The sequence below is a fragment of the Humulus lupulus genome, chromosome 3 (genome assembly GCF_963169125.1).
Source record: "Humulus lupulus chromosome 3, drHumLupu1.1, whole genome shotgun sequence".
NCBI classification, from domain to species: domain Eukaryota; kingdom Viridiplantae; phylum Streptophyta; class Magnoliopsida; order Rosales; family Cannabaceae; genus Humulus; species Humulus lupulus.
The window spans coordinates 27,293,968-27,366,056 of record NC_084795.1 but is presented as its reverse complement, the minus strand read 5'-3'; the positions used below and the strand labels follow the sequence as shown (position 1 = coordinate 27,366,056).

General features: G+C 37.3%; 4 protein-coding genes across 5 annotated transcripts in view; all 4 read left to right on the top strand.

Moving 5' to 3' along the window:
- Nucleotides 1-44,332: 44,332 nt before the first annotated feature.
- Nucleotides 44,333-50,630, top strand: LOC133822401 (RNA polymerase II C-terminal domain phosphatase-like 3). Its single transcript, XM_062254726.1, has 12 exons — nucleotides 44,333-45,434; nucleotides 45,593-45,725; nucleotides 45,830-45,885; nucleotides 45,971-46,031; nucleotides 46,124-47,527; nucleotides 47,708-48,355; nucleotides 48,463-48,609; nucleotides 48,696-48,964; nucleotides 49,070-49,181; nucleotides 49,264-49,521; nucleotides 49,604-49,650; nucleotides 49,757-50,630. The coding sequence occupies exons 1-12, from the start codon at nucleotides 44,734-44,736 to the stop codon at nucleotides 49,827-49,829; spliced, it is 3,909 nt and encodes a 1,302-aa protein (XP_062110710.1). The 5' UTR covers nucleotides 44,333-44,733; the 3' UTR covers nucleotides 49,830-50,630.
- Nucleotides 50,631-50,931: 301 nt separating this feature from the next.
- Nucleotides 50,932-52,562, top strand: LOC133822402 (protein NETWORKED 3A-like). The gene is made up of 2 exons (XM_062254727.1): nucleotides 50,932-51,552; nucleotides 51,659-52,562. Exons 1-2 carry the CDS (start codon nucleotides 51,330-51,332, stop codon nucleotides 52,291-52,293), a joined length of 858 nt encoding a protein of 285 aa, XP_062110711.1. The 5' UTR covers nucleotides 50,932-51,329; the 3' UTR covers nucleotides 52,294-52,562.
- A 2,412-nt stretch (nucleotides 52,563-54,974) lies between these two features.
- On the top strand, nucleotides 54,975-61,263 carry LOC133822400 (coiled-coil domain-containing protein SCD2-like). 2 transcript variants are annotated; one of them, XM_062254725.1, is made up of 17 exons: nucleotides 54,975-55,491; nucleotides 55,954-56,126; nucleotides 56,225-56,300; nucleotides 56,417-56,458; nucleotides 56,543-56,605; nucleotides 56,748-56,797; nucleotides 56,891-56,918; nucleotides 57,110-57,184; nucleotides 58,006-58,116; nucleotides 58,189-58,249; nucleotides 58,649-58,765; nucleotides 58,846-58,967; nucleotides 59,113-59,182; nucleotides 59,792-59,833; nucleotides 60,095-60,135; nucleotides 60,498-60,624; nucleotides 60,717-61,263. In XM_062254725.1, exons 1-17 carry the CDS (start codon nucleotides 55,132-55,134, stop codon nucleotides 60,839-60,841), a joined length of 1,683 nt encoding a protein of 560 aa, XP_062110709.1. In that variant the 5' UTR covers nucleotides 54,975-55,131; the 3' UTR covers nucleotides 60,842-61,263. The 2 variants fall into 2 exon arrangements, with proteins under 2 accessions (XP_062110709.1, XP_062110708.1); XM_062254724.1 differs by having other exon boundaries at nucleotides 59,786-59,833.
- A 9,799-nt stretch (nucleotides 61,264-71,062) lies between these two features.
- Nucleotides 71,063-72,089, top strand: part of LOC133822397 (serine carboxypeptidase-like 45) — a 3,143-nt gene continuing 2,116 nt past the window's right edge. Inside the window, exons 1-3 of the mRNA XM_062254721.1 lie at nucleotides 71,063-71,434; nucleotides 71,528-71,629; nucleotides 71,723-71,818. Coding sequence (XP_062110705.1) covers nucleotides 71,149-71,434; nucleotides 71,528-71,629; nucleotides 71,723-71,818 — 484 coding nt within the window. The 5' untranslated portion in view covers nucleotides 71,063-71,148. The remainder of the gene's footprint in view (nucleotides 71,435-71,527; nucleotides 71,630-71,722; nucleotides 71,819-72,089) is intronic.

The window sequence follows — 72,089 nt, the reverse complement described above, 5'->3', positions numbered from 1 at the left end:
GACTTGTGTGGGCCTTTGCAAATCCAACAAGCTAGCGGCTTCTTCCCTACAGCAGCATCTGTCCCACTGGAAGAATTGGACTCAGCTGTCCTCTTCTCTCCCCCACTCTTGCCCTGCCAGGACTTCCCAAACTTCTTACTCCCGACGCTACTTGAGCTGGCTGGAGGGGTAGCCTTTTTCGGCAGGCTACTCTCCGGAGTGTAGTCTGTTAAGCGTTCGGCAGCAGCTTGAGCGGTGGCTAGATCAGTCACCCGCTGTCTTTGAAGTTCTTGCTTGGCCCACGGTTTCAGTCCCTCGAGGAAGCAGAAGAGCCTGTCCACTTCGGACATGTCTTTAATATCGAGCATCAGTCCCGAAAATCTCTTTACATACTCTCGGACTGTCCCGACTTGTTTAAGCTCTCGTAACTGGCGACGAGCTATGTAAGCTACATTTTCTGGCAGAAACTGCGTCTTTAATTCCCTCTTCAGGTCCGCCCAAGATGTGATGGTACACCTGCCATTCTCTATATCATCATATTTGGTCCTCCACCACACTTTGGCATCCCCCGACAAATACATGGTAGCCATGGCGACCTTTCCATCTTCTGAATCGGCCCGCACGACTCTAAAGTAATGTTCCATGTCAAAGAGGAAATTCTCCAAATCCTTTGCATCTCTGGCCCCATTATAGGGCCTCGGCTCGGGTACTTTGGCTCGGCCATATTCCATACCCATCAGCCCTGTTGCAGGGGCATTCCCAACCGCTCGCATGGTTAGGTTTACTTTGGCAGACAGCTCAGCCATTTCTTCTCTGAGCACACTGACTGCCTCCCTGCAATCTTCCGTCGTGTCATTTATTGAAACTTCTTGTTCCTTTAGCATGCGCTCCACTGCCGCGATGCACTCTTCCCACCGCGGGGAAACAGAAGTACTTGTTGGAGTGTTTCTTTTCTCCAACGCGATAATTCTGGATAGAAGAACATCATTCTCCTTCTCCAACGCAGCTATGCGATTGTATGCATCAGACGAACCCGAATCCTGACTTGCAAAGGAAAGATCCCTGACCCTCTCGTCCAGGCCATCCAGTTCCCCAACTCGCTTCTCAAGAGCTTCGATCCTCTGAGTGTGGTTCACCATAGTGTGTTTTTGCCAAGCGCTTTCTAACTTGGCTCTGATACCAACTGTCACGGGCCGGCTATTTGGGGATTCCAACTAGACGGAATGTGCGGCACTTGCAGACTCTTCAAGCTAGCAAGTCAGCCTACAACACACACCTACAGGCAAACAAACTCAGCGGTTAGCCACATACACATCTCGGACATGCAACGGGCAATAACGAAGTATGAGCAAGCACAAAGCAAGTCATTCCTAGGAACGTCCACACAACACAAAGCACACAACAAGGCAAGTGGCACACAAAGGCCCAACGAAGGTAACAAACAAGTAACACATAAGCAACAAGGAAGTACACAGGGCAAGTATGGATAAATGTTATTTCATTAATATATAGCCTTGATAGGGCAAGGGAGTACACAGCTTTGGCCCCTATCTGCTGATGGCCATGGTGCTTCCCTAAGTCACCAGGTCACCTCCCCCTAAGGAGCCTTCTAGGGAAATAAAGTCTTCCCAGGAACATATATGATTTTTGTCTGGGAGACATATGCAATATTACAAAACTGCCACTACCCTATCCCATGAGGTTGCTTGGTGCAAGACTTGACTAATGATCAAGCACCAAGGCATGCTCATTACAAAATGGCCCCATGTGGGTGTGCCAAAGGGGCAGCACGCCACACGCCGCGGCCCTTAGGCAAAACAGAACCTCCACCTGTTTCTTCAAGCCTGGGCCGCGGCCCTACCTCGAACCAGCCATTTTTCCTCGTTTTCAACCTTTTAAAACCTCCCAAAAGCATATCTAAACATCTCCAAACTCAAAAATCAAAGTTCCCAAACATCCCCATCATCCAGAACCAACAAAACCCAAGTCTCAAATCACCCAAAAACTCATCAAAACACAAAGTCTAATTCAAGCTTAAAAACTTTAAAAACTTATAACTTAAAACTTGAATTGCCTCTGATTGAGTTGTTTCCAACTAAATCCTCCGGCTAATAAGCTTCTAATTTTCCTTAGGATTGCTATGCCTCGATCATCGCTTGAATCCGAGTCCTAGAACTCAAGTTACCTTCGAAAATGCGATCGGGAGACGAAAATGGAACTTTAAGGGAGAGAGAACGTACAAAACGTTCTTTTTATTTCTTAAAAGGTTACTTCAAGCTTAAGTAGCTTCCAATAAAACCTAATGCTCGGGGTCCCGAAAACACCTCCGGGGATATTATAGTCAAAACTTCTAGAATTTCCCCCTAATCTTACTAACTCCCAATTTATCACCAAATATTAATTCCCATTACCCAATAACCCGGGAATGCTCTAAATACCCATTGACTTACTCCAAGTCAAGCTTAAATCCCGTTGTGACTTTCCCATTAGCTTACCTCCTAGGATCTTCTTGTGCTGGGTAACCCTAGCATAACCAAATAATAACAAAGCACCATGCCCATTTCACATATATGCCAAAAATGCCCGAAATGGCCAAAATATGAAAATCACCCCGTTAATCACAAATGGGTTCACATGCATATTTAATACACCTAAACATGCATATTATCATTAAATATCATAATAAAGCAATTATGGCCCTCTCGACCTCCTAATCAAGGTCATAAACCTTATTAGGAAATTTGGGGCATTACAATAAGTTTTTGGAAAAAGTCATGAACATTGTTCAAGTTGGTGATCCCAACTACTCTACACTTTGGTTGTGTAAGAGTTTGTGTTCTTATTATTGTTACTTTCATTCTTTTGATCTTGTTGTTCTTATTTTACTTGTATTATTATTATTTTGAGTTTGTAATCTTCTTCTTCTACATCCTTCTATTTACTTGTATTTTGTGCAATTGAGTTGTAACATTTCTTTAATCAATATTACCTTGTTTATTATTATTATTTTTTTGCATAGAGTTGTATTTTGGTTTTCCATATTTCCATTAAATATAATATATTCTCAAAGAACTTTTAGCTGTAGAACAAGACAAGACAACCCGACCGGACTCGAACCCAACCACTCCCGCAACCATCTTGGTCGGGTTCGACATTAGTTTTCCCCCGCCCGAACCCGAGCCCCCCACCCGATCCGACCTGAATCAACCAACACCCGATACTATTTTGGACGGGTTCAGTATTATATTTCCCCACCTGAAATTCGAAAAATCTAAACTCAACAAACCCGCATGATGTGCAGCCTACATGCGACTCTTTTCAAACATATAATTGGTTGATAGGAAAAAGTTTAGGTTTTAAGTTAGACTTAAGTGTATGCTAACATGATCCATACTAACCAAGGAGGAAAAAATCGATAAAGTTGGTGGAAAAATCAAAGAAATATTGGAATTTTAAGCATTCAAGTTTTTTATTCGACATTAAACTTTTTTCCGCAAACTATTGCTGATTTTTCCAGAGACATAAATAAAAATCGATAAATGTAATTGTCGGTAGAATAGTTATTTAAACTGTCATAAAATCCCCGAAATATTGGGGATATTTGGTCAAAAATCAATACAATACCAATATACACAACAATTTTAGGCGTGAACTCTACAAACTATTAAAATATTGAGGATTTACCGCACATATGGTAATTCATACGTTTTTTTTCTTTTCATTTTTATAAATCAATTTATTTAAAATTACAGTTTATATATTTGTTAATTTTATTTTTACAATTTCTTTTTCTATCTCTCTCTCGCATCATAAAATTAATAATGTTAAATGGGTGTGTGGATGAATATATGTTCAGCTCATTTTCTTGTCTCGTTCCAATTTCAACTATGTAGTCTATTAATTTATTTCTATCTTCTTCCACAAAAAAGTGTTTGAGTCAGACTATTGTGTTGTTCTCTTAATTCTTACATATTTATTTATTATTATTTCAAGATAGATATAAACTCAAGTGAAATAAATACTAGTTCTTATACTAAACTTAATTACACTCAAGGAGATAAGATTTATCAAATTTTAATGGTTGTTTTTATCTAAGTAAAATTAAATATATAAATTAATAATAATAATAAAACAAAGGCAAAAAAAAAATTGTATTGTGATGATTTGGATAACTTTAAAATCTCTCAAAGTCTTGATGCCCATTATAATAAAGTCCACAAAGTTCACATTTTAATAAATATTCAACAAATGAATTGATTTTATATAACGAAAGATATACATATATTATTGGGAAATTTACGGCATAAATACCTATTTTGTTCATTTTGTTGCTAATAAGTACCCAATTTTTAAAAATTGCGGCATAAATACCCATTTGTTCATTTTGTTGCTAATAAGTACCCAATTTTTAATAATTGCTGCATAAATACTTATTTTGTTCATTTTGTTGCTAATAAGTACCCAATTTTTAAAAATTGCTGCATTAATACTCAAAATTCCACTTTTTAGACTCTGCCGTTGGTACCCACTTAACAGAGTTACTATTAAGGACACGTGTACTGTCCTGATAATTCTTCTTTTTTTTTCACCTAATTAATTAAGAAAATACAATAAGTATCATCAATAATGTGTCTAGCTTTATTTTTAGCCCGATAAAAAGTCCAAGAGGAAACTTTAGAGCACTTACTATCAGATGTCATCTGTCTGTAAGACTTTAGAGTACTAATTTTTATTTTAATTAGTTTTATGTATTTTCTTAATTAATTAGGTGAAAAAAAAAAAGAATTATCAGGACAGTACACGTGTCCTTAATAGTAACTCTGTTAAGTGGGTACCAACGGCAGAGTCTAAAAAGTGGAATTTTGAGTATTAATGCAGCAATTTTTAAAAATTGGGTACTTATTAGCAACAAAATGAACAAAATATGTATTTATGCCGCAATTTTTAAAAATTGGGTACTTATTAGCAACAAAATGAACAAAATTGGTATTTATACCGCAATTTTTAAAAATTGGGTACTTATTAGCAACAAAATGAACAAAATAGGTATTTATGCCACAAATTTCCCTATATTATTTATGGTCCGTTCTTTTTCATAAGACATGAGTATTAATCAGCAGTAGCTTCTCAATATTTTCCATGCCATTAGGTGTTAGAATAATGTGATAATTGCAAATAATTATTTATTTGGTACCGTAGAAACTGTGAAAACTAATTTGCAATTTTTTTTCTTTTGCAGTAACTAATATACAAATTTGATTTCTATGCAATTCACTGCAACCTCAAATGCAACTTAGAACAAATTTAAAAAATATTTTACAAATTTCATCCTTATGTTACTCATGCAATTCACTACAACCTTAGATGCAAGACCAATGCAATCCATTACAACTTAAAGCAACTCACTGCAATCTCTAATACAAGTGATCATGTAACCCAATGCAATTCACTACAATCTCAAATGCCACTCATTGCAACTTCATACAACCTAAAGCGACACATGCAATCCAATGCAGTTTCAAATGCAATCTAGAGCAACCTAAATGCAACCCACTACAACCTTAAATGTAAGCCCAGTGTAATTTCAAACGCAATCTAGAGCAACCCAAATGCAATTTCAAATGCAACTCACTACAACCTAATGCAGCCCACTATACAACCTCAAGTGCAAGCTCATGCAATTGAATGCAACCCAAGCAACTTACTTCAACCTCAAATGCAAGTCCAATACAACCTAAAACACATCAATGCAACATAAAAAAACTTTAAAAAACTTATTTGCAAATTTTATCATTTTCACGCAACCCACTGCAACCTCAAATACAAGTCCACGCAACCCACTATAACTTCAATTGCAAGTCCATGCAATTGAGTGCAACTCATTCCAACCTCAAATCCAAGCTCAATCCAAACTAAAACAATCCAATCCAATATAAAACAACTTTTTTTTAAAAAAAAAAAATTTGCAAATTTCATCCTTATGCAACTTATACAGCCTACTGCAACCTCAAATGCAAGCATTCAATTTACTACAATCTCAAATTTTATTCTTAAAAACTCATGCAAATTTTATCATGTTAAGCAACTATAGCAACCTCATATTGTAAATTAATTATCATTATGAAATCCAATGCAACCGAAAGTAACTTAAAAAAATTCATATACTAATTTCAACGACTTAAGCAATCTAATTTGAAACTAAAGCAACATAAAAAAAAATCTTCATTTGCAACTAAAGCAACTTCAAAATATCATATGCAAATTACAACATATTGGTACATTATGATGTAAATCAAATTTTTTTGGCTTTCAAATGAAGAAAGGTCACAAGAAAGCATTGAACATATGTGATTCCATCATGGTAAAAAAAATGTATTTCATTAATTGTCTTAAAATTTTGAATATGCATATATTTTTTTATATATATATAAAGTTATTAAAGTGAAAGGTCTAATTCACTGATGGGTGATTAATTTAGACGAATTATAAAGAAGAATATGAAAAATGACATGACTCATTATCAAAGTTGGAAAACATGTAAATATAGGTTGAGAAAACCAAATAAAGCCTCCAAAAAACCTAAAGAATAAAGTTAATAGTCAGACCGTATTCTAGAAATAAAAACTTAAGAATTATATATAAATGAAACATTTTTTAAAAAACCATATAAATGAATAAAGAATTTTCTATATCCGTATAGATGAAAAAACCCCTAAAATATTCTAATATTATATATATTTACATTAAATTATATGTGAAGGAATTGACTGAATTCATATGCAAAAGCCTACGATTATTTTCTTTTTTTAAGAGAAAAAGTCTGTGATTCTAGTATATATGTATATTAGCCATGCAATGTATAGCTTGTTATTATACTAAAAAATAAAAATTAAAGAAATTTTTCTATGAAAAATTGGTGAAAAAGATTTTTTTTTAAGTGATTTTGCACTCTTGCCTATTTTTGATATTTTTTTGCAAAATGACCTCTGTCTAAAATTCGACCACGGCCAGTTGTTTAAAATTTTCAACTAGCTATCTAAAATTTTCAACCGGCTGTTTGAATTTTTTGACCATCTGTCTAAATTTTCGACTAGCTGTCTAAATTATGAGAGACAATTTTGCAAAGAAATATTAAAATTAAGCTAAAGTGTAAAATGACTTTAAAAAATAGTTCATTTTGCCAAATGACAATTTTTCTATTAATATATACATGACATTATACAAACAAAACAATAAAAAAAAGATTAAAAAAAACAAGAATGAAAATATATATACATATCATTATATAAATTTACACAATTTTTTTTTGGGAAACTTTTTCTCAGATTGAATATGTAAGTATTAAAAAAAAAAGAAGAAAGAAAGGATAACATTAGAATTAAGTTATAGAAATTTCAAACCAAAAGCTATATAAAATTTATTTAATGATTTAACATTTAAAATAGTATAATTTTGCATTAAAAAAAAGAAGAAGAAGCTAAACTATAGGGAAACAAAGATATATATATATATAAATGTTGTTAGTAAAAGATTATTAAAGAATAGGGATAATTACAAATTAAAAAAATAAATTTAATTTAAAATATACATTAATATACCTCATATATTACATTCAGTTATGTTAGTAAAAGATAAAAAAAAAAATTTGGATAATTACTAATTAGACGATACTATATGTAAGAAAATATTTTTTAATATTTATAAAAATCATGTAAAATTCACATAATAATATTTTTTTTAGAAGATGTTATTTTCCTTCATAATAATACCATTAAATAAATATTTAATTTTTAATTCTTTATAATAAATAAGTTTTGATATAAATAACACCAAACTTTGCTAAGTATCCATATATTAGTTAGGAATTTAGCACAATAAATAATTAGATAAAGATTAAAAAAAAATGGATACATATAAAGTTTGACCAAAACACAAAATGAAGAAAGAAAGAGAAAAGAATCAATTTGATACATATTGTACCAAGCTAAAAGATAAGAAATGAAGAATAAAAAATATGATAATATTGGAAATAAACTAAAAGGTTAGAAGATTTTTTGTGTGTAAGGACACATACTGCCTTAGTAGAATGTAGGATATGCCAATTGAGATCTCTGTTGTAACATTCGTTATTTTTTTCAACTCTCCTTCAGTCTTTGTTCACAAATTGTTTTTCTTCATAAACATATATTTCCAATTTATTATACCCTTTAGCTATTTTAGCAAAATATTTCACATATTTGCTTCACACATCAATAACATTAAGGTATGTATTTAATTTTTATATTGTTATGAATAAATTACTAACAGTTCTCTTTATAGAAATAATTTGTATTACATGCAAACATACTTGAATTCTATATCTATATTTATATCTTGGTATTGATGGTGTCTAGATCAAGATTGTATGACTAATAATTTTGAACCTCCTAAGAGTTCATTTTGGTCTTGATATTTTTTTATTGAGTATGAATGTCAAATATTATCATATTTATATGATAATGTAATCAAATCAATGTTATAATATATAATTAAGATTTTTATTTATTATTATATTGTATGTATTATTATAATTAGTCAACTTTATTGACTTCTTCCAAATCTATATATATATATATATATAAAGGAAAACTTCTAGGAGATGATGTGACACTCTAAAATTACTCCAAACTATTTTTTCTATTTTCTCCTTTAATCTAATTTTTTTATTCATTTTTATTATTTTTTTAAAACAAAAACTACATTAAACGTTATTTTTTTTAGATATTTAAATAAGATATTTTTTGAATTATATACCTAATAAACTAACAAAAAATAAAATAATAAAAAAAACTACAAATATATACTACATAATATACTAATAAAATAAAAATTTTGAAGCGGTATATAAAAGATCATATGGTGTAGTGATATATATAGTTAGTTTGGAAAAAACATAGACACTCTATTAGGTTAATCTATATCTATATATTATGAGTAATGATTGGAAGACACTTAAATTGCACACAATTATATAAATTGTATATCTAAAATTGTTAGTTTATGTATATATATCATATTAGTATATATAAACAAATATAAAAATACGTTAAATATATATAGTTGAATTACAAAATATATAAATTCAAATTATAATATTTATATCTATATATAATAATAAATAAATAAATAAATAATCTATCTATTTTTATTTATAAGCTGTTGACAAAATACGAGATCCAAATGTCAATTTTTAACAATAAATTATCCAAACGAGTAAATACAAGGTCCACGAGTTAATTTTAAAAAATAAAGAGTCCAAACGGGTAATCGGCTAAAATACAAAGTTCAAAATGGTGTGAACCCTTAAGTAAAACATAAATTATATATATTTATATAATTTACTTTCTATAAAGAATTTTTAACACTTTGAATAAATACATAGTCTAAAGGTTAATTTTTAAAAATAAAGAGTTAAAACGAGTAATCGGCCAAAGTATTGTGTTCAGATAATTGATCTATTTATTCCTATTTTTAACATTTTGACAAAACTTGAGGTCCACAAGTTAATATTTAAAAATAAAAGTCTCAACGGGTAATCGGCTAAAATACAAGGTTCAAAATGATGTGAACCCTTACAAAAAACATAAATTATATATAATTTAATTTTTATAAATAATTTTTAACCTTTTGAATAAATATATGGTCCAAATGTTAAATTATAAAAATAAAGGATCAAAACGGGTAATCGGCCAAAATACAATGTTCAAATAATCCATATATCCAATCATATATTTAACATTTTGACAAAACACGAGTTCTAAAAGTTAATTCTTAAAACTAAAGAGTTCAAATGGGTAATCGCCCAAAATAAGTCTTACACAAAACATAAATTTCCATATACATAATTTAGATTTTTTATAAAAAAAATTACGTAAAGCGTATAATAATGATAATAATAATAAAAAATAAAAGCACACGTACAACAAATTTTTTGAACTTTGTTTTCGGTATTTTAATTATTCAGAATTTTTCAAAAACTTGCAAGAGATTTGATATACAATGGACACCATTATGAAAAAAATTGTGGTCAATACACCCTCACATGTCTATAGAAAGAACATGTTGTACGAGTAGGGTGAAAAAAAATCCATATCGTAGCAATCTCCTAAAAGTATTTTAAAATATGTATATTTTGTAATAATTACAAAAGACTGCGCGAAGCGCGGTTATATTTTCTAGTTTTATCATAATTGTATATTTCAAAACAAATATATGTGATATCTATGATTTTTCTTGAATTTCCGTCGATATTGAAAATATTTTCAATATTTCCATAAAATTATAGTGTCCATATTTTATTCCTTGATACTAACATTATCACAGTAAATAAATAAAACTAATCGCGTTGACGCAAAATCCAACATTTCTCACTACTACAATATATACTTTACTAGTCACATTTTAATGTCTACAAAATAAATGTAAGTCATTAAGTTTAGATAACTTTTCATGTCTCACAATGAGATATATGAAAAGTATTATAATACATGAAAAATATTAAGTTCATTTGTCATGATCCCTAACCGGACATGAAATGCCCCATTTAAAAAATAAAACTAGATTTAAAAAAGCTTAGTACATTTCACTTTTCATGTACCAAAAAAACAAGAAGAACGTATAAAAAGAGAGAGAAAAAAAACACGAGGGACATAAAAAGTATTTTAATTTTCACGTATCAACTTCTTCCAGATTTATCATTTTAGTCTTGCTACTCTTCGACAAAACACATCCACTTGTCCCAAAGTAAACTAGCTGCGTAATATTCAGTTTAGTCTTGCTACTCTTTTACAAAACACACCCACTTGTCCCAAAGTAAACTAGTTGCTTAATTTTAAGACTTCCACCAAAAGACCTCCTCCATTTGTTTACCTAAGAATGGACTACCTGATGACGTGACAAGATTGATTTACATGCGGGAAACACGTGGCAGTTTTAAGTGAACATATCATCCTCGACCCTCGACCAGGATCATTGGCTTATCAAGTAATCAAGGGCGACCACCCTGGTCACATATACTCAGTTATTTCCTTTAAATATGCAATCTTATAATTATGTATTAAGGACAATTTTCATTATTGTTTAGATACACATGCATTAAATGTAATTAAGGTCCATTGGCCTATGTAAACCTCCTTGAGCCTATAAATATGTAGCGTCCTGGAATTTTACTAAGCTAGATAGTAGTAGCAGTAGTAGTAGTAGTACCTGTAGAATTTTAGTTTTCGTGGATATTGGTCAAAGCCGGGATTTAGTTGGAAACTCGTAAAAATAGTTATGGATTTTATAAGTTTAACCTATGATTTAGAAATATTAATTTTATCATAAGATTTGATTAATGAAGATAGTCCTAAGAATATTATTTATTTTAACCTAAGGTTTAGATATAATAATTAAGAACGTGACACTTGTCACAAGCATGTTTATTAGGGATTTAAGTATTTTTGATGAATAATTTAATTAAAAGAAAGATCTAGAAGCTCTAGAACCTTCCATTATCTGTTAGGATCACGTTTTACTCAGTCAAAGTAGTTTTAATCAATTTCAAATTATCCTGAAATGTGCAAAAACGTGCTTGAAATATCAGCGTATGCCGATATATCGCAGCTATGAGGGTCGATACATCGCCTATGATTGGTACGGAAAACACGTCGACTTCGCACAAACAAGACCACGGACCCTAGGGATCATGGTGGGGGCTATATATCGCCTACCCTAGGTGATATATCGGCTCCAATGACCAATTTTTTAATTTTCGTAGAATTTTGAACTAGAAACCACCTTAACAACCTTGACTCGTTCCTGGACGTTTTTGACCAAGTTCTGGGCATCCGTTGAATAGATAATTCAAATTTATTCATTTTTAATCATTTATTTATTTATTTTAAAGGAGTTAGTTTCACTCATTGAACTCTATAAATAGGATCTTTCACTCAGCCATTTCATTCATCATTCAAGCATAGTTCAGAGCCTTCAAGCTGCTAAGATTATTCTGGAGAGAAACACTAGGGTTTTGAGGTTAAAGCTTTTCAAACCTAAGCTTTTATAAACACTTGGGAAGTAAGTTTTTGTGTGATTTTCGATGTTCGAGGTATAGATCGAGGTTCTAAGCTATCCAAGGTATTCATCATCTTCAGGTTTAGTTCACTATAGTTTCTATTATTCTTTCATTTTTCTTCAAATCCTAACTTGTGATAGTGACTTTTGGTTAGGTGTTCAATTTCTTTGAAATATAAAGTTTTCGGTAAGTTTCTATCCCGATGGTTTAGATCTTCTCTTCATCTTATTTTCTTTAGGAAACTTATGGTTTCTTATGTTTGGTTTTAGGAGTTTCAATCTTGCTCTTGTCTCCAATATTCCAGTTTTTGGTAAGGAAAATTAGATAGTTTAGTATTATGATCTAGTTTATGTTTGTATAATCTAACATTTCAGGTACAATAAAGGGGTAAGTGTGTAACGCCCTAAACTCCAGGGACCGTTACGGTGTGCCTTATAAACAATGCTAAACCCGCTAATCGAGTCATTTGGCCAAAATCGTGTAACTAAGTATGATTAGCAGTTTAGGGATTTAAAATTTCGGTTAAGATATAACGTTTCATTAGAACGTTTATTGTATACATTTGGATCCCAAAAATATAATTTAAAGGCCTATTACAAGAAAATATTTACAACCAACCGATCTAAGCGGCAAAATAGGGTTTAACCCTAGTTCCTCTTTCAACCCTCGGCTGTGGCGGTCGAGCAGCCGCATATGTACACATCGTCACCTAAGCTCTCAAACTCAAGGATGGTCCAGCTTTCTTTTGCCTTTACCTGCACCACATAGCACCCATGAGCCGAAGCCCAGCAAGAAAACTCAATATGCTCATGAATAGTAATAACATGTCATCAAATCATAAGGCATGCGCCTAGCAAATATATCCCTATTCAAGCAGGCAAATGAGTTCACGTAATGATGAATATACAACATCAACCGATGATCATAATAATCATCCAGGGCTTTAGCCCCAAATAGAAGAGTGACAATTGTAATCATCACTAAGGTGGGTTCCGTTCCCATTAGCCATAGTGACAGTAGGGTCACCGGGTCTTTGTAGATAAGTGATCATTTCACTAGCTTAATCAAGGTAGGTGTTTGATGAACTAGTCACCAAGATAACCTACCACATGACCATAGAGTCACAACCATGGGATTCCTCTCCCTATTCATGTGATAAACAGTCACCTAGGCCTTTGGCCCTGGCTTTGAGTAACTAGTCCTAGACTAGTCAAGTGCTTATAATTTTCATCGACCTTAGGGTCGGTCCAGCATTAATGCTCCTAGAGTCATTCAACATTGATATCGATTAGATCTAATCTTTTATTAGCCCTGCGTTCATGACGTTTATGCCATTTTTGGCTCTTAGGTCAGTAATACGCGACCAATGCCGACCTTGAATAGTCAGTGCCATACACAAGTAAGCAATGCTACCAAACATATATCATATGTCAAATATCCGAATACAGGGCATTCATCATGCTTACTTAACAATTGCTAGCATAATTAGGATCATGCATAAACACAGAGGCTCAAGCTCTGAACAATCTCATATTCAATATTCATAGCATGCCCTAATCACATGTTTCTCGTACAACAAATGCATCACATTTAATCACTTGACATGCCTCAACAATAACCATGCATGTCACATTTAAACATCCAACATGCATCAAGAATAACCATGCGTGTCATATTGATTAGTACTTAAAAATGACATTTTACTAAGCTTAAAGCATAAATTAAATTAAGTTTTAATTAATATTTCCTTAAAATTATTTTGATATATTTCTTTAAGGGGAAATATTAATTTTAATTTAATTTGTATAAAGTATGGTGCATTATGACATTAATAAAAGCAAAAGAAAAGAAAAAGGAAAAGAGAAAAGAATTAAGCTGAAAATGGCATTTTTAAAGAGTATTTAGTTGTTTTGCAGCTGGCCCAATTGAAGAAGAGGCCCAGCCGCCTGGAGTCCACCACAAGTCTGGCCTCGCCAGGTGTCCGCGCCCCAGCGTGCCACGCGTCCCAACGCCAACAGCTGCCCAGCCTGCCAGCGCGCCACGTGTCCAGACACCCATCAGCTCCTTTCAGCCGAATGCCCACCGGAGCCTCCTTCAATAGCAGCCTCTCCTTCTCAGCAAGCCCAAGTGGCCAAACAAAGGCCCGTGTCTAGACCCAGCCAAAGGTAGCTCCCATCTCCAGCAGCCTAATCCAAAGAGACCCCCACGGCCTTGCTCCCTTTCCTCCAACGTGAACCAAAGCCAGCCCAATGCATCAACACCCCAATCCGCAGGCCCATCTGAAGCTCCTCCAAGCCTAGCCAGCCGCCTACGTGGCAGTTTCCCATTGGCTGAAAATGGGTCAAAACCCTCTTGTGTCACCAGCCATGTTTTGTGGGTATTGGGCTTTGTAAATTGCTATTTTGAGCTTTAAAGATCATGTTTTTGTGGTATTTTAGAAAAGGGGAAAATGACCATACACCAAAATAGCTAGCTTAATATTAATAATAAGATTTGATTTTTCAAAATCATATTTTATTATTAATATTTCAGATTTATTTTGTAAACCCCATTTTGTTGTTTAATTTCTTTTTGGTCCTTTTTTCCTTCTATAAATAGGGACTCCTTCTTCACATTATGTATGTAATTTTTAGAGTAGAGAAACTATAGCAAAATTTCCACTCACTTTCTTCTCATATTTTCTTCTTAGAATTTTGTGAGAATCATGAGCATAATGGCCTAATCTTCCTAGGAAGGTTAGGGATGATTCCATATGCAAGTGATGTTATTTTGCTACTTTGATTTACTATGTTCTTAATGTAATATATTTGAGTTATTTATGTTCTTTCATCCCTATCTTTATTTTGTTATTTTTATTTACTTATGCTAATAGTATATAGGATTAGTCATGCTCTTTCTATGTGCTTCTAATTAGTAAAAGTAATATTGATACATAATTTTATGTCTAATCTTCTAATGCATTATTGCCCTTGGGTATTTTGTCATTTTTAGATTTTTCATAAGATTAACTTTGTGCTTTTAAAGTAAAGAACTCTATAACTCAAATTGACTTTTGTTAGAAAAGAATATGGACTTTAATGTTAGATTTTCCAAGTAAATGTTGGGATGTGAACTATTTACTTGTGTATTTTTGTAAATCAAGTAACCAAGTAACTAAGCAAGCATATGGATGATTCTTGAAACCTTTCCATTTCTCAAACTCTTGATTACATCTTAAATTTATCTCACCTATCTCACTTTATCATTTCATCAAAAAAATACAATACCAAAATCTCAAACCTCTTTCCATTTACAATTTTATTTATTTCTTGTTACTAACTTTTTGTGTTATTTTCTACTAATCTTTTGATTTTAGGTTACCTCTTTGTGGATCGACCGCCTGATTATACTACGACCACCGCTTAGTGGTTGTCACATTTTGGGCGTTAAACACATATACATAGGGTGCAGTTTTCTTACCTCGGGTTCGAGCGAGAAATAATATAAGAACGACCCTTGAGAACGATCGACCTTTTAGTCCCTTAGCGGTCACCTAGTCATAACCAATTGGAATCCATTAATAAAGTAAATCAATAAGAGGTTCACAATCTAAAACCACGCTTTTGGGATCAATCCCGCACTCTCGGGAATCTCAATCTACCCAAACGGGGTAAAGGAACCCATCCCCGAGCCTTAAAAGTCATCCCGAGCCCTAAAATAGGCTTGCTGGAAAATGGACCAGCGCTGCAGCCCTATTAAATGGTGCTGAGGCGCTATTTCAAGTCAGAGAGGCCCAACTCTCTGCCCTACCTAGCGCTGCTGCGCCAACTACAGACCAGAATCCTTATGGTCTCCTTCCTTGCGACTTCTCCTGAAAAACAACCCTTCAAACCAGCTCCAAACATCACCCAAACATGCCATTCAACCCCTAAACTTCATACATATCACAACCTCATCAAAACCCAATTATCTTACTCAAAAACTTTCATTAATTCTCATAACTTAACACCTCAAAATCCTCAACTGAAAAACTATAAGGAAAAACAGAGTATAGCTTATATTCATGGATAAAATCTTACCTCAAGTGGGATTTAGATCCTCTTCAATGTAAGAATCAAAGTTCTAAGCCTCAAACATTAATTTCCTAACTTGTTTCTTCAAATTGGCTCTAAAAAATTGAAAGGAAGAAGGAGAGAAGTATAGGTACGGGAGAGAGAGATGAGGATGATTACGATGCTCTGTTTGTACAATTCCACAGCCTTCTAGTGTGATATAATCCCTTGGTCAAATGACCATAATACCCCTAGGTCAATTAAATCTTTCTAAAGACTTCCAAGGGTAAAACCATCATTTCCCGCCTATTTCGTTAATTATAATTAACAACCTCCAATTCCCGTTATTCACAATATTCTCAAAAACCAATAATTCATATCCCATTACCCTTTAATTCCCGGCAACGTTCTAATCACCAAATTACCCCGAGACTCACCACGAAACTAGCCCTGTTATGACTAGATCGATAACTTGCATTTCATGATCGTCTCATGCCGAATGGCTCGAACCAATCCACATATAATGCGGTATTATTTATAATTCACCCACATGCATGAAAATACACAATCACACCTTCAACAGGCCAAATTACCAAAATGCCCTTATAATAAAATGTGAACCCATATGCATGCATTTATCATCATATAATAATATAATTCACATAAACATGCATATAATCATTTAATAACATAATAAATCAATTATGGTCATCTCAGCCTCCTAATTAAGGTCCTAAACCTTATTAGGAAATTTGGGGCATTACAAAGTGTGTCTGGACCTAAGGTGTCCAATGATGTATGACAGACTATGTCCGGTAGGCTCGGTTACCAAAAATTTATGACGGACCTAAGTGATGTTCGGTGTATGACGGACTTTTGTCTGGGGCTTAGTTGTCACCCCTGTATAATCACTTATCTTTTTATTATATCTGATTTGTTATTATAGTTATGATTATGATATATGACCTATAGTTATGACTTATGACTTAGAGTATGATTTATGATTTATGAATTAAATTATGATGTAGAATTATGACTTAAGCTATGATATGACCTAGAGGTTTGTGTTTGTATGACTCTTGTGAATTTATGTTATGTTTGTTTATATGACTAACCCTTGTTTGTATTTTCCTTACTGGGCTTAGATGCTCACTCCTTATGATGTTGTTATTTTAGGAAATTGAGGATAGAAAGGTCGGTGGTGAGTGTGGGACCTAAGAGCTTCATGATGTATTTGTGGGGACCATATAGTTGAGGAAAATCAAACAGGCCTATTTTTATTAAAAAATGTTTATTTTAAATTTTTATTTAAATGTTGCTCCTTTTTATGTTAAAGACAATTATTTTATTTTTGCAAAAACCATGGATCCATGTCATTATTTTCAAGTTTTTATTCAATAAAAGAGCAATATTCATGATTATGACCCAACACTGTGTTCTCGGTAATCTATGAGAAATTAAGGCGTTACAAAATAAGAATCAAAGGGCTCAAGAGAGAAAGTTTTTGGCTTTCCGAAAATTTGACTTGAGAACACTTGAGCTAAGAGATTTTAAGAGAGAGAAAGAGTGTTGTTATCCATCACAATTGTATTGATCTGAGATCTAGTGAAACTCGTGAACCCTAGTTCATTGATCACTGTTCTTGGAATACTACATCAATAAGAACACTAAGTGGATGTAGGTTGTTACCATTCTATTGGAGTCGAACCACTATAAATTGTTTGTGTCATTTATCTTTTCGTCTAGAGTTTTCCTCATTTTCATCTTGCTTTATATCATTTATTCAACTCCGTGTTGTTGGCCAATTTGAAGGTCAACACCATTAGACACTGTTGAATAACACTTCTCCAAAACTAAACTCACTACATATTTTTAATTTTTTATGGGCATTTTCTTCCTCCCTTAAAAACCCCTCCTCTATTTTTTAAATTGATGAAAACATAAGTAAAAAAAATGCCAATGCAAATAAACCCTCCTTCATGGATTGACAATAAAAGTTCTTTCTTTTAAGAAAATCTTCTTTGGATTGAGAATAGGTATTTATCCTTGGTTACAAGAGATAAAAGAATTACCTACTCCAAGATTCTTCCCAAGTCATGAAATCCTCATTCTCGAATTGACTAGAGAAGAGGTGCCTCCATTAAAAACAAGGGGACAAAATGAAAGGGATTTGTACAGGTATTGATTAGTTATGGTAAGACATAACATAAATAAAGTGTGTCAAATAAATATGACCCGAAGTTCAAACATAGACTGGGGTCGTGGTTCTTGGGTGAGAGGAACACTAGAAGAACGTGGTTCTTGGGTTGGGTTGACGCCGAGAGGAAAAGAGTTGCGGGTTCTTAGTCTAGCCATGGAGAAACGGAAGCTTATTGAAGAAGAAGAAGAGGCTAGGGTTTCTCTGATACCATGTTAGGGAATGGAAAAGCAGCTTTGGAAAGAGAAACCCATTGTTTTTATTATTATCTTATTAGAATAGTACAAAGACAACTAATATATAGCTGGAGAAAAAACAAAGTAACGGTAACAACCCAACAAACCACAAAAAGTGGTAACAACCTTTTGGTTAAAACAATAAACTAACCACTGGGTATAGCTCATCTTAATACAGGGTGAGCTTCATGTGGGTTAGGGTGAACAAGTAAAAAAAATCACCAATTTGTGAAGTGCGGTTAAGTAAAAATCTTAACTTTGTAGTTTATTTATTTTGCATTAATGACAAGCCACATTGCACTTGCAACAATTTTTTTTTTTGAATCAAAGATAACTTCATTAAGATGAATGATCAGAAATCAAAACATTCAAGAGTTCAGAAGGAGCATCACACTCCCTATAACTACAACCAGACAAAAAACAAAAAGCTCTAGCAAGATAGTGAGTGTTGACCTTCAAATTGGCCAACGACACGGAGTCGGATAAACGATATAAAGCAAGATGAAAATGAGGAAAACTCGAGATGAAAAGATAAATGACACAAATGATTTATAGTGGTTCAGCCCCAATAGAATGGTAACAACCTACATCCACTTAATGTTCTTATTGATGTAGTATTCCAAGAACAGTGATCAATGAACTAGGGTTCACGAGTTTCACTAGATCTGAGATCAATACAATTGTGATGGATAACAACACTCTTTTTCTCTCTTAAAATCTCTTAGCTCAAGCGTTCTCAAGTCAAATGTTTGGAAAGCCAAAAAATTTCTCTCTTGAGCCCTTTGATTATTATTTATAGGCTCAAGGAGGTTTACATGGGTCAATGGGCCTTAATTACATTTAATGCATGTGTATCTAAACAATAATGAAAATTGTCCTTAATACATAATTACAAGATTGCATATTTAAAGGAAATAACTGAATATATGCGACCAGGCTGGTCGCCCTTGATTACTTGATAAGCCAATGATCCTGGTCGAGGGTCGAGGATGATATGTTCACTTAAAAGTGCCACGTGTTTCCCACATGTAGATCAATCCTACCACGTCATCATGTAGTCCATTATTGGGTAAACATTTGCCCCCAAGTTTATTTTACTACAACCAATATAAAGTAAACTTAAACGATCAGCCCTTTGGGTGACCCTTCGTGTGACCTGTCAGACCTGTCAGAGTCATCAATACCTTTTTCGAAAAAAAGCAACCAATCATGTATTTGCCGTTTCCAAAAAACGATTTGACGACAATCACACTTTTCCATGCCTCGAAAAACCATCTCCCATCATTACCTTATTAACCGTACATCGACCACTATAAATAATTCTCAGATTCATTTTTTACTTTCCTTCTGTCCTCAAGAACACTGAAGAACGAAGCAAAAAACTGAAGAATGTGGTGCGAAAGACCCAGAAAACTTCGACGACTTCGGCAATCTGTGGAGTCTTTGTTCAGCCACTCGAATTAACACTCACATCTCTCTTTCAAATTTCTACTCAAGTAAGTCCCTTGAACTTCTTCGTCTTTGAGATGCCATGCAATAGTTATATTTTGAGTTTTCTAGTGTGTTTTTGAATTTTGAGTTCCCGAATGTTCTTGAAAAAAAAATGATTGGGGTAATTGGGCTAGTAGGTATTAACATGACAGGATAAGGAAAAACTACTAAATGAGGCTTAGGAATTGGTTTGCGAGTTAGGATTATTGTTTTAGGGCGCAAAATCGAAGTAAAAATTCGATTTTTAGGCACTCGGAATAAACTGGGTTTTTCCCTCCCTTTTTCAGAGTTAAAAAGTTTTCCTTGAAAAACTTTTCATTTCTGCTTTTTAATCTGTTTTCCAAACTGTTCGCATATTATTTAGTGTTTACGTTAGAATGCTACTGGTCGTATAAAAGCTTAACTTTTATACACGAGCAGCGTTATCCCAACGCTTCCACTTCTTTAGCCTATTGGTCGTAGGTTCTCACCTCCCCTTCTCTGTTCGCAGATTTTCATGCACAACCCGTGGGGAGGTGAAAGGCTGATTAACGACGACTTGCTCGCACTACTGCTCGAAGATCAAGAACAATCGTCACTACAATTCTCGAAAATTCCCTTTTCTCAACACAACCCTGTAGACAGACCAGCGAGCAGCCCAACAAATATGGGTTGCGTGAAATCCATCGCTCAAAAAAGAAAAAAGAGTACAACCAAACCTCCTACTACTCAGCCTGCTCCTCGGGCTGAAATTCCTCCGACTAATCTTCAACCTGAAAACACTTCCTCGCCAGAAATTCAAACCAAAGCCCAACCCCACGACGTCCTTCGACCAGAAATCGAATGGTACGTAGCACCTCCTAGTATTATTACAGCTAGGACGGTAGTCAATTATCTCAAGAAGTATGGCCCTCCTAGGATAACTCTCATCAAGCCCACGATCGACCAACGGGCAACCTGCCTGGGGGCGCCTTCAGCGTCTGGTCGAGGTATCACATTGAGGCAGGGGCAACCATTCTCTGCATCCGTTCTTCCAGGGGGTGGCCAACTATTTTGAGGTCACTCCCTTCCAAATCACCCCAAACAAGAAGTGGCCCGCTCCTATGCCACATGAGATCAATTACTTGTTTGATCTCAAATCTAACCCCAACCACAACAACACGAGGTTCTTCCATTTCTAACATCAGGAATATGCTCGCACCTTCCTGAGTGACATTACCCGCAAGTCCAACATGGGGAAGTACTTCCAGGAGTACTTTTTAACACCAGACCTGGTCGCCCACAACCTGACCTTCACTGAAGGAGGTAAGTCACTTACTTATTGGTTGTTTATTTTCTGTTAGCTTTCCTATTCGCATTTTAGAACTTCGGTGTTGTTCAGGTCCATGGCATCGACCAGTCCCCACTCCGAACATGGAGATACGTGCAACAGCCCTGGTCAGCATGACAAATATTGAAAAAAGTGTCAAAGAGCTGGTCACAGAGAATAACCTAAGGCTGGTCGGCCTTCTTGCACTTCACCAGGATGTGAGGGAATCAACAGCGGGAAGTGCAACTGGTGGAGAAGTTCCTGTGTAGAACCAGGATGTGTCACAACCCCTGAGGAGGGCTACGGGAGTGACCATCAGGGAACCCTCCAGTACTCCACGAGTAGTTGCTGCCCTGCTCAACATGGAAAATGCAAGCAGAAGCTTTCTGAATACCCCGAGCCTGTACCTGATGTAACGCCCGGGCTACCCCAGAACAGTTACGGTGAACGGTGGACCGGAAATTTGACTCGTTGCCTGAGTCCTCTGGTAAAAAACGTGCTCTAAGTGTAATTAACGGGTTAAGGCATAAAACCAATAAAAAGGAAATGGAGATTTTACTACAAACTGCTCTGCAGAGCTAAATAAAACATTTACAAGTGGTTATCAGTACAAAAAGGTCACTATAGTTGTAAAGTTACAATCCCACCGACCTAAGCGACAAAATAGGGTAAACCCCCTAGTTCCTCTGAGAACTCCTTGGCCGTGGTGGTCAAGCGGTCGCATATGTACACAACACCACATCAGCTCTCCACTCAAGGCTAGGTGAGCTTTTCTTTCCCTTTACCTGCACCACATAGCACCCATGAGCCAAAGCCCAGCAAGAAAACATAACACTTTTCATAAACATTATCAAATGATTATCATTATAATCACACTGAGAATAAAGCTTAATCAAATGAGTGAACATCACATGGGGTCCTGATAAACCACACTGAGTGACTGACAGGCAAGTCACTAATTCAAATGGAAGAGTGGCTGTTAGGTAAGCCACTAGCCTTCAATAGGTTCTGGTAAACCATACTGAGTAACTGACAAGCAAGTCACTAATTCAAATGGAAGAGTGGCTGTTAGGTAAGCCACTAGCCTTCAACAGGTTATGGTAAACCATACCGAGTGACTGACAAGCACGTCACTGTTTTCAAATGGGAGAGTGGCTGCTAAGTAAGCCACTAGCCTCCAAGCGTTTATTTCATTCATCGACCCTCGGGATCGGTCTGGCATTGATGCTCTTTGAGTCATTCAATGCTGATAATCGATTAGATCAAATCTTATTGGCTTGCGTAATACACGCTAAGGCCGTCCTGACTAATGAGTCAGCTCAACGTGATCAGTGCCCAGTACCACTGCCGAACCTGACTAATAAGTCACAGCTTCACAGTTGATACTAGCACATTTGCCAAACCTGACTAATGAGTCAGTACCACGCACAAGTGAGCAACATATGCTAAGCATTCTATATTCAATCCATGTCCACATTCTCACAATCAACATGCCTCATGAACATCCATGCATGTCACACTTGGGGTGCAGTTCTCTTACCTATGATTTGAGCTAGAATGAACAAAAGAACGACCCTTGAGAACGGTTTAGCTTTTAGTCCTTTAGCGGTTACCTAATCACAACACATATGGGATACCATCAATAATCAAGATAATAAAGGGCTCTCAAACCATTATCTAGCCTCCAAGAGATCAATCCAAACTAATCCAAATAGCAAGGACACTCCCGAGGCCTAAAACTAGGTTCCCGGGGTCAAAACGAGCAAACGGGGCGAAAACAGGGCAAGGGCTGCGGCCCTAGCACCTTGGGCCGCGGCCCCCAGGGTTCCCAGAGGCTAGGGCCGCGGCGCCCTTCATCAAGGGCCGCGGCGCCCAGTGAGCACAAGCTCCCCACCTGCTTCTTCAAAGAAGGGCCGCGACGCCTCAAGAACAGGGCCGCGGCGCTCCACCCTGGGCCATTCCCAACCGCATTTATAACACTTAAAAGCCTCAAAAATCATCCCTAAACATTCCCCAATCATCAAAGCAAAGTTCTCAAGCTTCCCCATACATCAAAACCCTCAAAACCCAAGGCTCGAACGAACCGAAAACTCAACAATTCACAAAATCAATTCCAAGCTTATAAACTCGGAAAAACTCAAAACTTAAACTTTAATTACCTTCAATTGGGTTGTTTTCCGTTGAATCCTTCAGTTAAGAAGCTTCTAATCCTCCCTAGGATCGCTATGCCTCGATCCTCACTCGATTCCGACTCCTAGAACTCAAGATTTCGTCAAAAAGGCTTAAATGGTAAAACAGACTTTGAAAAGGGAGAACGGAAGGTTTTCTTATCGTATGTTCTATCTGCTACTTCAAACTTAAGTAACCTCAAATAAAACCTAATGCTCGGGGTCCCGAAAACACCCCCGGGGACATTATAGTCAAAACCTCCAAAATTTCACCCTGATCTCAAATATTCCCAATTTATCATCAAATGAACATTTCTATTACCCCAAAATTGACCCCATTATGGTAAAACCACTAATCCACTAAAAATAACCGTCTCATGTTGCTTAGCTCGAATATATCTCCATAATAATGGAATCTCATTCACAAATCAAGTTATGCACCCAAATACACAAATTACCCTCAACGGACCAAATTACCATCACACCCCTATAATGAGAAATATGGACTCACATGCATGCATTTCACATCATATCATAATATAATCAACATATACATGCATTTAATCAATTAACAACATATTTAAGCAAGTATGGCCCTCCCGGCCAACTATTCATGTCGTTAAACACATCGGTGAATTCGGGGCAATACACCTGAGTCCTCGGATGAGAACGGTAGTGACTTATCACTTTTAGACAGTTTTCCCATTCCCTATCATTTATTTGACGGGGACGGCAACTTTAAATATGCGACTAGTTTAGATTCAGACTTCTTTATGGCAGAGAGTGAGTGTAGCAGTAGTACAATAGATAATGTAACGACCAGTAGTGGTAGCTCGGGTATTTTACTTATAATTTCTTTTATCTCCATTTCCTTATCTTTTTTGTATGGCAACTTGCCCTGACTGATTGTATGCTTTTTTTTCTTGCAGACATGCCTGCCGAGAAAGTGTTCGATTTATACACCAACCCTACTACCATCACTCCTGCGAGCAGGAAGAAATCAAACAGGCGCCAGCTAGGACAAGGTTGTAGTGACCCATCCGCAAAGAGGGCTTGGACAGAGGACCCTCCTGCACCAACTCCTTCTAAAGAGACAACTCCCCCTCCAGGCCCTGCCGACCAGACGCCTTCAGTTTCCATTAACCAGAATCCCCCAGCTCCTTCCAACCTAAGTCCTGCTGCTCAGCCAGATAAAACTTTGGTCGAGGTGATCCTAAACTCCGCCTGCACTTCGGCTAGTGAAAGGCTGAAGAAACTGTCCAGACATCGACGTAGTTTGGAATCCTTCAGCAACGCTCCTACCATGTCAATCGACCAGCTCCTTAGTCGCGGGCTGAACAAACTACTTAGTGTAAGACGTTGCTTCCATTGAGGTTTGATTGTTTATCTCTCTGATAGATACTAACAACCTTTTAACTTTTATTTTCTGATCGCAGGGGATTCTGACCGTGAGTACCAGTTGGTGTCGCTCGGAGGAGGTGGTCGCCAAGGAGGCTGAAGAGATCAAGGCGGCTGAGGAAAGGCTTGTCGAGCAACATAAGGTGGTTGAGGCCAAGCATGCTGAAGAGTTGCGAGAGGCTGAGGCTAAGATCGCTGAGCTTGAGAAGAAATTAAAGAAGAAGGAGGACTCTGTTGCCAAAATCACTGCCTCCAAAGATAAGTATAAGGAAGTCTCGCTGAGGAACTGAAGAAGGATCCTGAGGCTCTTGTGGCTGCTGGTCGACGGTGGCCCTAGCATCTTCATTGATGCCCTCAATGCCTATTGCTAAAGATATCTCAGGGGATCCCTGAGCCCTCTCCTCCTCTTCCAGCCGAGCAACACACTTCACCAACTCAGCCTCCCTTATAGGGTCTGGTAAGTAGGTGAAGTCCACCTTGGGATTGCTCTTCCAGAACATGTAGAAGCACTGGAACGCCGCTCCCTCGTACTTCTCTAGGTTGCGAGCATTGGTCTCCTCGAGGCTGGCAACCTCTTTGCGGCTGATTTCAAACTCCGCTTGAAGTTTGTGGACTACCTGTATTTATTTTAACTTGTAACTTGGGACACACGAACCTCGGTTCGTGATGTCAAGACAAATTACTTTTTTGCTGCACGACCAGCTTTTACTTTTAATTAACAATTTCATCCGAGCAGAAACTGCTCGCAGTGAAAAGGATTTTACTTTTGACATTATAATATTTGCACTTTATTATAACATCTGTTCGTATGACCGAACTTAGCATAGCACTTTGTTTCGATTTAACAAAATTTTGAAAAATACTCTAAGTACTGTAGCATGCTTTCCCTTCTTTTTCTCGTGTGTTTACATATACTTATTGATATGCTTTGCTTACTTGATATCTTATATGCCCCCTAAGTGATCGAGGGGCTTAAGGTCCTCAGTCACTTTCCTTGACCAAGACCTGTTCGAACATTACTGCATGGAATACATACTTATATAAATGATAATAGAGCAAAACAACACATGCAATGAGCAAATACTTGTAATAAATACAATAATTGGCAAGAATAACTGGCTGCGCACAGTTCCTTTTAATTCTCGTAATAAATGGACAATCATGTCTGTACGAGTGATCAAAAATCTGATCTTACACTTATAAGTGATCAGTCATATGATTGACTAACCCATGTTCATAAACTTGTAAAAAGTGAATTTAATACAAGTCAATTCTTTAGAAAGAACTATTTATTGATAATACTTGCGCATATGTTCTCCATTCCAATAACGGGGAATGAGATCTCCATTTAAGCGAGCAAGTTTATAGGTGCCTGGATTTAGGACTTTTTTCGATTTAGTGTGGCCCTTCCCAGTTAGGTCCAAGCACTCCAGTAGCTTGATCGCGAGTGTTGCGAAAAACTCTTCTAAGTACCAAATCTCCCACATTAAATTTTCTTTTGCATACTTTAGAGTTGAAATAGCGAGCGACCTTTTGTTGGTAAGTTGTTACTCGAAGTTGAGATTGTTCGTGCCTTTCATCGACTAAATCCAGAGATTCCATCAATAACTGAATATTAATGTCTTGATCGTATGCCAACCTTCGATGCGATGGCGAATCTAACTCAACAGGCAACATGGCTTCATACCCATAGGCCAAGGAAAATGGAGTATGGCCTATTTCTGTTCGGTGGGATGTTCTATACGACCAAAGGACTTCAGGTAACTGCTCTAGCCATGCCCCCTTCGCTTCTTCAAGCATTTGCTTCAAAGTATCCTTCAGTGTCTTGTTGACAGCTTCAACTTGTTCGTTTGTCTGTGGATGAGCTACTGAAGAAAAACTCTTGATAATCCCATGCCTTTCACAAAAATCTGTGAACATATCACTATCAAACTGTGTGCCATTATCTGAAACAATCTTCCTTGGCAGCCCATAGCGACACACGATGTTCTTGACCACAAAATCGAGAACTTTCTTGGTCATTATCGTTGCAAGTGGTTCAGCTTCGGCCCACTTTGTGAAGTAGTCAATAGCAACCACGTCATACTTGATGTTTCATTTTCCCGTGGGAAAAAACCCAATCAAGTCTATTCCCCACACTACGAATGGCCATGGGCTTTGCATCTGTTTTAGCTCATTAGGGGCTGCTCGTGGTATCTTTAAAAATCTTTGGCACTTGTCGCACTTTTGAACAAAATCCACAGAGTCTTCATTCATCGTTGGCCAGAAGTATCCTTGCCTTAGGATCTATTTTGATAAACTCTGCCCCCTAGCATGATCTCCGCAAAAGCCTTCATGGACTTCCTGCATTAACTCTTTAGCCTTTTCTTTCGAAACACACCTTAGGAGTGGCATTGAGTACCCCCTTTTGTATAGAACTCCGTCGACCAGAATAAACCGAGTCGACTGCCTCTGGAAGGCTCTTGCTTTGTTTCTGTCCGACGGTAATATTCCACGTTCTAAGTACTCAATGAAAGGTGTCATCCATGTGTCTGCTGCTTGGATGACCAGGGAGGTCTCTTCTGTTTGGATGCTTGGTGCGGATAAACGTCCAACATGCATTATATTTAAGGTTTCAGCATCCTTTGCACTTGCTAACTTGGCCAAAGCATCATCATTTGAGATCTGGTCGCGAGATACCTGCTAGAGAGTATATTTTTCAAATTGTGCTAACAAATCATTTTTCTTTGTTTAAATAAGCAACCATCTTCAGACCCCTGGCTTGATATTCTCCAACAATTTGATTAACCACCAATTGGGAGTTACTATAGATTTCAAGTGACTTTATGTTCATGGCCTTGGTTAATCTTAATCCTGCGAGCAAAGCTTCGTATTCGGCTTCATTATTGGATGCTGTGAAGTTGAATCTGATTGCACAGTGGAATCGGTGTCCTTCAGGTGTGACTAAAATCACACTTGCTTCAGCGTTGTGCTTGTTAGAAGAGCCATCTACGAACAAATTCCAAGAGGGAGTTTGGCTTTGAGGTTCAGGCTTTTCTGCTGGCCCAATGTCCTGGTGCCCCGTAAATTCTGCGACAAAATATGCTAGAGGTTGTCCCTTCAATGCTGCTCGTGGCAAGTAAGAAATATCGAATTGTCCAAGTTCAACTGCCCATTTCAATAATCGACCAACAGCTTCTGGTTTATGCAGGACTTGTTGTAGTGGCTGGTCGGTGAGTACTGTGATGGGGTGAGCTTGGAAGTATGGTCGCAGCTTTCTGGAGGCTAGGATCAAGCAGTAGGCTAATTTTTCAATGGGAGGATATCGCAGTTCTGCTCCTATTAGCCTTTTGCTTATATAATACACAGCTTTTTGCACCTGTTCCTCCTCTCTTACCATTACAACACTAGCAGCATATTCTGTGACTGCCAAATAGATGAACAAAGTTTCCCTTTTGACTGCCTTAGATAAACTGGTGGTTGCGACATATGAGACTTTAGAGCCTGGAAAACATGTTCGCACTCCTCCGTCCATTCAAATTTTCTATTGCCCCTAAGTAGATTAAAAATGGCACACACTTGTCCATTAATTTGGAAATAAATCTACTCAAGGCGGCAATCCTCCCGGTTAGGCTTTGAACATCTTTTATCTTTATTGGCGACTTCATCTCGATCAGGGCCTTGATCTTTTCGGGATTAGCTTCAATGCCTCGTGAGTTCACTATAAATCCCAAGAATTTCCCTGATCCAACTCCCAAGGAACACTTAAGGGGATTCAGCTTCATCTTATACTTGTTCAGGACGTTGAAGCACTCTTGCAGGTCCCCAATGTGTTCTTCTGCTTTCTTCAACTTAACCAGCATGTCATCAACATATACTTCCATATTTACATCGATCAGTTATTTAAACATGTGATTGACTAATCGCTGGTAAGTCGTACCAGCGTTTTTCAAACCAAAAGGCATTACTTTGTAATAGTAAAACCCTATATCGGTCTAAAAGTTAGTGTGATCCTCATCAGGTGGGTGCATACTGATCTGATTGTACCCAGAGTATTCATCCATGAATGATAGGATCTCGTGCCCTGAAGTGTCATCGACCAGGTGGTCGATCCTTGGGAGTGGGAAACAATCCTTTGGGCAGGCTTTATTAAGGTCTGTGAAATCCACGCATGTTCTCCATTTGCCATTTGGCTTGGGAACCAGTACAGGATTAGAAACCCATGATGGATAAAACGCTACCCTGATGAACCCGTTCTCCTTCAGCTTCTCGACTTCTTCTTTTAAAGCTTTCGATCTATCTTTGTCGAGCAGCCTTCTTTTCTGTTGTACAGGTGGAAATTTTGTATCTATGTTCAAGACATGACTGATAATTACTGGGTCAATCCCAACCATATCTTTGTGCGACCAAGCAAAGACCTCCTGGTTCTTCTTCAAAAATTCCACCAGTTTTTGTTTTGTTGTTGTCTTTAAATTTTTACCGACTTTCACAGCCCTGGTCGGATCTGACTCATCGAGTTGGACCTCCTCGAGGTCCTCGACTGGTCCTACATCTTCCTCAAAATCCCCAAAGCGAGGATCTAAATCCCTATCCTCCCTTTGGGCAACACCCTATTTGGCGGCGGGCTCACTTGATGGGGCTTGTATCTCATTGGACAATCGCAACCCTTTTTCGGCTCCTTCCCTCGATCCACCTTTTTTTGCTTTAGTAATAGAGGAATTGTAGCATTCCCTCGCTTCACGCTAGTTTCCTAACACGCATCCTATCCCTGCGTCAGTTGGAAACTTCATGGCTAGGTGCCATACCGAGGTCACGGCTCGCAGGTCGACTATAATAGGCCTTCCAATCACAGCATAATATGCAGAAGGACAATCAACTACTATAAAAGTAGTGAGTAATGTCCTGTTCGCAGGTGCAATTCCTGCTATGACCGGAAGCCCGATCGACCATGCTAGCACGAGCCCTTCGCCAGAAAAACCATAAGTGGTTTGGTTGCATGGCTCTAAATCCTTCACGGACAAATTCATCATTTCCAGTGAAGACTTGTAAAGAATATTCACTGAGCTCCATGTGTCCACTAACACCCGCTTAACCATCATATTGACGATTTGGACATCCATGACCAGAGGGTCCGAATGGGGAACCGGACGTGATGAGCGTCAAGCTCAGAGAAAGTTATTAGTTCTTCCTCTGTTCTAGCTTTCTTGGGAGTTCGCTCCTCCACATTCAACATTTCTATGTCTTGGTCGTGGCGTAAGGTCCGGGCGTATTGCTCCCTTGCCTTCCCACTATCTCCTGCCAGGTGTGGACCGCCACAGATGGTTAGCAATGTACCCGCCACGGGAGCTGGCTGTAAAGGGGGCGAGCATTGGCGTACAGGTGCCTGCTCGTTGCCTCCTTGAGCCTCTCGCTAAGAACCTCCAGTGGCTCGCACATATCTCCTCAGGTGTCCTTGTATGATAAGAGACTCAATTTCATATTTTAGCTGGTTGCACTCATTGGTGTCATGACCATAGTCGTTGTGAAAATAACAGAACTTGGTTGTATCTCTCTTTGATATATCTTTCCTTATCAGAGTTGGTCGCTTGTAAGGGACATTGGCGTTGGTTGCCTGGTACACCTCCGCTCTGCTTTCGACTAGGGTCGTGTAATTGGTGAATCTTGGCTCATATCTGTTACCCTTAGGGCGCTTATTCTCAAACGTCGATGGCTCATTGTTTGCCCTTTTTCCATCATTTTTCCCGTTGTTTTTGTCGTTGCCGTTGGGTTTATCTGACTCATTGGCAGCTTTGGCGGGATCTTCCTTTGGCCCTTTGTCTCCTGCAGGCGACTTCCCTTTGTTAGCAATCACCTCTTCGAGCTTGATGTACTGGTCTGCTCGATCCAGGAATTTTTGGGTACTCACACCCCATTCTTCCTTAAACTATTCCAGATGGGTGAGTGGCGCCGCACTCCAGTAGTAAGTGCCATCATTTTCCCTTCATCGCCAACTATCTTAGCTCCAGCTGCTGCTCGCATAAAACGCTGGACATATTCCTTTAAGGATTCTCCCTCCTTCTGGCATATCTCGACCAGTTGATTGGCTTCAGTCGGATGTACTCGGCCAACGTAGAATTGCCCGTATAACTCCTGTATGAACATCTCCCATGACACTATGCTAGCAGAAGGGAATTTGAAAAACCACTCCTAAGCAGTATCAGACAAGGTGGCCGGAAAGATTTTGTAGCGAGCATCATCCGACACCTTCTGGATGTCCATCTGTATCTCAAACTTATTCACATGAGATACCGGGTCCCCATATCCATCGAAGTTGGGCAATCCTGACATCTTAAATTTGCTTGGGGTTTCTGCTATCGCTATTCTTTGTATGAATGGAGTGCCTCTTCTTCGATCATACTCGATGTGGGATGTTCGACTCCCCACCAGCTGTTGTACGACCTGATTCAGCACATCGATCTAGGCCTATACTACGTCTGGTATTGCTGGGGCGACTGGTGCTGGAGGAGCGTACTCATCGTGCCTCTCCCACCTATCGTTGAGAACATCCCTCAAGTCGTCATCTCTACGCCTTTGCTCGCTAGCACCCAATCGATCAAAAACATTAGGTTGCCTAGGCTGTCCCCCAACGTTCTGGCTCGCAGGCCTATTTTCTATTGGTGGGGGATTCCGTTTTCCACCCCTCTCTCCTTTTCTTCGACGATAATTTCCTCTACTGGAATTAGCTTCATTGTAGTCGTGTCCATCTCTAAAATGCAACCGGTTATGCTGCGACCTGCTGATCGCACTGTCACCTCCTCTTGATGGCATGTCCCGAGCGTCAGGGGGAAGCCTGCGTTGGTCGGTGGGTCCCTGAGCATTATTATGTTGTGGGGGGCCTTAACCGTAGAGCTTGACTCGACTTGTCTTCTGCTAGCAGAAAGACGCTGTCCCCTGTTCGGTGGTTTGGTTCCTCAGCAGTTTGGTGTCTAGGGCTTCAGGGAGACTGTCTGGCCCTATTCTGCCTTTGATGCTGGGGATTATCTCGACCAGAATGAGAAGGTGGTTGCTGCTCAGAATTTTGAAATGGAATATCTTGTTGAGCCGCATGAGGTTGTTCTGGCCTCTGAGGACTTGCCGGCTGAGGTGGATGACTTAGGTCTAGGCCTTGTTGTGGTGGTGCACTTGGTGGCTGATCCAGTTGAGAAGTTGGCGCAGATTGTCCCCGGGCCAACTGGATGGTTGCTTCCAGGGTGGCAGTGGCATCTCTCTGTCGGCGGTCCATGTCGGCCTGCCGCTCATTCAATTGTTGACGTTGACGGTCAATTTCTCTCTATTGCAACGCCATTATCTCAACCACATTCTCTTTATTAGCCTTCAGATTGGCTAACTCATCCTGCAACACACTCAGTGTTGTCCTCAAGGTCTCAGAATCCATCTCATCCTCTTTGAAATCTAACTGTGGTTCATCTTCAGCCACATTTGGTGGAGGAGGCTGGGTAGATGCAGCATCAGAGGTTTGTCCCGTCTTTTTGGAAGTTTTCGCCATTTGATTTTTCTGAAGGTCTTGAGTTCAACTCTCAATGAAAGCACCAAAATGTTGATCTTCAAATTGGCCAACGACACGGAGTCAGATAAACGATATAAAGCAAGATGAAAATGAGGAATACTCCAGACGAAAAGATAAATGACACAAACGATTTATAGTGGTTCGGCCCCAATAGAATGGTAACAACCTACATCCACTTAGTGTTCTTATTGATGTAGTATTTTAAGAACAGTGATCAATGAACTAGGGTACACGAGTTTCACTAGATCTCATATGAATACAATTGTGATGGATAACAACACTCTTTTTCTCTCTTAAAATCTCTTAGCTCAAGCGTTCTCAAGTCAAATGTTCGGAAAGCCAAAAACTTTCTCTCTTGAGCCATTTGATTCTTATTTATAGGCTTAAGGAGATTTACATGTGCCAATGGGCCTTAATTACATTTAATGCATGTGTATCTAAACAATAATGAAAATTGTCCTTAATACATAATTACAAGATTGCATATTTAAAGGAAATAACTGAATATATGCGACCAGGCTGGTCGCCTTTGATTACTTGATAAGCCAATGATCCTGGTCGAGGGTCGAGGAGGATATGTTCACTTAAAACTGCCACGTGTTTCTCACATGTTGATCAATCCTGCCACATCATTAGGTAGTCCATTCTTGGGTAAATAATGAGCGACCTGATTCGCAAACCGTTTAACAAAAACTAACTTAACAGAACGCAAACTAGCCAATAAGATTTTGCAATCAATTACAAGAAGACCAAACAAAGAAACCATATGAAGCAAACTTCTGATGGCTTGAACTGTAATAGGACAATCGATCTCCAGTGTCACCTGTTGATTCTCTTGAGTTTTGAGCCAACTCAGGGCCTCCTTAATGCCTAGCACTTCCGCCACTTCAGGTTGCACCAAACCACAAAATCCTAGAGACTTAGCCGAGATAAGTCTCCCTTCCTCATCACGAGCAACCCACCCGATCTGTTATCTGTTACTCTTCAAAGATTGCTGCATCAACATTGATCTTGATTGAATTTATCACAGGTTCAGTCCAAAGCTTAGCCCCATCCCCACAAATGGTAGGAGTCAAATCAGCAAAACAATTATTTTCTTGAGATTTCCGCCATTGATCAAGAGTCACCCTAGCCAATACAACAACACTTTCCATAGACTGCCCTTTTCCTTGCCACACAACCTCATTTCTCACCTTCCAAAGAGCCCAAAAAAGCGATGCAATACCACTAACATCCTCCAGAGACTTATGTAGAAATACAGTATTAAGCCAATCAGCAAATGAGCTCTCAACAAACTGAATATCTGCAAAGCCAGCTCTTAACCAACAAGACTGAGCAAAAGAACAACTCACCAGCCTATGAGAGATTGTTTCAACATCCTGGTGACACTGAGGACAAATGGCAGACACCTGAACAGATTTGGCTCTCAACTGCATATTTGTTGGAAGACAACCAGTTGCAGCCCTCCACAAAAAATTCTTCACTTTCGGTGGTATCTTCAAATTCCGTAGGTTCTTCCAAAAACCATAATTATCCTCCATATGCCTACGATCCTTCAAGTCTTGTAGAAGCCGATAAGCACTCTTGACCGTGTAACACCCTAACGTTTCCTTCCTCAAAGACCACTAACCAGCGTCTGCAGTAGAGCTTAAAGGGATACTAAGTATTAAGTTTTTATCCCTTTCATTAAACATGTCCTCACAACATCCACATCCCATTCCCTCCTCCCAACCATCATCAAACTACTAACTTTCCTTCCCACCAAGCCCAGATTAGTTGTGGTAATAAAAGGATTCTGAGTATCTACTAACCAAGGGTCAGTCAATATATCCACCAACTCGCCAGTCCTTATACTCAACAAAGCACCTGAACGCACCAAGGTTTGAGCTTCCCAAATACTTTGCCAAATGAAACTAGGATTGCTACCCAGCTTTGCACCCAAATACGACCCAGTGGGATAGTAACGAGCCTTGAAGACCCTACCCACCAACGATTCTTGTCTAGTTAATAACCTCCACCCCTGTTTCCTAAGAAGAGCAATATTGAACTCCCGAAGATGGCAAATGTAATGCCCCGGATTCCCTAATATGGTTAATGGCTGGATTAGTAGGCCGGGAGGGCCATAACTGTTTAATTATGCCATTAAATGTGTTTATGCATGTTTATGAGAATTATATTATAATATGATGTTAAATGCATGCATTTGAGTCCACATTGGTTTACAGGGGTGTGCTGGTAATTTGGCCCGTTGAGGGCATAATTGTGTATTTGTTTACATGACAATGATATATATTGTGAGGCCACATTATAATGTGGATTGGTTTGAGTATTTCGGCATGAGACGATCTTTAAATATGATTTATCGGTTTGGTCATAACAGGTTTGAGCTCGGGGCTCGGGGTGAGTCTTGGGGTGTTTTTAATGACTAGAGCGTTACCGGGAATACTAGGGTAACAAGATATGAATTATTGGTGTTTGATAATATTGAGATTAGCGGGAATTGGGAAGTGTTAATTATGATTAACGGTGTAAGTCGAAAGTACCAATTATACCCTTGGAATGGTTTTAGAAGCCTTAAATGACTTAAGGGTATTTTAGTCATTTGGATGGATTTATATCACCCCTTTAGTTAGCTGTAGAAGGGTATAGAATAGACAGAGCCAAAACAGGGATTTTCTTCTCCAACCCGTACACCATCTCTCACCATTTCTTCTTTGAAGTTTTTGAGTTCAAGGTGGGGTTTCAAGCTAGGAAAATTCAAGGGCTGGGTTTGTGGACTTGGCTCAGCCATTGAAGAAGGTTCAAATCTGGTTTTGAGGTGAGTTTTAGTCATTAGTTTCTGGTTGTGCTCTGTTTTTCCTTTGGTTTTTCAGCTTATGAATTCTTGTTGGAAGTTTGGATTTGAAGAGGTTTTGATTGAAGTTTAGCTTGGGTTTTGATGAGGGTGAGTTATGGGTGATGTTTAGAGGTTAAATTGAGTGTTTGGAGAAGGTTTGGAGCTGGTTAGAGGGCTTGGTTCCAAGGGAAAACGCAGGGGAAAATCTGGTATTGCGAGCTGTCATTTTGGCTAGTCTGGGCTGGGCGCCGTGGCGTGGCTGTGGTGCGCCGCTGCCCTTGGCGTCTGGCAGAGAGGGCTGCCTCTGTTGGGGGGCGCGCTGTGGCGTAGCTGGGGAGGGTCGCGGCCCTTAGAGTAATTTTGTCCATAATAATGTTTTTAGCTTGGGGATTCAAGCCTTAGGCCTCGGGGTTGAACCTAGTACCCGGTTGAGTGGTGTTTGATGTCTCGGAGGCTAGGTTTTGGTTTGGGAACCCTCTGTTATCATTTTTATTGATGAATCCTATATTTTGGTTATGACCAGGTGACCGTTGAGGAATTTAAAGGTTGATCGTTCTCAGGGATCGTTCTTATAATAACTTTCACTCGAACCAGAGGTAAGAAAATAGTGTATGGATATAGTTGCACCCTGTATATGTATATGACATGCATGGTTGGTTATAGAAGCATGTTGGTTGATATATGTGGACATGGATTGCATATTAAGTGCTAGTAAATATTGATTACTTGTTTATGGCACTGACTAGTCAGGGACCGATCCTAGAGTCGATGAACATGCATTGAATAGCTCTATGGCATTAATGCTGGACCGACCCTAAAGTCGAGGAACTTATAAGCGCTTGCCTGGTCTAAGACCAGATGTTTATAGCCAGGGCATATGGCCCCGATGACTGTTTGTCACATGGCTAGGGGACGCTGTCCTTAGTTACGACCCTAGAGTCGGGAGGAAGGTTATGTTGGTGACCAATCACCATGCACCTATCCTGATCAAACTTACGAAAGAATCACTTATCAGTTAAGCCCTGGTGACCCTATCGTCACATGGCTAGAGGGAGTTGTACCCACTTTTGTGACTTTTGGCCACTGTCACCTATCTGTTTTGGAATGATAGTCCTGAATGATTATTATGGTCATTGTTGATATTATGTCATGCTTTATTGTGTTTTCTTGCTGGGCCTTGGCTCATGGGTGCTATGTGGTGCAGGTAAAGGGAAAGAGAAGCTCACCCAACCTTGAGTGAAGAGCTTGGGCGATGTTGTGTACATATTGGGCCGCTTGACCACTGCGGTCAGTGAGTTCTCAGAGGGACTAAGGGTTTACCCTATTTTTGCCGCTTAGGTCGGCGGGGATTGTAAATTTGAAACAATAGCGACCATTTTGTATTACAAACATCTTGTAAACGTTTTTAAAAGCTCATGAGCAGTTTATTTACTTAATGAAATGTATCCTTTCCTTTTTATTGGGTTTTCACCTTAACCTAATAATAACACTTAGATCATGTTTTTAACCAAAGGACTCGGGTAACGAGTCAAATTTCCGGTTCACTGTTCACCGTAACTGTTTTGGGGTAGCCAGGGCGTTACAGCAAAGCCCCAAACCTCCACCAGACTTATGAGTACACATTCTGTCCCAACTCATCCAATGAATCCCTTTTCCATGTCTGGACGACGATTTCCACCAAAATTTGCTCATTAATCTCTCTAAATCCTTACATATCTCAAGAGGAAGCAAGAACACACTCATAGTAGAATTCAGTAAGGATTGAACAACTGTTTTCAATAATACTTCCTTTCCTGCTCTAGAAAAAAGCCGCCCATCCCACCATTCAATCCGCTTCCTAACTTTCTCCTTCAGGAACCCCAAAATAGTAGACTTGTTCCTTCCAATAATGTTTGGAAGACCTACGTAAGTACAGTCCATCCCAGCCTCTTGGATTCCCATAATACTACAAATTTGAGCTTTCATGTTACCTTCAATGTTTGGACTAAAATAGATAGATGACTTATTAAGATTCACCTTTTGTCCTGAGGCTTGCTCAAAACAACAGAGTAGCTCCATCACCTTAGATGCATTACTATCATTTGCTTTGCAAAAGAGATAGCTATCATCCGCAAAGAACATATGAGATATTATTGGAGCACCTCTAGCTACCTTGCACCCTTGGATCCACCCTTTCCTTTCAAACTTCCTAATCAAAGCAGAAAGCCCCTCCGCACAGAGAATAAACAAATTAGTTTATAATGGGTCACCCTGTCTAATTCCCCTCATAGGCACAATCAGCTCCATCACTTTACCCTTATGCACCACATTATAACAAACAGATGAAACACACTTCATAACCAAATTGACCCACCGACCATCGGACCCCATTATTTGAAGAATAGCTTCTAAAATCTTCCATTCAACACGATTGCATGCCTTACTCATATCCAAGTTGATTGCCATAAATACATTATTCCCAGCTCTTTTTCTTTTCAAATAATGCATCACTTCAACAACAATCATAATATTATCTGAAATAATTCTTCTTGGAATAAAAGCACTCTGTGAATCTAAAATAACCGATCAAGCAACCCCTTCATTCTATTCGCTAAGACTTTTGAGACTACCTTATAAAGCACATTGCAAAGCGAAATTGGTCTCACGTCTCCCATATTAAGCGGTTGTTTTTTCTTCGGAATAAGAACTATGTGAGTCTCATTCAAACCATTAGGAAATATGCATGTATCAAAGAACTTCTTGACGACTTCCACAACATCGCTGCCTACTGTAGTCCAACATTTTTTATAAAACCCAGGAGTCATACCATCTGGGCTAGGCAGCTTTAACCTCCTCTTCAGAAATAGGCTGTAATAATTCCTGATTCTGAATCTAAGTGACTGAAGGATCCACGCTATCTAGGACATCATCCCAAATTGTATCCGAAGCAGTAAATAAATTTTGAAAATAATTAAGCATGACCCCATCCAGCCCATTATCTCAGTTAACCCACGCACCATCCTCTCCTTGCAACTAATGAATCTGATTTGCTTTCTTCCTATCACTAGCATATGCATGAAAATACTTACTATTCATGTCTCCTTCCTTAAGCCAAAATTGCTTCGACCTTTGCCTCCAAAACACTTCACGCTAAGTTAACACCTCAAAAAATTTCTTGTTTTCCTCTATATACTGATTGGTAGAAGCTAAGTCTCTCCGTCCCTTAAGCTGCCTGAGGACCTCCTTACACTTGTAAATTTGCTGCTTGAAGTTCCCAATGTACTCCTTCCCCCATTCAGCAAAAGTCTCACTACAATACATAATTTTTCCTTGAATATTCAGATTGTTACAGACTTCCCAACAATCTTTCACTAATTGATAGCACATAGGTTCACGTAGCCAGGCATTCTCAAAACGAAATCTTTGAACTGAAGAAAAAACTCTTCCCACAATCGGATCCAACAAGTTTGGGCAATGATCAGATGATGAAACCTCCATATTGAATAGCTTAGCAGTGAGGAATATGTTAAGCTAAGAGTGAGAAGCCAAAGCCCAATCTAGCCTTGCCTCCACCCAATCCGACCCTTCGCTGCCTCTCTCCCATGTGTACGGGTAGCCCATAAGCTCCATATCAACCAATCCACAATCAGCTAGAGTTTCCTGAAAGCCATTAATCAACCAATTTGGATAAGGCCTCCCACCACACTTATCTGAATGGCTAGTAACGTTATTTAAATCCCCCACTACACACCACGACAACTGGGATTCTAACTGCAACCTTCTTAGTACATCCCGCGTATTCCTCCTCAATGTTCTCTTTGGTTCACCATAGATCCCAGTAAGATGCCAATTTTCCATCCCATTAACCTTGGTAACCACATCAATGTAATTAGAAGAGTACCCCAACAACTCAACATCTTCCTTAAGCTTCCATAGCAGAGTTAAACCCCCTATGTGACCTTGAGCATCAACTACAAAGAGCCCTCATACCCCATCTTCATACGAATCCTCTTGACATTTTCACGATTACACATTGTTTCACAAAGGAAAATAAAATTGGGCTTCTTTTGGACAACTAAGTCCTGAAGGAATTGAAAGGCTCGTGGGATCCTAAGCCCACGACAATTCCAGCTAAGGGTACTCATTTCTCTTGGTGGGCCTGGGTGCCAAGGCCTGCCCTACATGAGTTTTTTTGGATCTCTTTTTCCATTTAGGCCATATTAGCTTCATTAGTAATAGGCGGCCCAATCTCCTTAGCATTAACAGTCCTCCTTCTTTTTAGCTCCACTATAGTCAAACCATCTGATGAAATATTTGACTCGTTTCCCATTTCTCTCTCACCTAGTTATCCACGTAAATGCCCAGCTACACCATCCCCTAAATCCTACCCCAGCCCATGCAAGACTTGATTTTCGGAGCTCATTAACCCCACGTTTCCAGCCACCCCATTACCATCACCCTGAAATCATGGGGAAGAAACAGTTGACATATGCGTATCAACGTTCGTTCTCATGCCACCACCACAACTGTCGTCGTTCATCTCCCCTCGCCCCGAACACAGCCACTTTGATCCAATAAGATGTTGATTTCTTCTCGTAGTAGCTCGCATCCATGAACCAAAAGGCTTCTTAATCTCATTCAGAGGCTTCTCAAAGATTTTCTCACAGAACTTTTCGGCATGTCCAATAACACCACATATGAAACAGAACGTGGGTACATATTCATATTTAAAGGACACCCAAAACCAGTCGCCTCCACTCTTGTGCATTCGCATCTTTCTTTTCAGAGGAACGTCAATATTAAGGGTAACCCGAACTCTCATATAGTCTCGCCAAACACTAGTAAAATTATTCGGGTCCGACTCAACAAACGTACCCACATAATTACCCACATCTTTTATGACCATCTCTGATCGGAACCCTGGCTGTAAATCATAGATTTGCACCCAAAGATCTAGGCGATTCAATGTAATAGCACTTGGGTTATCTTCGGGCTTCAACCTCTCAAAAATAAGTTGCTTTCTATCAAAAGTCCAAGGGCTCCCATCTATTGCCCTTTTGATATCAATCTCACGGTAGAACTGGAACAAATACAGGTTGTGCTACAATTATTTAACATACATACCTTTCCCAAGCTTCCACAATGAGGCCATCATATATTGCATGACCTGAAAATCTATAGAGCCTGCATTAAGAAATCTCCCCACTAGGCACCATTAGACATCAAACGTATCCTCCTCTTCCTGAATATAATCATAAGAGAGCCCACCATTCTCTTCCTCCTTCAAACAAATACCAGCACACCTCACCTCTAACTCACTTACAAAAACATTTCTATGATCCATACACCTCTCAATAATCCAAAAAACCAAAAAGTAACAGAACGAAAATCTCTCAAATATAGAGAGAACATTCTACCATGTCAAAAGACATTGTAATGTCTCAAAATCCCTAATAAGGTTTAATGGTCGGATTAGTGGGCCGAGAGGGCCATAATTGATTTATTATACCATTAAATGATTATATGTATGTTTATGTGAATTATATTATAATATGATGATAAATGCATGCATGTGGGTCCACTTTTCATTATAGGAGTATTTTGGTAATTTGGCCCGTTGAGGGCATATTTGTATATTTTCATGCATGTTGGTGAATTATGAATGATGCAACATTATTATGTGGATTTGTACGAGCTATTCAACATGAGATGATCTTTGAATACTAGTTAGCGGTTTGGTCATAACGGGGTTAATTTCGGGGCTCGGGGTGAGTCTCGGGGTAATTTGAAAATTAGTACACTATCGGGAATTAAAGGGTAATAGGATATGATTTAATAGTATTTGAGAATATTGGGAATAACAGGAATTTGAGGACGTTAATTATAATTAACGAGATAGACTGGAAATGATGATTTTGCCCTTGGTGGCTGTTAAGGGTTTTACTTAAGCTTGGGGGCATTTTGGTCTTTTGACCTTAGGTTATATATCAACCATAGAAGGTTGTAGAGAACAAAACCAAAACAGAGCTTCTTCTCCCGATTATTTTCTTCTCCTTATTCCTTTGAATTTTTGAAGTTCCAATTGAGGATTCAAGATAGGGAAGTAAGCCGTGAGGGTCTAGGATTGTGTTCTACCATTGGCGAGGGTTCCATCTTGAGCTTGAGATAAGATTCTAGCCATGGGAACTCTGGTTTTTACTCTGTTTTTCACTAATTTTCAGTTGGGATTCTTGGATTTGATAGTTGAGAATTCAAGGAAGTTTTTAGCAAAGTTTGATTGGGTTTTGATGCCTAGGACTTGTAGAATGGGTATTTGGGTTTATTTGTGAGTTTGGTTGAGGTTTGGGATCAGTTCTTGAATGTTGGAATTTGGAGAACTCGAAGGGGAAAAACCAGGGCTAAATCACCCTGGTTCTAGCGCTACAGCGCCCAAGGGTGGGCTCTACAGTGCTGTCTAGGGCAAGTTAGCCCTGCTTGTAGCGCCTAGGCGCTAGGGGGGCAGCGCTGTAGCGCTACCCTATTTTTCCAGGGTATTATTTTGGGCACTTTTGAGGGTTTTTGGCTCGGGGTTTCAATTCATAAGGCTCGGGATCGAATCTACTAACCATTTGAGTACGATTCGAGGTCCCGGGAGTGAAGTTTAGTTCAAGAACCTTTTATTATTGATTTTATTGATGGAGTTCCATATTTGGTTATGACTAGGTGACTGCTAAGGGATTAAAGGATTGATCGTTCTTTTAATATTTCACGCTCGAACCAGAGGTAAGAAAACTGCATCTAGTATGTGAAATGCATGGTTATTAAGGAAGCATGTTGAGTGCTTTATATGTGGACTTTGATTGCATATTAAATGCTTAACAATCTTGCTTATTCGTGAATGGTATAACTTATTAGTCAGAATCGACAATGGTATCAATATTGACTGTGAAGCTGTGACTCATTAGTCAAGTTTGGCAGTAGTACTGAGCACTGGTTGTATGGTATTGGCTTATGAGTCAAGAACGATATTAGTGTGTTTAACGCAAGCCGAAAAGATTAGATGTAATCGACATAAGCATTATCGTCATAAGCATGAAATTCTTGATCGGCCTTAAGTTCGATGAAAACAAAAGCACTTGTCTAGTCTAAAGGCTAGTTACTTAGAGCCAGGGCCAGAAGGCCTAGGTGACTGCATCGTCACACGGCTATGGGTGCGGAGCCCAAGTTCGTGACTTACTCATTAGTCACTTATCTGATTCAAGTTCGTGACTCCATAGTCATTCATCTGGTTTAAGTTCGTGACTTATTCATCAGTCACTTATCTGATTCAAGTTCGTGACTCCATAGTCACTCATCTGGTTTAAGTTCGTGACTTACTCATCAGTCACTTATCTGATTAGGGCTATAAGCCCCATCATGATTATTAGAATCTCAATACCATCTGATTAGGGCTACACGCCCCAACATGATTATTAGAATCGCAATATTAGTTGATTAGGGATACAAGCCCAGTATGATTATCATAATCATCATTTGATATTGTATACATGCAATAATGAGTTTTCTTGCTGAGCCTTGACTCACGGGTGCTATGTGGTGCAGGTAAAGGGAAAGAAAAGCTCACCCAGCCTTGAATGGAGGGCTTAGGTGGCGATGTGTACATATGCAGCCGCTTGACCACCACAACCAAGGAGTTTCTCAGGGGAACTAGGGGTTAACCCTATTTTTGTCGCTTAGGTCGGCGGGTTGTAATTTTTACACTGTAATGACAATTTTGGATTGTAAATAACTTGTAAACGTTTTTATGGGCCCATGTACAGTTTTATGTTTTAAATAAAATATATCATTTCCTTTTGATCAAGATTTTTCACCTTAGCCTATTAATAACACCTAGGTGCACGTTTATAACCAAACAACTCGTTTAGCAAATTAAGCACGATTTAAAGTTCACAGTAACAGTCTTGGAGTAACCAGGGCGTTACAGAAATGACTCTAGAAAATTGAGATTCTTTCTATACGCACTTGCAACATAATACAAGTAATTATGATTAGCACCTATTAATAACACCTAGATGCACATTTATAACCAAACGACTCGTTTAGCAAATTAAGCACGATTTAAAGTTCACAGTAGCAGTCTTGGAGCCTATTAATAACACCTAGATGCACGTTTATAACCAAACGACTCGTTTAACAAATTAAGCACGATTTAAAGTTCACAGTAGCAGTCTTGGAGTAACCAAGACGTTACAAAAATGACTCTAGAAAATTGAGATTCTTTCTATACGCACTTGCAACATAATACAAGTAATTATGATTAAATTATTAGTTTATATATAACAAATAAAGTTCTAAAATTTATATATAACAAAATTCAAATGAAATTCAAGCACAATTTTTTGGTAACACAACATACATGCCAATCACACAACCAACTAACTTAATAAAGAAAAAAACAAGAGAGACACCTAATCCAACTTGATAAAAAAAAGATAATCAACCAAGAGTAAGAACTAGTCTACAATTGGAACACTCAAAGTCTCTTATTCTACTTTTTCTCTCCAAGACGATTGGTAAACAAAATAAATAAATAAAATTATTTACTTATTATACTAAACTAAAATTTATTTTGTTCTTATTTTTATATTATTAAAAATATAAAATTCTTTCAAAAAATAAAAAAATAATAAAAAAAATTAATAATAATACATACAAAAATATATGTAATATTGTGCTAATATTGCGGTTTTTGCAAATTAATTTTGCTTAACCGTAATCTACCTAGCAGTAGAAAAAAATTGACTCCTAATCTACACCGCGAGATAAATTATAAGTAGCGTGAATTTGATAGCTACTGCAATTAAGCGGACAATTTGCTCACCCTAATCAATTTCAATGGTGTAAAATAGAGATGTACGGATAGGATAGGACTCTTTTCAGCCCAAGCAAAGATTTACCCTAATATTGTGAGCCCAAAGAATATTCAAGTACTCCCACTCCTAAGTCCTAACAAACAGATACCTTTCACAAGTACAATTTCTAAGACAATTTCCTTTCATTCTTTACTAGTGCTAGTGCTAGTGCTAGTGTGCCCATTAAGCTTTAACAAATAAAATAGTCTTACTTTTTTTGCCGGATCGCTGACGTGGACGGTCCAGATTCAAAGTCTTTGGCGTACTAGATTCGCTTCTTCTTGTGTTATTTATAAAACTCACCCCAACTTCTATATCTTTCATACCCGATCGTCTCTGATTAATATTTATTTTTTTGGGTTTCGACTCGTAGAATCACGATTTCAAATTTGGTTCGATCTTTTCCTCTCAGCCAATTGGATCTGATCTGAGAAAATTATCGCTATTAAGTTTTCATCTATTAATTCGTCGACCTAATTTTGGATCTCTGGGCAAAAGAGAGGCCAAACAAAAAAAAGAGAAAACAAGAACCCTAATTTTGTTGTTGTTCTTCATGGTACATCGAGTATAAGAATATCAGTTTTTTGCTGTTTGTACTGGGTAAGAAATACTAAAAATTTATGGTTGATTTTGGATCTAAATCCGTGGAGCAGTTTAAAATTAAAGAGATTGAAGGGTTTTTAAGTGTGATGGGGAAAATTGAAGATGTAGAAGAAGGTGAAATTTCAGATTCAGCTTCGGTGGAAGAGATCAGTGAAGAAGATTTCAAAAAGCAAGACGCTGGTGGTGATGGTGATGGTGGTGGTGGTGCTGCTGTTGCTGTTGATTTGAATCTTAAAGAATCGAAAACTAAAGGAGGTAGTGGCGGTGAAAGTGCTAGGGGTTGGACGATGCGCGATCTGTTTCAATACCAGGGATATAAGGGGTATAATAATACGGGTTTGTATAATCTTGCCTGGGCACAGGCTGTTCAGAACAAAAGTCTTGATGATATTTTTGTTATGGATGTTGATTCTGACCAAAACTCCAAACTATCATCGTCTGCGCCGGCGGAAAAGAATAATGTCAAAGAAGTGGATAAAGTTGTGATTGATGATAGTGATGATGATATGGAAAAGGAGGAAGGGGAACTAGAGGAGGGTGAGATTGATTTGGAGGAGTCGGACCCTGCTGAAGAAGCCAAAGATGGGGCTGTGTTGAATTGTGATGCTACCCAAGTTAATGATTTAGTAACTACCGAGTCCATGCACAATGAGTTGGAGAAGCGAGTGAACTTGATTCGGGAAGATCTGGAGAGTGTTAATGTGATTAATACTGAGAAGTAAGTAACAAAAAGAACAAAAAAAAGTCTTATACTTTGAATGTTAGGTCAATTGGTGAGAGTGAATGAGATGACGGCCCAATTCTAAGTACTTAGTGGAACTAATTGATATAAAGTTTTTTGTGATTGTAATTTTGGCTTCATTATACTTTTTGTAGATCATTTGAGCAGGTCTGTTCCCGGCTCCATAACACTTTGGAGAGCTTAAGGGAAGTTCTTTCAAAATACAGTGTTCCAGCTAAGGATGTTATTACTGACATTTCGTTCACTGCTATTCAAGTTGTCAATTCTGTAAGGCACCCGAAGAATAAAAAATGTCATTCAGTTAGTATTTATTTTACACGTTGTGATGGTTGAAAAAAAATTGTAATGCTTCAATTGCTTGTAACTTGCAGGTATTTAGTTCTATGAACCAGAACAAAAAAGATCAAAACAAGGACACTTTCTTTAGGTGACTATGAATGTTTTTTCTAATTTTTCTGATTGAATATATGGAAATGCTCAATTCATTAACCAATTCATTGTTGCAATGTCAGGTTACTTCGTTTTGTTAAAAACTCTGATCCTCCTGTCCTCTCCCCTGAGCGGTTGAAAGAGGTGAGGACGCATGAAATTAGTTCAGGATCATTTTTTTTTTCTTTCATTCTAGCGTTTGAAAGTTGACAACATTGTTGCTTTCTTTTTCACAGACAGAGCTCATGGTAACAAGTGATAAAGAGAAAGAGACAGAGATTGTTAATGGGGTTCAGGAGATAGATTATAATTATACAAGTGATAATTCTAAAAATGCAATTTATGGATTGCCTTCTTCTAAGTTGCCTTCTGATGTTAATACTAAAAATGTTATTTCGGATGTTACTTCTGTGGTTCATGCCAACCCGATCACGTCCTTGGAAATGAGATCAGGAGGAGTATCTGCATTTAAGAGCAGGGGCGTTCTTGTTCCACTCTTAGATCTTCACAAGGACCATGATGCAGATAGTCTTCCTTCGCCTACTCGAGAGGCACCAACCACCTTTTCAGTCCATAAATCATTGGGTGTCGGGGACGTGGTTGTTAAACCTGGGCCTGCTACAGCTAAAGTGGCTCTCGGGACAGATGATTCTAGAATGCGTCGCTATGAAACTGATGCTGTCAAAGCTGTTTCTACATATCAACAGAAGTTTGGTGGAAGTTCCTTTCTAATGTGTGACAGGCTTCCAAGCCCAACCCCTTCAGAAGAAGGCGATCAGGAGAAAGATGATAGTAATATGGAGGTTACAAGCTCTTTCTCTGGTAGTAGTTTAAGAAATACAAGTATGCCGGTGCTGAGGCCTTCAGAGGTCTCTTCTTATTCTGCTGTGAGTAGTTCCAGCATGCAAGGACCAATTGTTGCAAAAAATGCTCTCTCTGCTAGTTCTGCTTCTAATTCAACCATGAAAACCTTGGCGAAGAGTAGAGATCCTAGGCTTCGATTTGCAAATTCAGATTCGGGTTCTTTGGATCTCAATCAAAGACCTGTGGCTGCAGTGCATAATGCACCTAAAGTCGAATATGCTGAACCAACAAGCTCAAGAAAGCAGAAGATTGTGGATGAGGCACACTTGGATGGTTCTTCATTCAAAAGACAGAGAAATTCATTTGAGAATGCTGGAGCTGTTGGTGATGTTAAAAGTGTGTCTGGAGCAGGGGGCTGGTTGGAAGACAATGGTTTCATAGGTCCGCAGTTCATAAACAAAAATCAGTCAACAGAGAGTGCAGAAGTCGATCCCAGAAAATCAGTTTATATGGGGAATGATCATATAACCAATGGCCCAAATATGGCTAAAGAGCTGGTGCCTGTTACAAGTACGAGTACTACAACTTCCCTGCCTGACTTACTGAAGGATATAGCTGTTAATCCGACAATGTTACTCAACATTATTAAGCTGGGGCAGCAGCAGCGATTAGTAGCAGAAACTCAGTCCAAGCCAGATCCTCCACAAAATAATATACATTCTTCAAGCTCAAATTCAATCCTGGGAGTAGCTCCGTTAGTGAACCTTGCTCCGAAGGCTGGGATTTTGCAGACACCAGCAGCATCACTTTCTGTTACTTCGCAAGTAGCTCCAATGGTGAGTGCGTACTAGTTAATAGTTATGATGTCTACATATTGGCCAAATCTAGGGTTTATTTTGTGCTTATTGTGCTGGAAGAATTTCTTGTTTTACTTATTCCGGGTAGGTTGAATAGTTAGGCCCATGAGGAATGTTGTCTGTTTGATCATTTATAGATTGTATTTGTAAATTCTACAGAGCCCACATGACGAGTTGGGAAAAATCCGCATGAAACCCAGAGACCCACGACGAGTTCTCCATGGCATTTCACTTCAAAAAAATGGGAGCCTGGGGAATGAACAATTAAAAACTACTATTCCTCCAGTGTCATACAATCCAGGAAATAAGGACAATTCAAATGAAGGTCGAGCTGATCAGAAGACAGTCTCTTCTCAGTCAGTTGTACGCCCTGATATTGCTGGACAATTTACCAAGAATCTCAAAAATATTGCTGATCTTCTGTCAGTGTCAAATGCATCTACAAATCCGGCTATTGTTTCCCAGAGTCTTTCTTCGCAACCAGTGCCAGTCAAACCAGAAAGAGGGGATGTGAAAGATGTTTCTTCGAACAGTGAGGATCAGGGGAGTGGCATTTCAGCTCCTGAAGCAGCAGCTGTGGCTGGTCTCTCTCGTGCAACTCCTGAAGCAGCAACTGTGGCAGGTCCTTCTCGTGCACCAAACACGTGGGGAGATGTTGAGCATCTATTTGAAGGATATGATGATAAGCAAAAAGCTGCTATCCAAAGAGAGAGAGCTAGAAGATTAGAAGAACAAAAGAAAATGTTCGAGGCCCGCAAGCTGTGCCTTGTCTTGGATTTGGATCACACTCTTCTTAATTCAGCCAAGGTAATCTCATGTGTTTGTTTGCAATTTTTAGTTGTTCTTTGTGGATGACTATTTTATTTCAACTCTTCGACTACAATTATGTTATAACTAAGTTTTTCCTTTCTTAGTTTGTGGAAGTAGATCCAGTGCATGAGGAGATTTTGAGAAAGAAAGAGGAACAAGATCGTGAAAAACCATATAGACATTTGTTTCGTTTCCCTCATATGGGAATGTGGACCAAACTGAGACCTGGGGTCTGGAATTTTTTAGAGAAGGTTGTTTTAATTATGTGTGTTTGATATTAATTTGTTTGACTTCAACTTGAAGTACTGAGTCTTTTTATTTTCTTCCCGCAATTCAGGCCAGTAAGCTTTATGAGATGCATCTTTACACCATGGGGAACAAATTATATGCTACAGAGATGGCAAAAGTGCTTGACCCAAAGGGGCTCTTATTTGCCGGACGAGTTATTTCTAGGGGAGATGATGGGGAACCTTTTGATGGTGATGAAAGGGTTCCCAAAAGTAAGGATCTGGAAGGAGTCTTGGGTATGGAATCTTCTGTTGTGATTATTGATGATTCTGTAAGGGTCTGGCCTCATAACAAATTAAACTTGATAGCTGTAGAAAGGTAACGATGCTTTTGAATAAATGCAAATGGTGCATTTCCCTCCGTAGTTTGTTATTTTTATCGCCCTAGCAATTTGTGATTGGTTTTTGTGTTAATGTCTTGCAGGTATACATTCTTTCCCTGTAGTAGACGCCAATTTGGGCTTCCAGGTCCTTCTCTTTTGGAGATTGACCACGATGAAAGACCAGAAGATGGGACATTAGCGTCCTCTTTGGGGGTGAGACTACTATAGAACTCGGCTAAGCTTTTTACAAGCACGTATCCATTTGGATTTTACTAATCTGTCTTTCCTCATATAGGTTATTGAGAGAATCCATCAGAATTTTTTTAACCATCACAACTTAGATGAAGCTGATGTTAGAAATATACTAGCATCAGAGCAGCGGAAGATTTTGTCTGGTTGTCGAATAGTATTTAGCAGGGTGTTTCCCGTTAGTGAGGTGAATCCCCACCTACATCCTCTGTGGCAAACTGCCGAACAGTTTGGTGCTGTGTGCTCCACCCAGATAGATGATCAGGTTACCCATGTAGTGGCCAATTCCCCCGGGACTGATAAGGTAAACCTTGTTAATGTCTAATATTATATGTTGGTTTTTGGTGCATTTATGGAGTCTGAGTATGACATTAACTGTGGAGCAGGTAAATTGGGCTATATCCAATGGAAGATTTGCCGTCCATCCTGGCTGGTAAGGATCTCGAGTATTGAATTTTATTTGTGTGAATTGCTTTTGGATACATTGATTTGATATAGTTTCTTTCTTTCTCTCATTTCTTTTCCTTTACTAAAATCAGGGTAGAGGCATCAGCTTTGCTTTATCGGAGAGCAAATGAGCAAGACTTTGCCATTAAACCATCGCCAACCTAATTTGTTTTGGTAAAACTAAAAATTGGACTTCATAAATCACATTGGATTGGAGTTAGGATGGGTTATAAGTCATATGGTGGGTAGGTGGGATGGGGCTGCACCTAAAAATGATTGCTATACTTTTCAATCCCACTGTCCCACCCAATGTGGCCCATCGGTTACTAATGAAAATTCCCATCAGAGAGAGAGGGAGAGAGAGAAAGAGAGAGAGGGAGAGAGAGAGAGAGAGAGAATCAGGCACTTATAAGTGAACATAGACGTGGCTAAGCCAAGTATTCCGTTCCATGCGTGCTTTTTCCTACGGAGAGCAAAGGAAAGTCTTGGGATTGAAAAAAATTCGAGCTAAGAAATTTGAATAAACTTTAACGGTAAGAAACCCAAGTTAAAATAAATTGAGAAAAGAGGAGCACAAAAAATGAAAGCTACATGGGGTAGTATTTTTGAGTTTGAGGCCAAATTTTCTAGATAGGTTGGATCATTTGGGTTAGTAGTGTTTATTGGCATTTTTGATTGCTCTATGACTAATTTTTATCGCTGACCATAACCTTTTTCTGTGGCTCGTGATTGCCACCGATTTAAATTGGCCTGCCCAAGTTTGCAGTGGGAATACTCACAATTTTGAAAGAAAAAAGTGTGGGTGGGTGTTGTTTACGCTGATTCATGAAGATTTGTTTATACTACATATTTTGTCAGTTGTAAGTTTAATCATGTTTTCCGACCAAAGGTCTAAGAAAAGCTTTGGAGTTATCCTCAAGATTAAAAAATAGCAACTCAGCGAGGCAGAGTTGTAGATTTTGGCAATTGCCTTCGTCAGCATAAGCATTTAAAATTCCATAACGTCATCAAATTCTTGACTAAGTCAAAATATATAATATATTTCTTTTCCCCTTTTTGGTATGTCAATGTTGTACAGACAGAACACATTCCCTTGACCTTATCAGAGTTCTTTTTTCCAAGTAGATATTGCTGTCCACGAATTCCTTTTTGCCTTTGGTGAAACTTGTGCCATGCGAAGGGCAACTGGGGTAGAGGACCACACTGCTCATTTGGGCTTTGGAAGCAAAATATTAGTTTACCTTGGTACATTGCGAGTTTGTGATCACACTTCACCATTAATCATCTAATGGTAGTAAACAATTTTAGGATAAAAATATGAAATTGTGGCCCTCATTAAACACACAATTCTATTCAAAGAGAAGAGATGGTAGTAAACAATTTTATTATAAATATGAAATTGTGGCCCTCATTAAACATACAAATCTATTCAAACATTTGAGAGGTTGCTAGTTTTCCGCTCCTCTAATGAGCAGCAAATTCACAACAATAAAAAAGTTTTAAATTTCAAAAAGAAGTCAACTACTACAACTTACATACCGATATCATGGGCGAAATTCAATATCATTATTATGAATGGGGAATTAGTAGTATAAATATTTTAAAAAAACAACGTCTAGCGTTCAAAATCCCTAAATTCAGGAGGGGATGGGCAAATACTAATTAATGATATTAATTAACCAAACCAAACAAATATATTATTTATATATTGATATCCAATCGGAGAAGGGGTTAATTTTGTGTTTGAAAAAAAAAGTAGAAGAGAAAATGGAAGAGGACAATAAGGGTGATCAAGTAGCTTTGCCAATGCCATGGTGGTGGTGCCCGTGTGACACCAGCTATAGTAGTCATCGCCATTCATCTCTTTGGCTTCACGCAACTCTCTCAGGTTTTTTACTTTACTCATTCCATACCATCATTATCATCAACAACCAATCAAAGGGTCTCATGCTTTTCTTATATATATATATATATAAATATATATTTGCATGCAGAGTTGGATGAGAATATAAAAACGATGGTAAGTATACTAGAAGAAGATGGAGACTCGTTTGCAAAGAGAGCGGAGATGTACTACCAGAGAAGGCCTCAGCTTATCGAAGTATTAAATGAGTTGCATAACTCTTACCGTTGGCTGGCTGAAAAGTACGACCAACTTATCATTAGATCTCAATCCCAATCTCATGATCATAATGTTCGTCCAAGACCAGTGATCAAGTCCTTGAGACAACTCCATCAGAGGAAGTATCCTCTCCAAGAGGATAATAATAATAACAATAATCATAATGCAGACGATGGTGATATGAAAAAGACTAGAAGTGATGAGCGTTTTTACGATTTGGAAATAATAAATGGTGGTGGCGATGATGATGATGATGATGCTGGTAAAATATGGAGAGGGAAAGAGGTGTCTGAATTGACAGAGGAGCATTTGCGTCAGCAAGATGAGTTGATAAGAAGAAATGAGAAGAAAAGAGAGAGAATAAAGGAGCTTAGTTCACAGGTGAAGAGGTTAATGGAGGAGAACGGGGCTCTAAAGGCTTGTTTGGCCAACCGAAACCACTCGTCCCGCCATTCCCACTGTTCCAAGGCGTTTTTCTTTGGAAAGCTCACTGGATGCTCTCGTTAATATTATTAATTATTAGACCAGAAGGAAGGTTGGTGCAGTTGTTGTATAAATCTCATTTTCTGAGATCGATACATAAAAACAATTTAGTATCTATATGTATGGTGGTTGGTATTGTTGACAATAACTGGTTTTAATGACTATTGTTACTATGTTTTAAAAAGGTGCTACGGTGCTAGTAGTTTGTAGTATGGGGACTACATTAATTTCGTACAGTGATACCTTTGAAACAAATCTAATTACATAGAAAAAAATAAAAACTTAATTGCGACTGTTTATACAATTCATGGATTTGATTACTAATTTTTTCTAATTTTCAAATAAGAATCTTGGAGGGAATTTTGTTTTATCTTTTAGGCATATAACATACATTATGACTTTAAGTGTTAATGTGTATTTTTACAATTTTTTTTTTATTTTAAATAATTTGTTTTTTTATTTTTTATATAAACGTTAGTTTTAGTTGATCCCAACTTCGACAAAAATTTATTACTCCTTTCTTTGTCAGGAATTAGAGGAACGAGTGAAGATTGCATATTTACACTACTTATTAACAAAACAAAACAAAATGATAAAATTTGAAAATTATTATACAACCGACAAAGAGTTGTTCTGAAAATTTAAACATAAAGCTCTTAAAAACAAAAAATACATCCAAACAATGTCCAAGAACTAGAGTCCAAAAGAGTTTTACCAATTGAGTGTTATCTACTGATTAACCTAAAAACCATATAAAATTATGACTTCAAGTGTTAATATGTATTTTTACAATTTTTTTTATTTTTTCTCTTTCTGTATTAATTATATATTATTTTATTTTGTTTCTTTCTTTTTTCCTTTTTAAGTATTTTAATAAATAAAAAGATAATATTTAAATTATGTATAAAATATAGAGAAAAAAAATAGAGAAACTGATGTTGTAATGCAAATGTTTGATGTAAAATAAAAAAAGTAAAGTTTAAGTAATGTGTTTGAAAAAATAGAGTAGATCATTCATTGGGAGTGTCGTTAACTTGTGTACTTCAAAATACATATATACTTTAGATAAGAAACAATACTACCTCACATATGGAGAAGAAATGAAGGTGCTTCAAATATATAATTAATATTTTCTTTTCTTTTCTTGTCTCTCTCATGTCCTACTAATATTTTATTATTTTATCTTATTTCTCAATTATTTTCTTTTGTTTAAATGAATAAATATTTGAAAATATAATATTCAAATGATGTAAAAAATATAGATAAGTTGATGTATGATGTAATATAAAAGTTAGAGGTAAAATAAATAAAGTGATGTTTTTGTGAGATATTTTAAAAGATAGAGTGCTCTAAGAGCATTTTCAATGGAGTGTCAAATCTTTGATGCATTGCTAAAATATCGCGCACTTCAAAAAAATAGCTGCTTTAATGGTATGCTAAAAGTTGTGCCAAATTTATACTAAAAAATGTGACAAATTTAGCATAAAATATAGTATGATGCAAGTTTGCATAAGCATTAAATAATTATTATTTTTATTTACTTTTCGATCATTATTGTTATTTTATTATTAATTTTAGTATCAAATTTATTATTGGTATAAAGTGTAATGGTAATTTATATATATATATTAAATGATCGCTAATTGAATATTCATTCTTACATCAACTTTACATCCACATGCATTAGAACACAATTATAAAAATTGTGCCAAATATATCATTTATTAGGCATGTCAAAATGAGGCAGGGCGGGGCGGGGCGGGGCAAGGCGAGGCCCCGACCTGACGGGGAGTCTTTGCCCTCGCGCCGCCCTGAAAACTTTTTTATTTTTCTATACTCAAACCTAATATTAAAAAAAAATTATTTTGAGTTATATGCAACTATTATATATTTTTCTTAACATTATTATTTATAAGATGTCTTAATGTTGGTTATAAAATAATGAGGTATCTTTATAAAATGGTCTTTTATATTAATATTCTTTTTTTCTCTTTAGTCAAGAAAAATAGATTACAAATATCTAGGTATACTATGATTTTACAACTGAGATAATATATATTTGAATTTTTTTTTTATTGAAATGGGTTCATATAATGTATACTATATATACAATTTAGATTTTCATTTCTTATCTTTAATCTAATTTAATTATAATTCAAATTTTCTGTTTAAAAAAAAATTAAATGGACTGGAGCAAACCCGCTCTAATTAAGACGGGGCGAGTCCACCTCTCCCGCTCCAAGGTACTTATCCGGATCGGACAAGGCAGGGCGAAATGTTAGTGAGGCGGGGCAGACCCACCCCATTTATTGACATTTTGTTTAAATTTAGTATAATATATCCATCTTCTATTAGAGATGGTCTAACAAAACTAAAACAATGTTATTTTACTTTATTTTGGAACCATATATTTTGGAATAGTGAAGGTGCTGGGTGTGGACTGATTGATGAATACCCTAGTTTTGAGAAAAATTGACGACTTGTATTAATATAAACCGTGATAATAAAGATAGTAGGTAGGATTAATGTTTCCACTTAAAAATCAAGTGTTGATGAAGTAACTATTTTCTATATATGACCTTATATTGTTTGTTGTTGTATGTTAGAATATTTCTACTAATGGTATAAATTTTTAAATTTGAGGGTGGTTGGGAACAATTTAATGCAAAAGCAAGGGCAATTTAGAAATTGGAAAAAGTATCCAAAGGATAGACACTTGACTGAGTCACAGTCAAGTGTCGTCTCTAATGAGGTGAGACTGAGCGTCTTCTCCGAACACTCGCAATTGTTTCAGTGTCCATGTCTCGCTCTCGAACGCCGATCTAGACAATCTTCAACCTCTCTCTCACTCACTCCAATATTATGGACCGAAGACGAACCGATAGCCCTGTTTATGCTCGCCAATGGAGTAGCGAGTCCAACTCCACCATCGGAAACTCCTCTCCGGTAATGTCACCGTCGCGTAATCACCATGTTCGCTCCTCCTCATCCTCCGGGATCTCCAACATCAAGCGCACTCAGAACTTCGCCGCCAAAGCAGCCGCCCAGCGCCTTGCTCAGGTCATGGCTTCCCAGACGGCCGATGACGACGACGACGACGACGACGGTGACCTAGGATTTCGATACAGTGCCCCGCCACCGCTCGCTCTCGCTAGGAACGTCAACAATGGTGCTAAATCTTCGATTCCGCCTTCGAAGACAACTCGATCTCCTTCTCCAGCGGTAAACATACTATACTAAGCTTCCTAGAGTTTCCTTTTTAGTTACCATAAGCGACATTTGAGGTCTAATATAGCTCTGAGCCTCGGAATGTATGGAGCCATGAGTTAATTGGTCGAAATTCGGAGAGATCGGTTTCCATGTTGTTGAACTAGAATATGCTGTTTGAGAATTTAAAGCGGAGATCCTTAATTGAGATTATTCTAATTTTGGCAAATATGAGATCGGATCTTCATAGAATCTAATGATATTTTTTTCATTATTAGAGAAAATGGAATATATATATATACATGTTTATATATGTGAAGTTATATTGCATAAGAGTAAAATGGAAATAAAGTAGTTTTGGTAAATTTTCGAAGTTATCAATGAAGCTGAGTAGGATTGCTTTTTCTATCTATGAATCCATAGTTATAACTAGGAGCTTGATGTCGAAAGCTAATTGGATTTGTCCTATTTAATTAGTTGGCTCGGACCTTTGTAGAAGAAACTACATCTGTACGATCCACCTCAACTGGAAGGACGTCAGTTCGTACAGCCATTGCACCCATGGTACCCCCAAAAACATCTCTAAGGACTGCCGTTTCTATGCCACCATTGGAGCCTCCTGTCAACAACAGTAAGCATAGAGAAAATAGGTAAACCAAACTAAGTTCACTCTACTGATTGGCATTCCATGAACTGAATGGAGATATAAAATAAAAAAAGCCCGATGATTGATCGGCGTGAACTTCAGATTTTTTTCAGAAACAGGATCCTACAGCTCGAAAGATTCTGGAGATCAGCGTGGGGCATCTGTACTTCGTGATGAAGTATGTGCTCCTTCGCAACCATTTATTTTCACATGGACTGCAGTTTCATCTTATTTTCTTCTGATTTGTTTATTGTCGAAGATGTAACTAACTGAAATTGCACCTTGACCTCGCAGCTTGATATGCTGCAAGAAGAGAATGAAAATGTTCTTGACAAGGTGAGAGAGTTTATTCGTTTTTTCCTTGATAAAATTGTTGTGTTTACTATCTTTGCTTAGTGATGTCTGGCACTTGTTGTACAGCTTAGAACTGAGGAAGAAAAATGTGAGGAAGCAGAGGCCAGGGTTCGGGAACTTGAAAAACAGGTAACTAAGTTATTTTAAATTCTAAAGTCATGTGATTTTACAGTTCTCTGGCATCTTGTTTTAATAAACAATCCATATACCACAATGTATAACTGCTTCAGAACCAGCATATGAATCTTGCCACTTGTTTGCGAGTCATTAGGTTGCTGCTCTGGGAGAAGGCGTATCCTTGGAAGCTAAACTTTTGAGCAGGTAAGTTGAAGACTTCTGGTTAAAATAATCTATGTGCATCCCTTTTTCCTTCTACTTGAACCTGTGATCACCTCCACCACTATTAATTTGCAGAAAGGAAGCAGCATTGCGTCAAAGAGAGGTAACTATGTGAACTTAGATTGTCATGTACATGATGGCTTCATTGTAATATGACATGAAGATGTAGATGTAGATGTATTTTAATATGACACGTACTCAATTAAACTTGATGTAGATGTATTGAATTTTCTGCTATTTCTAGTTAAATTGAAACTAAGGTGTTTCATAAATGGAAAATTATGGTTATCACAGGCTGCGCTGAAGGATGCAAAACAGTCAAAGGGTGGAGTAGATAAGGAAATTTCTTCCCTGCGTTCTGAACTCGGGGTAAGTATGCTACAATTGATCATTTATGTGTGCAGTAGAACTAAAATGAGAACTGATAGACATCCTTTAGTTAAAGAATTATTTCAAATTATTGTTGTAAATTAGGTTCGACTTTGTTTGCATATTGTATGCTAAAAGTATATCTAATCTGATGATAAGTCACACAGATTTAAAATTATAAGTGAACATTGTCGGTTGCAGTAATAAGTTAGAAGCGCCATGTAGCATGACTCATTGTCTTCTTTTTTTAACCCCTTACAAATATATAATGGGAAAAATAGTTTTACTAGAAGTGAAAAGATATGCAAACTTTTACACGGGCCCGTTTGGCATGGGTTTTACTTCTACTTCTTGACAGTAGAAGAAGAGAAGTAAAGTTTTAGTTTTTTTAGTTGCTGTTTGGATGGCCTACTTTAAATTAGCTTTTAAAATCACAAAAATATGTTTTAATGAAATTATTTTTTTTTCTTTGATTGGAATAAGGATAAAATAGGAAATCTAAAATAGGAAATTCTAAAATTTCACTAAAACTTAAAACAGCTTCCCTTCTTTTTCTATAAGAGCTTCTTAGAGAAGTTGGTGGAAATTACCTTTTCTGGAAGAGCTTCCAATCACCAAAAGCATTTTTTCAAATTTACCCGAACACTCCCCAAAGTAACTTTTAGGCTATGGAAGTGCTTTCAAAGCCATGCCAAACATACCCTGTACAGTCTCATGAAAAAGCTTTTCTAAGGGGATTTTCATAATCCTGAAAAAGTATTGTTTTAAATGGGTCAATCATTATTTACTAATGCAGGTCTTCAATTTCTTATGTGGATCAGAATGCAAAAGATGCAAAGGAAGCAATTGTACAACAGCTTAATGGAGCTGAATCTGAAGTAAAAGCTCTTCGATCAATGACACAAAGAATGATATTGACTCAGAAAGAAATGGTTTGTATTAACATAATTGCTTAGAGCCTTAAATTCATGGACGGATTGATTTTATAGTCTTATAAATTTCAGGAAGAAGTAGTTCTCAAGAGATGTTGGCTTGCTCGCTATTGGGGCTTAGCGTCAAAATATGGTAAGCTAATATGTTTTGTCATGATATGGTGGTTAAAATCTTATATTTCTTTTTTTTAATATTTTGTTATATAACATACGTGGTTCATGAATAGTTATGGTAACATAACCTTTAGTAATTATTTTCCTGATATTTGTCTTCATTAGGGCTTATACTCTAGTTTGTTATTTTAAATCTAATAGCAGGGACTTGAAACATCTTCATACTTGAGTGTCTGCACAGATTTTCGAGTTTACATCAATGTGATCCTGAATACCTAGTGTGCCCCTGTACTTACATATTGCTGCAGCTTCCTATACTTTGTTTATTTAATTTTGTTTTGGTTTGAAGAAGTAGATTTTGGAAGTCAGAGTGCATCTGATTTAACCATGTATACATAATTTTTTCTATGATTTGCAGGTATATGTGCAGATATTGCTGTGACAAAGTATGAACATTGGTCTTCATTAGCTCCTCTTCCATTTGAGATCGTTGTTTCTGCCGGACAAAAAGCCAAGGAGGAAAGTCGAGAAAAAGGCAAGTACCTATCATTTTGCTTCGCTGTTGATATATCTATGCTTTAAAATCATGGCAACCTTTATTACTTTGTTGAACAGGTGGTGATGATCCTGAGAAGAGAAGCAAACTTGTTCAGGACTTAAATGATCTAACTGGAGAAGGAAACATTGAGAGCATGCTTTCAGTTGAAATGGGATTGAAGGAACTTGCTTCCTTAAAGGTTTAATTTACTAGGCTGATATGAATTCATATTAAATTAAGGCTTAATCTGCTTCATTCTTCTGCAGTGAGCGTGGCTTGATCTGATTTATTGCTGTGTTGTTAGTTTCTGTTCCAGTAATAAATTTTATGTTTGCAACTTGAAGGTTGAGGATGGTATTGTGCTTGCATTGGCCCAGCAGCGTCGCCCAAACTCTGCTCGACTATCCATTTCAGGTGTCATTCGTCACCTGGAGACATTTAGTTTATGTTTACAGCAATATAGCATGTTTGAATAAGATGTAAAAAAAAGTAACCTTCAGCAAATATAAATCAACGAAAACTTAAACTTACCATTACTGGTTGCAGAGTATCTCGGTTACTCTGGGTTGTCTTCAATTCAAGTCTTGTCAAATTATTAAAACAATTATATTTCCCAAAAAGAAAAAGTAATGGTACGAAACAGTTTCAGCTGAACTATTAAAGTACACCTGTTATGTGTACAGCACGTTGTGTAGACAAGTAGTTACAAATTAAAATGGGATGTACTGCTAGAGTTTGTTGTTTTTTCATTTGTGGATCAAATATTGGTGGGAATGCAGTCTGAAAAGATTATTTATTCTTTCATCAACTTCACCCAGAAATATTGTTTGAAATGTTTATTATCCAGACCATTGTTTACCGATAATGACACTAGAATTCTTCTATTGATGTATGCAAAACCTATTAAAAGCGGTAAACGATAAGGAAACGCTGGACTGTTTACAGTTTTGTTTGCCCAGATATTCAATTTATAGGTCTTTGATGTTTTTCATAGTACTCTGATTTCATTTCATTTAGTTTCAGATTTCAAATCACCTGGTGATCCAAAGTTCATGGAGGCAATTGGTAAGTCATATAGAGGTTCTTTCTACTGAATTTTTCTCAATTACCAATGTACTATTACCAGTTATTATTCATTTGAATTGTCTCATAAATGATCAGTCTGTCTTCTGTTTCTTCTTATATACATGCACACACACACACACACATATGCAGTAGGGGAGGTTACATTCTCTGTTTTTTCCCTTTGAATTTAATGGTTGAAAGTATTCTAATGATTGACATCATGAGCACTAGTGTGATATTGATATCAATATATTCTTGCAGAGTTGAGCCCAGAGGAGTCAGAGGATGTTCTTTTCAAGGAGGTATGGCATTTCCTTTTAAATGTATATCCATTTGCATGTCATTCGGTTTGGTGGGTGCTAGCATCATAGTCCTTTTGGTAAACACTTGAACTATGCGGTCCTCCTCAGTTAGAAGTAGAATACAATTAATTATGGATTTTGGTTAAACATCTCTACTTGGTGAAATTGTTTTTTTTTCAATGCCGTTTAAGAGATGATAGCTACATCATCTGTTTTTGGGTTTTTCATTTAACTTGAATTTTTGGTAGGAGTTTTATATGCCATAATGGTTATATTTCGATTATTAAATTAAGTATTCGAGGAATGTTTTTATAAACATGACATGACTTGTAGGACATTATTAAAACTAAATTGTTCTACAGGCATGGCTTACATATTTTTGGAGAAGGGCCCAAGTTCATGGTATAGAGCAGGACATCGCCAAAGAAAGACTTCAGTTTTGGATAAACCGCAGTGCGCACTCACCGACCTCGCACGATGCAGTTGATGGTACTTAGAATTATGGCCCCTTCTTCAACCCTCATTTTCTCTCCATGGATATATTTTTTTGCTTACGAGTAATTCTGGATGTTGTTGATCAGTTGAGCAGGGTTTAATGGAGCTCAGGAAATTGGGGATTGAGCACCGACTCTGGGAAGCATCTCGCAAAGAAATCGATCAGGAATCTTCCACTTCTACTGCTGCACGAAAATCTACTGTCCAATGACGACCTTTGGCTTTGCTCAATCATCAGTCGCATTCTCATGTGTAATTCTTTTCTTTCTGGCATTTGTTTATAGCGTGTTTGCCTAATCACCACGTTACTACCCATCAAGGGCCTCTTATTATACGCAGAGAAAGTACTACGAAGAAAATGTTTTTTTTTTTATTTTTTATAAATTAATACTAATTATTATAAATAGTACTCGTCATGTTGATTGAGAATGTGGCTCATATACGATGTGTGTCGTTTATTTTAGTTCTCTACTAATTTATGTCACTTTTATCTCAAGTAGGTGGTGTAAATCGCTTTATCTCAAGTGATGCTCACACTATACAAAATCGATTTTGATGTAAAACCACATATGGTTTTCTTAGACTTCTCCGACTGCGATTGGAATTTAAAACGACACATACATATTTTTATAATTCCATTTAATGTCGTTTATCTTAGTTTGTTGCCACGAAGTTCTGTCTTCTAAATGATGCAACTTTCATTATTGATAGTTTTTATTTCATTCTTTTTTTTTTTAAATCATTTCATTTTTCTTTTCAAGAACCAACATTTTCTTCTATAAGCTAACCTAGTCTCAAGTTGTACTTTGCGCCTAAAAATCAAAATCTTGTCGTTTTAACAACATCATGCAAGTGAGGAGTGAGGACTGTCTCAGCTATCATGTCGTTTCTATCTTAATTTGTCTTGCATGTAAATGATATTTAATTTGTCCTTTTATCGTAAAAACAAAACAACAACGCAGTTAATAATAATGCCAACAACGTGCCATTCAACCCATATTTCATATTTGAATGATTTTTTATTCTCATCTTTTGTATAGAGTTCCCAAACATATAAAATATTCCTTTAAAAGAAAACATATAAAATATTAATAGCGGAAAAGTAGAAAGTCTTTGAAAAATGCAGACACATACACCGCCATTGCAATGCAATTATGTACCAACAGAATGAATAACACTTATTTAGCCTATCTATTTTAAAGCAAAAGGATAATGGAGGAAACAAAGAGAAGAAGAGAGTTGGTTTAGGAATTGAAGAGTTAATATTTTAATAAAAAATAAAACTAGAATAAATAATTCCAAGTTGTTAACTCAAAAAACTAGATTAATGTTAATGGAATGACAGTGAGTGAGTAATTTTGGGGAGAGAGAAGAAGGAATCATATCTAGAAATTGGGTTTGTCATGTCTCAAATGGAAGGTTGTTAAATGGCTGTTGGGAGTTTCGGAATATTTTTGTGTAAAAATTGGTCCTCACTCCTCACAAATTCACTTTTGTCTCTGTAAGTGTGAGGTCTCTTTCACGCGGCCTATGCCACTCACACTCACCTCAGCATGCTCTGCTGCAGAACCCACACTCGACACTCCTATGATCCCACTTATAATAATATACAAATTGTACAAATCACTAACCCTTCTAATACTACTATATAATATACATTTAGACAGTACATATGTGTGTGTATATGTATGCATACACATATATAAACAAACATATAGGCAAAAAGCATGGTGCTTTGGGCAATGCCATTCCACACAAAGCTTGTTGATAATAAAAGTTACGTAACAACCGGTGCAGGATGGGGCATGTGGCATGTGCACTCCACAATATTATATTACTAACTCCTTAGCCTTAGCCTTGGCCTTGGACTTGGACTTGACCTTTCTATTTCTTAGGCTTAGCTAGGTGGAATTTTTTTATTTTTAAAAAACAATAAAGGAAAAAGCACCTCTTTTGGTGTAAAGGTGAGCATGGGGAAAGAAGAGAAAGACATTGATAACATATTCTTCCAAAGGTGATTTTGACTCTAATTCCCTTATCTTACAATTTCTCACTTTCTGTGGGTGTCACTCAATTCAACCCCTGCATAACATATGACCTCAATTGGAACTATTAAGCATCATAATTAAGCCCTCCTTCTGTACTATACAATTTTCTTATCACCCCGCCATATTAAATCAAAGACATTCAAAAGAAGGATATATATGAAATTATATGATATGATAGGATATTCAAAGAAGGATTACTACCCCTTGTTCCACTTAAGTCCTTTTTATCTCTTTCTTTTTTTTGGGTCCTCTTTTGTAATTATTACTTTGAAATCATGACAGTAGTGGATTATGTTTTGGGCTGTATCTCTTTCTCTTATTCTAGATTAATAATATGCTTTTACTTTATCTACATTTTTCAAAGTCCCTTGTGGGAGTTAGTTGAGATGGACCACCCCAAAAGACAAAAAGGAAAAAGGTTGTAAAATAAGAAGAGAGGAAGGTTTCCAAGATGAAATTCAAGTGTGAAATTAAGATTGATTTTGATATAGGTTTTGCCTTTTGTCTCGGCAAATTGGTTGGTCTATCTAATACAAAAGAAAAGAAAAGAAGAAAAATAAAAAAATGTGCCACATTGGCATGTTTTTAGCTACACATGATGATGAGTGGAAAATGGAAAATGGAAAATGGAAATGGAAAATGTTTTCTCCAACACGCTCAAGTGCAAATCATTTCCCTCTTGACCCCATTTTCTGGAAGAGTTTTCTTCTTCCTTGCTTTATCCTCAATATATTTAATCAAGTTTTTTTTTACTTGTCATTTCACACAGAACAGTCCCAGCCAGCACCACAAGTAAATTGATTTGGTATACAGTTGAATAGTTAAAAGAGAGATTTGAAGTTCTCTCACTCACTCAAGTTCTCAACAGTAAAAGAAACTCAATCATACATGAATGAATGAATCTACTTTCACTCTTGTTTGTCCATATGCACACACTACTTGATTTGAACTGGAGGCCAACTTATTCTGATAATTTTAGTGTCACATTCATGTACTAGGGGGAAGTATTTGTGGGGCTCTAACATCCATGTTTATTAGCAGAAAAAGAAAAAAAAGATATAAATCTACATACTATATTTTAATTTAAGAAAGTCACCAAACTTTTTACCTGCATTACACTAAAAATATAATCATAAGTAAAATATAATTTAATAAATTTTCATAAAGAGAAGATGAAGCCTTTGCTTCCATTCCATGTCAAGGTAAGAATTATGCCACATATCCCATATGCCATTTTTTTGGGCACATTTCCCAATTAAGGTGACCACAAAAACTTTTCAGTTCCCACCTTCCAAAGTGACCCAAACCATACATACTACAAACAAGTATTTTTGTTTTTGTTACAATAGTATATGCAAATCTTAGCAGTGAATTAAGTGGTAAACATGGAAAAGAATCAAACATAATGACATATGCATTATGCAATCTGAATATTTATATGGGTGGAATAATAGTATGTACAGTAAATGCTTTTCAAGTATTTTGGCGCTTTCCCCATACGTCTTGGAAACTAAAATACTATATTGACCTTACCTAGCTGTGAGAAGAAACAATTCAAACATGGAATAACAGAGCATAATGTCCTACTATGCATGCAGTCTCATCATATATATCAAAAAAACAGAAAAAGAAAAATAGTTTATTATCGAGATAAATCACACCACGCCCTTAGATGATTCTTTATCTATTCAGAGTTGGAGCTCCACAACTAGTGAAAGATTGTGACTTCTTTCCTCAACTAATCAAAAGATTAGCAAAATAACATTTCATAGTAATCTGCTGTTTTCAGTTGCATCTACATTTTCTCTAGTTGCATCTGCGTGGACACCAGTAAGATGTAACAGACTAACTAATTGTTGTTAGTTACAGTTAGTTTCTGTTTGTCTCTTTAGTTCTTATATCTCGACCCTATATATAGTTTTAGGCCTGATCAACTTAAGTGTATTCAATTTCTGAGAATTTTGGCTGAGAGCAAGAACTGTGTTGTAATACTCTAGTGAGAGAGTGTTTCAAGAGAAGTTGGATGAGTGTTGTTGTAATCTTGAGAGCTTGGAGTGTGTAATCTAGTTTCAGATATAGTGGATTTGACTTAGGCATTGCTGCCTAGCCTTGGATGTAGGATCAACCAAACTGGTTGTATCTGAACCAAGTATTCTTGGTGTTCTTTCTTTTGTGTTTTACTTTTGATTATTTTGGGTTTGTTTAATTGTCTATTACTTGTTCTTCTTTGTTGCTATTCTTTGTGCAATGTATTGGTTGTGTTGTGCAGGTCCTAATCAACCCCAACAACTGGTATCAGAGCTCAGGTTAGAGTGGCTGCATTCTTCACCATCTTCGACTGTGATTTTCTCCAAGAAAGATCAAGAACTTCGAAGTACTTCCGCAATTGAGAACTTGTTCGCTGGCCAGGAGCAATTCTCTTCAATATGTCGACTTCCAAGTTTGAGGTGGAGAAATTTGATGGCAAGAATGATTTCAGTCTATAGCGTGCAAAGATGATGGCTCATATGGGTAATCTTGGATGTGAAGAAGCCCTACAAGAAGAAAGTAAGATGGCTAAGTTGGAAAACAAAGCAGAGGTGCTGAAAAAGGCAAAGAACACAATCATTCTGAGTTTGAATGATCAAGTTTTGAGGAAAGTAATCAAAGCAGAAACAGCTCATGATATGTGGAAGAAGTTAGAACAGTTGTACATGACCAAGGCATTACCAAATCGAATCTATCTCAAACAAAGATTCTATGGATTCAAGATGGAGGAATCCAAGTTTATTGATGATAATATAGACGACTTCACCAAGCTAGTTTCAGATTTGGAGTCAATTGAAGTAAAGATTGAAGAAGATGATTAAGCAATCTTTCTATTGAACTCACTCCCAAAGGCCTATGATAATCTGAGAGACACTTTGAAGTATGGTAAAGATACATTGTCACTGCAAGAAGTGATTGGTGCTGCATACTCAAAGGAATTAGATTTGAAAGCTAATGTTAAGGTGTCAAGATCTCAAGCCGAAGGTCTAAGTGTGAGAGGAAGATCTGAAAGAAAAGATGGCAACAACCATAGAAATGGAAAAAGCAGAGGGAGATCAAGATCCAAGTCAAAACCAAGGAAAACTTGCTGGATTTGTAACCAAGAAGGTCACTTCAGACAAAACTGCCCACAGAGAAGAAATGAAGGACAAAAGCAAGACAACAAAGATGAAGCTCATGTCACAGATGGATCCATGGAAGCTGATGTTCTGACTGTGTCAACCAGTGATCCTAAAGATGAATGGGTTATGGATTCTGGGTGTACATTTCACATGTCACCAAGAAAAGATTGGTTCTTTGATCTAAAAGAAGAAAGTACAGGGCAAGTGTTGATGGGAAATAACAGCACATGCAGAATTCAAGGAATTGGTTCTATCAAGATCAAATTGAGAGATGGCACCATAAAGGTACTTTCTAATGTTAGATTTATACCTGAACTAAAAAGAAATTTGTTGTCTCTTGGTGTTTTAGATTCCAAAGGATATAGCTACAAAGTTGAAGGTGGAGTCTTGAGAGTATCCAAAGGTACAATGGTGTTTATGAGAGGTGAGCTAAGACAAGGACTTTACATACTACAAGGAGAGACCATAACTGGGTCTGCTGGAGTTTCAACTGGGTCTGCTGGAGATTCAACTACAGAACCTAATACCACAGAATTATGACATAAACGACTTGGGCACATGAGCCACAAGGGAATGGTAGAACTTGGTAAGCAAGGTTTCTTGAACTCTAAATATATTTCAGACTTACAGTTTTGTGAGACTTGTGTAGTAGGAAAAGCTCACAGGTTGAAATTTGCAAGTTCAACTCATAAAACCAAATGAATATTGGAATACATTCATTCTGACTTATGGGGTTCATCCCAAGTTCCATTATCTCTCGGTAAAGCTCAATATTTCCTTTCTATTATTGATGACTATTCTAGAAAAGTGTGAATCTATTTTCTTAGAATTAAGGATGAGGCTTTTGGAAGGTTTAGAGAATGGAAAATTATGGTAGAAAATCAAACCATGAAGAAAGTTAAGAAACTTAGAACTGACAATGGTTTGGAATTCTGTAATGCTGAGTTTGATTCTTATTGCACTGAAAATGGCATTGTTAGACACCATACGGTTAGGAACACCCCTCAGTAAAATGGTCTTGCTGAGAGAATGAACAGAACAATCATGAATAAGGTTAGATGTATGCTAGCTGATTCAGGTTTGCCAAAAACATTTTGGGCAGAGGCAGCTGCTACTGCTTGCTACCTCATTAATAGGTCACCTTCATCTGCATTAGATTGTAAGGTTCCTGAACATGTTTGGTCCGGTCATAAACCAAGTTACAGTCACCTGAAACCTTTTGGTTGTATAGGTTATGTTCATATTAGTCAAGGGAAGTTGAATCCTAGGTCTATGAAGGGTGTGTTTCTTGGTTATCCAAGTGGTGTCAAGGGTTATAAACTTTGGTTAATAGATGAGAAAAAATGCATTATCAGTCGTGATGTTATATTCAATGAGCACTGCTTTTATAAAACTAACATGAAATTTAGTGATCAAGCCAGCTCTAAACAAGCTGAGCAGAAAGATACTATGCAGATTGAATTGAGAGGAACATCACAGAATGAGAATCATGGTGAAGTTCAGGAGAGTGAACTTCGAGATGCATCTGGAAGTGATGCAGATGGCACTGAAGCTGATAGCAGAGATACTCAAGCTTCAGATTATCTCTTGGCTAGAGATAGAGCAAGGAGACAGATCAGACCTCCTGAGAGATTTGCACATGCTGATATTACTGCTTTTGCCCTTAGTATAGCTGATTTACTAGAGCTACATGAACCTATTTGCTACAAGGAAGCCAAGAATAGTGTTGAATGGAGTAAAGGGAATAAGGCTATGAAAGAAGAGATGGAGTCTTTATCCAAGAATGAGACATGGATTCTGGTGGATAAACCTAAGAACAAAAGAGTAATAGGGTGCAAATGGGTTTACAAGAGAAAACCAGGGATTGAAGGAGTTGAGCTACCTCGATTCAAGGCAAGGTTGGTGGCAAAAGGCTTTTCTCAAGTTGAAGGGATAGACTATCATGAAGTGTTTTCTCCTGTTGTCAAACACACTTCTATAAGAATTATATTGGCTATAACTGCAATTCAGAATTTAGAATTGGATCAACTTGATGTGAAGACAGCATTTCTTCATGGTAATCTTGATGAAGAAATACGCATGCAACAACCTGAAGGATTCATACAGCCAGGGATGGAAGAGAAGGTGTGCTTGCTGAAGAAATCTCTACATGGTTTGAAACAGTCACCGAGACAATGGTACTTCAGATTTGATGATTTTATGCTGAGACAGAAGTTTCAAAGATCAAAGTTTGATAGTTGTGTTTACTTCAAAGTTCTTGAAGATGGAAGCTACATCTACTTGTTAATCTATGTGGATGATATGCTTATAGCATGTAAACACAGATCTGAAATGGAAAGGCTCAAGGAGATGCTAAGTCAAGAATTTGATATGAAGTATTTGGGGGCAGCTGTCAAGATTTTGGGAATAGAGATATCTAGAGACAGAAATGAGGGCATGTTGAGATTGTCTCAAGAAGGATATGTCAAGAAGGTAGTGGGAATGTTTGATCAAAAGGAAGCCAGATCTGTCAACTCTCCCATTGGAGCCCACTTCAAGCTAAAGTCTCTTACAGAAGAAGAAGCGTCTTTTGAAGAAGAAAAGATGAAGGGAGTTCCTTATGCTAATGCTGTTGGTAGTATTATGTATGCTATGATATCGACAAGACCTGATTTAGCATATGGAATTGGTTTGGTTAGTAGGTTTATGAGCAAACCAAGCTTGTAACATTGGCAAGTTGTGAAACGGTTACTAAGGTACATGAAGGGCACTGCAAACCTACAGATTTTGTACACAAAGTCAGACCAGAAACAATGTGAAGTTATGGGGTATTGTGACTCAGATTTTGCTGGAGATTATGATAAAAGAAGATCTTTATCTGGGTATGTTTTCACTGTTGGAGGGAATGTTGTAAGCTGGAAGTCTAATTTACAACATGTTGTGGCTCTTTCCCTCGACTAAAGCAGAATACATAGCTCTCACAGAAGCAGTAAAAGAAGTTCTTTGGTTAAAAGGGATGATGAGTGGGCTGGGATTTAGACAAGATCATGTGATTGTACATTGTGATTCACAAAGTGCAATACATTTGTCTAAGAATACTGTGTTTCATGAAAGAACAAAACACATAGATGTTAAACTCCATTTTCTCAGGGATATTGTCTCAAAACAACTTGTCAAGATTGTGAAGATATCCACTGAGATCAACCCAGCTGATATGATGACTAAGGTCATACCCGTGAGCAAGTTCACTTCAGCCTTGAACTTGCTTGGCATCAAGATGGGAATCCCTTAGAGCTAAAGCTAAGGCAGCATTGTCTAATCCACTGAACCCTGTTTCGGAATAAGAAGTCAAGGTGGAGAATTGTGAAGAATGTGACTTCTTTCCTCAACCAATCAAAAGATTAGCAAAATAACAGCTCATAGTAATTTGTTGTTTTCAGTTGCATCTATATTTTTTCTAGTTGCATCTGCGTGGACACCAGTAAGCTGTAACAGACTAACTAATTGTTGTTAGTTACAGTTAGTTTCTGTTTGTCTCTTTAGTTCTTATATCTCGACCCTATATATAGTTTTAGGCCTGATTAACCTAAGTGTATTCAATTTCTGAGAGTTTTGACTGAAAGCAAGAACTGTGTTGTAATACTCTAGTGAGAGAGTGTTTCAAGAGAAGTTGAATGAGTGTTGTTGTAATCTTGAGAGTTTGGAGGGTGTAATCTAGTTTCAGATATAGTGGATTTGACTTAGGTATTGCTGTCTAGCCTTGGATGTAGGATCAACCAAACTGGTTGTATCTGAACCAAGTATTTTTGGTGTTCTTTCTTTTGTGTTTTACTTTTGATTATTTTGGGTTTGTTTAATTGTCTATTACTTGTTATTTTTTGTTGCTATTCTTTGTGCACTATATTAGCTGTGTTGTGCAGGTCCTAATCAACCCCAACAACTAGTACCTTTAAAAAGTTTTAAGAGTTTTTGCTTCAGTTTTAAATTGTCACCTTTTTCTGTAACAATGTATGATATGGGAACTGGGCAAGACCCATTCATTCTTTATAGTATTCTTAATAGAATTATTATTAGCTAAAAGAATAAAAATGACATTAGTACTTATGTCCAAAATATATATAATCAACTTCACTTTTAAGAATTTCATTTTTTAGGATATACGATCATTTATCACATGAATGAAAAGAGAGATTCTTTCATTGTGCAAAATGACAAAACACAGTTAATCTAAATCGTGGCCTAATAAGCTAAAAAAATATTAGTAGGGAAGGGAAGGCAAAGGTAATACCAAAAGAAAAGTGGGTTTTTCTTCACACTGACATTGGCCCTCTCTAGTAATGATTCTAGGTGAATGCTCTTTTTCTGAAGAAAAAAAATGAACATTTTTTCAGATAAAAATTTTCTTTGTAACATGATTACCTACACTGACCCTAATCACAAACAACAACTATTTTCTGAGAAAGTTAAAAAATCTGCACAGCACAGAGTACAGTGTATACCATTTCCATCACTGTTTTTAAGTAAAATCTTCCATTTGATATAACTTAACAATATCACTCCACAATAAAACAAAACTGTCTTGTAAGTTGTAACTTCCGTGAACATATATAATTTATATAAATATATACGTATTCATACATACAAATGCATTTTCAGTAAGAAAGGTCACAACTCATGCCCCTTTGCTTTGCTGAAATGCTGACGCAGCCCCACAAATACACTGCCAGAGCCCAGAAAGTTAGAGAGAGACTGAGAGAGCGTCTGTAATAACATCTCCATTGCTTTTACTCAAAATAAAAAGAAAAAAAAGAAAGAATAGAGATTTTATAATAATTATATCAATGCAAATTTTTATGGCAGGGTTTCAAAAAGAGCACTGTGAGTAGTATTCTTTTATGTTTTTAATGCGTGTGTAGTAACTTAGAATATTATATAAATTTTTAGAAATTTTTTAATAATTTATTATACTAAAAATTAATTTAAAAACAAATTGTTGCATTATAAATTATTTAAATTATTTTAAAAATTTACAAAAAACACTGTAATAAAAAAAAATAGCTCCGAAATTTTTTTCAGGTCTTATATACACCTCGAGTCCCTTTTTTTGAAGCCCCTCCAATAAAGTACTCCTTAATAATCTCTCTCTCATGAAGCCTGAACGGACAAAAGTTGAAGTAATAATAATTACAAATTACAGTAACCTTCTTCTCTATTTCTCTTTACTCTTTATATAGTGCCACCCACTCCGAAACATTTTCAGCTACCTTTCAAACTCTTTCTCTCTCTCTCTCTCTCTCTCTATTACTCTGTCTCTCAAGGTTGTTTCTTGTTTTGATAGGACAATGGCATGGAAGAAAACAGTTGCAATGGCTTTAGTAGTGATAGTAGTAGTTGTATGTTGTTTCATTGCCAAGACTGAAGCTTTTGCTTCTGTCTCTCCCTCTCCCTCTCCCTCTCCCTCTCAGCGTGACAAAATTAGTCGTCTTCCTGGTCAACCCGAAGTCGGTTTCCAGCAGTATTCGGGTTATGTGACCGTTGATGACAACAACAAGAGAGCTCTCTTCTACTACTTTGCTGAAGCTGAAATTGATCCACATACCAAGCCTCTTGTGCTCTGGCTCAATGGAGGTCTCACCTCACTTCCCCACTTTCTTTCTTTCTTTCACTCTTATCTTCACAAGCTGTAAAATAAGTGTTTTTCATGGTTTTGTGTTTTTTCAGGGCCTGGCTGTTCTTCTTTGGGAGTTGGTGCATTTTCTGAAAACGGGCCATTTAGGCCTAGTGGGGCGGTTTTAGTGAGGAATGAATATAGCTGGAACAGAGGTACCAGTACAAACATTACTCTTTACCTATTCAAAATGTTAAACTTTTGCTTTTGTTTTGTTTGTTGAAATCTTTGTTCATCGATATATGCAGAAGCAAACATGTTATATTTGGAGACACCAATTGGAGTTGGCTTCTCTTATTCAGCTGATTCCTCCTCTTATGAGACTGTAAATGACAAAATCACAGGCATGTCTTGTCTTATCTTATCTCACGTCTCACTACTTTTCATTCTTAAAACTTTCTTACTGTTTTTTTCACTCAAAAGATAATTTCTTGTATTTTCTTGCATAATAAGCCTTGAAGTACTAGGTAGAAAACTAGAACAACCCTTTTGTGTTTATCTATATAAAGAGAGAAGGGGAAAAATGGATAAATAGATAGAACACAGTTCCTATACCCCAAGATTCAAGTCAACTTTTCTTCACATTTCTCTTTATTTATTTCAAGAAAAAAGAGC

Bases quoted from the DNA above. Each gene is read 5' to 3' on its own strand.
- LOC133822401 (XM_062254726.1), top strand. From the start codon at position 44,734: ATGGTTGATTTTGGATCTAAATCCGTGGAGCAGTTTAAAATTAAAGAG. The intron at 45,435-45,592 runs GTAAGTAACAAA...TACTTTTTGTAG, and splicing joins AATGTGATTAATACTGAGAA to ATCATTTGAGCAGGTCTGTT. The intron at 48,610-48,695 runs GTTGTTTTAATT...CCCGCAATTCAG, and splicing joins TCTGGAATTTTTTAGAGAAG to GCCAGTAAGCTTTATGAGAT.
- LOC133822402 (XM_062254727.1), top strand. From the start codon at position 51,330: ATGATATTAATTAACCAAACCAAACAAATATATTATTTATATATTGAT. The intron at 51,553-51,658 runs GTTTTTTACTTT...ATTTGCATGCAG, and splicing joins GCTTCACGCAACTCTCTCAG to AGTTGGATGAGAATATAAAA.
- LOC133822400 (XM_062254724.1), top strand. From the start codon at position 55,132: ATGGACCGAAGACGAACCGATAGCCCTGTTTATGCTCGCCAATGGAGT. The intron at 55,492-55,953 runs GTAAACATACTA...CTATTTAATTAG, and splicing joins CTCGATCTCCTTCTCCAGCG to TTGGCTCGGACCTTTGTAGA. The intron at 56,301-56,416 runs GTATGTGCTCCT...TTGACCTCGCAG, and splicing joins CATCTGTACTTCGTGATGAA to CTTGATATGCTGCAAGAAGA.